The sequence below is a fragment of the Oryctolagus cuniculus genome, chromosome 16 (genome assembly GCF_051225735.1).
Source record: "Oryctolagus cuniculus isolate XC-2025 breed Fujian yellow rabbit chromosome 16, ASM5122573v1, whole genome shotgun sequence".
Classification (NCBI taxonomy): Eukaryota; Metazoa; Chordata; class Mammalia; order Lagomorpha; family Leporidae; genus Oryctolagus; species Oryctolagus cuniculus.
Genome location: NC_142882.1, coordinates 94,595,856 through 94,662,500, shown reverse-complemented (window position 1 = coordinate 94,662,500; position 66,645 = coordinate 94,595,856). Strand labels below are relative to the sequence as shown.

Genomic DNA, 66,645 nt, shown 5'->3' with positions numbered 1-66,645 from the left:
ACCCGAACCCTAACCCTAACCCGAACCCGAACCCGAACCCGAACTCGAACCCGAACCCGAACCCGAACCCGAACTCTAACCCGAACCCTAACCCTAACCCTTAACCCTAACCCTAACCCGAATCCCTAACCCGAACCCGAACACTAACCCGAACATTAACCCTAACCCGAACAGTAACCCGAACACTAACCCGAACACTATCCCTAACCCGAACACTAACCCGAACACTAACCCGAACACTAAACCCGAATCCGAACCCGAACCTGAACCCTAACCCTACCCCTACCCCTACCCCTAACTCCGGACCCGGACCCGGATCCTGACCCCGACCCGGACCCCGACCCTGACCCAGACCAGGACCCTGACCCTGACCCTGACCCTGCCCCCGACCCTGACCCTGACCCGGACCCGAACTCTGACCCTGACCTGAACCCGGACCCTGACCCGGACCCGAACCCGAACCCTGACCCTGACCCGGACCCGAACCGGAACCCGTACCCTGACCCTGACCTTGACCCTGACCCGGACCCTAACCCGAACCCGAACCCGTACCCTGACCCTTTCCCTGACCCTGACCCTGACCCTAACTTGAACAGGCACTCATATGGGATGCCAGCACTGCAGGCAGAGGCTTTACCCGCTAAACCACACTGCCAGCCCCTGTTAAATTAATCTCTAAAAAGAAGCCCACAGGGGGCCGGCGCCGTGGCTCACTTGGTTAATCCTCCACCTGTGGCGCCGGCATCCCATATGGGTGCCAGGTTCCAGTCCCCAGTTGCTCCTTTTCCAGTCCAGCTCTCTGCTGTGGCCCGGGAAGGCAGTGGAGGATGGCCCAAGTGCTTGGGTCCCTGCATCTGCATGGGAGACAGGGAGGAAGCACCTGGATCCTGGCTTCAGATTGGTGCAACCCCGGCCATGGTGGTCATTAGGGGAGTGAACCAATGGAAGGAAGACCTTTCTCTCTGTTTCTCTCTCACTGTCTATAACTCTATCTGTCAAATAAATAAATAAAAAAAGGCAGAGTTACACAGAGGGAGAAGCACAGGCGGAGAGAGAAAGAGACAGAGAAGGGAGATCTTCCATCTGCTGGTTAACTCCCCAAATGGCCACAATGGCTGGGACTGGGCCAGGCTGGAGCCAGGAACTAAGAGCTTCTTCTAGGTCTCCCAAGAGAATGCAAGGGCTCCAGTACTTGCGCCGTCTTCTACTGCTTTCTCAGGCACATCAGCAGGGAGTTGGATCAGAAGTGGAGCAGCTGAGACTTGAATGGCACCCATATGGGATGCCAGTATTGCAGGCAGTGGCTTGACCTTCTGTGCCACAGTGCTGGCCCCCCAATCATACTTTTAAAAGAATTAACATTTGCTTCTTATATGCAATTACTAAGTAAATCTAGAATTATTTTTCTATGATTTAAGGTGGGATTTAATTGAATTATTTTTTTCTATCCTTTAACAAAGTGCCTTCCTTCTCTATTAATGTAAAATATTCTTCATTCGTACACTGTGCTGGAGTCTGTTTCTAAGCTAATAGGTTCTGTGTGGAAAATACCACTATTTTAATAATGGCTATTACCCAGTCAACCATGATGTCTGACATAAAGATTTATTTGTTATTTTTACTGCTATCTTTATAAAGTTAATTTTGAGAGGCAGAGGGAGACACATAGAGTGTAATATAGAAAGAATTATCATCTTGATATGACTTATTCTCTTTTACTAACTTAAATCTCCATTTATTTAGGTCTTCTTTTATATGCTTATCATTTTATAATTTTCTTCATAAATACCTTGCATAGCTTTTTAAGATGAATTCAGCTTTTATGCTATGTTTTACAGGGTGAATACATGCATTGAATCAGGTTTAGAACAATACACATTCATGTGTAGTTATCAATCACATTGAAACTCAAAGAACATCTCATGGAAAATTTAAGAACTCCTGTGTGATTGTTACAGACGCTTGGTCCCTGTTCCCAGTGCTGAATCAAAATAACAAGGATACAGTTTGTGGGTAGAGGAAAGAGAAAGCTTAACCTATCGATAGATGAGGAGGTAGTAGGAGTTTTTGGTCTCAAGAACTACCATTCTGGGGCCATCATTGTGGCATGGAGAGTAGAGCCGCCATTTGAGATGCCAGCATCCAATATGGACACTGGTTCGTGTCCTGGCTGCTCCACTTCCAATCCAGTTCCTTTCTAATGGCCTAGGAAAGCAGCAGAGGATGGCCCAAGTGCTTAGGCCCCGGCTACCCCATGAGAGACCTAGATGAAGCTCCTGGTTCCTGGCTTTGGCCTAGCCCAGCACTGGCTATTGCAGCCATCTAGAGGGTGAACCAGTAGCTGAAAGATCTGTCTCTCACTCACTCTTCCAAACTCTCTGTAACTCTTTCAAAATAAATAAATGTCTTTAAAAAAAAGGAACTAATGTCTTGCTGAATGGGGGTCTTTAGAGTTTGCAAGGAGGAAGGGGTAGTCAGGAATAAGGAGAACAAAAGGTATGAACAGTTCTTGGTGGGGCTCCAGTTAAGCAGTAAGGAGCTGATTGGAGTCACAGCGTCGATTTGGTCTGGTTATATGTCCAGTTTGTGTCCAAGTTCCTGGTTGGTCAGCAACGCCATATTCTTCAGGAATTTTTATGATGGTCAAGTGGGCTTCAGCACTTTCCAGTGGATCTGAAAGTCCCCTAAACAAAACCCTTCAAGATAATACTAGTCATCAAGATGATATGAGATAAGTCAGGGACATGAGCTGGAAGTCACACTTACCCCACCCTATGCAATCTTATCTACCTACTTGTCATTCAAATAACCCCTTTCCCAGGAAGTATCTTCCTCACCTGGGACTGGACCTGGGGTTGTGTCATGTAACCACTCCCCTTTCAACCTCATAAGAGGCCAACAACTGGGAGGGACTCTCCTTTCTCTGCAGACAAAACTGGGAGCTATGGCACCATCTCTACCCCATCATTTTCCCTTCATGGCCTACCCATTCTACTCCTGAACAAAGCCCACATATGTATGTGTGTATCTGTGTGTATTTCCCTCACCTTTTAAATAAGCTTTATCACTTTATGCACCTTATTTAGAACTGTGCCTGTACTTAGAATGCTTCTCTAAATAGAAGGCAAGAACTTGGAATAGGAAGTTATCTGTTGGAGAAGCAGATGATCTCATGAGTCTGATGATTACAATCTTGTAGGACTGGCTGTACCACTTCCTCAATTCAGTGCATGGAGCTAAGAGAGGGAGGCTAGGAGATTGGGGCCTGATGGTAGCATCTGCATTCAAGGCACTGTTTGGGACAGTAGCAGACTTGATTATTGGTGGCCCATTACGCTCCCACAAGGAAAGTCATCCATTTGTAGGGAGGGGGCAAACCATGGGACTGTTAATCACTCTCCTTACAACAGCTTTAAGATGAAAAACTCATTCCGTACAGTCAATGCTTCCTTGGCCACAGGTGACACCTCCTTGGCCACAGGTGAGGTCCGTTGAATACATCATGTTAGCTGGAAACCAGCAGCAGGGCATCTTCAGAATTCAGACAGCATCTCTGCCAGCTTGAGCCTCAGAGGTCACTATTCGTATTCACACTTAATTGCATCATTCAGACAATGGTATCATTAATCATTCTTCCTATAATGGCCTTAAGACCTACAGCTAACTCCACCTATCCTGCTCACTCCTTCATGAACATAAAGCAGATGCTTTATATTCAAAGTTAGAGATTTGAGGAAGGCATTTGGTGCAGCAGTTCAGAAACCACTCGGTAGGCCTGCATCCCATATCAGAGTGACTGGGTTCAATTCCCAGCTCCACTTCTGATTCCAACTTCCTGCTAATGCACACCATGCGAGGCAGCAGGTGATGGTTCAAGTACCAAAATAACAGATGCAAACCCTACCTTATCATTCCTTACAATAAATGTAACTATTAATCTTGCAAAATAAAAGGCAGAGTTTTTTTTTATATTTGACAGATAGAGTTAGACAGTGAGAGAGAGAAGCAGAGAGAAAGGTCTTCCTTCCGTTGGCTCACCCCCCAAATGGCTGCTATGGCCGGAGCTATGCTGATCTGAAGCCAGGAGCCAGGTGCCTCCTCCTGGTCTCCCATGCGGGTGCAGGGACCCAAGCACCTGGGCCATCCTCCACTGCCCTCCAGGGCCACAGTAGAGAGCTGGACTGGAAGAGGAGCAACCGGGACTAGAACCAGCACCCATATGGGATGCTGGCACCACAGGCGGAGGATTAACCAAGTGAGCCACGGCACCGGCCCCAAAGGCAGAGTTTTTTTAAAGATTTATTTTATTTGTTTGTAAGTCAAAATCAGAGAGAACAAAAGGGAGAGAGAGATTTTTCCATCCTCTGGTTCATGTCCCAAATGGCCACAGCCAGGATCCAGGAGCTTCTAGGTCGCCCACATGGGTGCAGGGGTCCATGCACTTGAGCCATCTTCTGCTGCTTTCCCAGGCACATCAACAGGCAGCTGGATCAGAAGTGGAGCAGCCGGGCACCTACATAGCTACTTAACCCACTGTGCCACAGCACTGGCCCCAAGGCAGAGACTCTTAAAGCTAAGCCAGAGCACGTTACCCTTCAGCTCAAAATCCCCAAGTTATAATCCGTTTCTTTCAGAACTGAATCCAAAATCCTTTCCAGTAATGACTTTGTGTTTGAACTCAGGTTCCACCACCTCCATGGGAGCACAGAGCTCCAGCCCCTTGACTGTCCAGGAAATTCCCCAGGCCCCAGCTGCCCTGCCTCAGACCATGAGATGAAAGTTTTGTTAAGCTCCTTTGTGTCTCTGCTCATGGCAATTTGCCACAGGGGCCTGGCCTGGCACTCCTATTTTTAGTAGCAGCACTATTTCTCAAGTGCTTTGCTCTATTCTTCTTGGCACTTACCACCACATGATTTATACATATTTATTTATTCTATTATCTGTCACCCCTCACTAGACTGAAGTCTATCTGATGACAGCTACATTGCCTTTTTTCCCCTCCATTTCTTTGTTTGGTTCACTTTTCTGAACACCCAGAACTGTGTCTGGCCCAAAGTGGATGTAGGTAAATAAATATCTGTCCATCAAATTGCATAGCCTGCACAGAGGTTTTGCAGGGTGACTGCGGGTTAAGCCCTGCCCTTTTCTGCTACCTCAGGTTCTGGGATCCTCCCTCATTAAACAAAGAAGCCTGGCTGGAGTGTGAGTAGTCTTTCTCCCAGAAAACTGATCAGAGAATTTCTTCTAACCCCAGTTCAAGCTTTCTCTGAGGGTTGTTCTAATAAATACAGTTTTTTCCACCTTGTTACTTTTTCAATAATGTTTTGTGGCCTTATAATAACAAGAAAATAATACAGAAACAGCCTGGCTGACCAGACCCTCACCCCACTCTCTTTCGAGAGAGCACATAGAAGAGAGGCTACGTTGGGAGAAAAGCATCAGCAATGTTCTGAATTTATACCTGGAAAACTTTTTCACAAATTACAGGGAGCTGAACTCCACATAACTGTCTTTTCAGATAGAGATTCCAGAGGGAGGAAGGGGTTTATGTCAGGCAGGCAGTATTCAAAATGTAATGGAAACACAGTTAGCAAGTACACAGTGAATGCACCCCAAGGCCCCATTTACCCCACAGGTGAGGGAACCAGGAGGAAGACACAGCTGCCTCAAAGGAGAACAAAGGCAGCTGAAGTACATTCCCCAGCAAGCGCGGAAGAAAAGGGAATCTTTGAAAGGAGGTTGAGAGTTCCAAGATGGCGGAATAGGGAGGGAGCACACGGATGGTCCGGGAAGGGAAGGTTCAAAGAGGGGTGAGAATTTGTAGTTTCAGGGAAAGGGAAGCTTTTCTGAAACAGGGGAGACAGGGTGGACCTGTGAGGAGGACACGGACGCCTGAGGAGCAGGACACCAGCAGGAGTGTGTACGCACCAGCATTGGAAGCTGAGGTGAGACAGGGCGCTCACCCAGCACTGCTGTAGCAGCCGCCGCCACCCCTCCCCCAACCCACCCAGGGACAGACACTGAGACACGACTGAGTTGGGGAGGAAATAGAAAACGGAACAGAGTGAGTAGTGCCTGCGGAAAGAGTGAGCGATTCAGGGGGTCTGATTGAGGGACTGAACAATCCAGGATCCCTTCCCCAAGTCGGAGCTGCAGTGGGTGGGAAGCAGCCATTTTGTTTGTTTACATTCAGGCTTAAAGGAGAACTGCCTCTGCCTCCGCACTAACCTTTGGAGGCAGAGCCCAAAGGTGGAGTGGAGCGACACGACACTCCTTGCGAAAGGGCCGGCAGCGAGGGAGGGCAGCTCAAAGCCCTGACACCAGTCTACTCAAGTTACCAGAAAAAAAAAATTGAATAGCGCCCGCGGGAAGAGGGCAGGATCCAGGGGGACAAACTGAGGGATCAATAATGCCAGGATCATTAGGACCGCCCAACCCACAATCAGAGCTGCAGCGGGCAGAGTGCAGCCATCTTGTTTGTTTACATTCCGGCTTAAAGGAGGCTGGCCTCTGCTCCGAAGGAGGAAGCAGCAGGGGCGGAGTCCAAAGGTGGTCTGGAGCTACTTGACACTCCTCACGCAGGAGCTACAGTGAAAGAGAGTGGCTGACCAATGAACCCCAGGCACAGACACGTAAGGGCGAACATAGGAACAAGGAAACCGGTCCCCCAAGGGGCAGAGATTGGCACCTCAAAGCCCTGACACCAGCCCACTCAAGTTACAAAAAATAAATAAATAAGTAAAAAATAAACAAACAAACTCTAGAAGGCAGAGCAGCCTGCTTACACTGGATATTGGTACAGACTCACAGCAGCCCATAGCAGAGGGAAATCAACCTGAAAAACCACCCAGACGGAATGCCAAAAAAACAAAACAAAAACCCACAATAAGAATATAGAAGAACATATAAACTCGCCAATGGAGCAGGCTAAACCAACCATAACAGAGGCTGAAGGAGAAGAAGAATTTGAAACTATGCCAGAAAAAGAATTCAGCAAATTAATAATCAGAATACTTAGAAATAATGAGAAACAGTGTTGAGAGCTGAACGAAAAACAAGCCCAAGGATTAGAGATCCTAAAGAGAAGCCTGAATGAAATACTGGAAATGAAAAACTCAATTGACCATATAAAAAACACCATGGAATCCCTTGGAAATCGAACAGATGAAACAGAAGACCAAATATCAGACTTCGAAGACAAACTTCCAGAAATAATACAGTCAGTTCAAACACAGGAAGAAGAAATTAAAAAATTAAAAAATATGGTCGGAGACCTACAAGATTCAATCAAACGGTGTCATGTTCGGATAATAGGAGTCCCTGAGGGGGTGGAAAGAGAGAATGGATTGGAAGGTGTTTTCAATGAAATAATATCAGAAAACTTCAAACAAAGGCAGCTGGATAACAACAGGCAAATTCAACAGACAGCCAGGACTCCGAACAGGGTAGACCAGAAGAGAAATTCACCGTGACACATTGTGGCAACACTCAGCTCAGTGACACACAAAGAACAAATCCTAAAATGTGCCAGAGAAAAATGACAAATCACATTCAGGGGTAAGTTAATCAGACTCACCCCAGACTTCTCATTGCAAACACTACAGGCAAGAAGACAATGGCATGATATATTTCAAGTTTTAAAAGACAAACAATGCCAACCTAGAATACTATACCCTGCAAAGCTATCATTTATGAATGAAGGGGAAATAAAGATCTTCCAAGACAAACAGAAACTGAAAGAATTTGTATCCATGCGTCCAACCCTACAACACTTGCTCAAAGACATGCTGCACACAGAAATACAAAAACAAGAACTTCACTACAAAAAAAAAAAAGCGAATGTAGAGTAACCTACAAACAAAGTTCAAAATACATTAACAGCTCGTTTAGGAAACATGAATGGGAAAAGACAGTACTTAACAGTAATCACACTGAATGTGAATGGTCTTAATTCTACTACCAAAAGACATAGACTAGCTGATTGGATCAAGAAAGAGAATCCATCTATATGTTGCCTTCAGGAGACACACCTTATCAGCAAAGATGCACGCAGACTGAAAGTGAAAGGATGGAAAAAGATACTCCAAGCTAACAGAAATCAAAAAAGAGCTGGTGTAGCCATCCTGATATCAGACAAAATAGACTTTAACATAAAAACTATTAAAAGAGACAGAGAAGGACACTATATAATGATTAAAGGATCTATCCAACAGGAAGAGGTTACTATTATAAATGTATACGCACCTAATTACAGGGCACCTGGCTACTTGAAAGAATTACTAAAGGATTTAAAGGGAGATATAGATTCAAATACAATAGTAACAGGGGACTTCAACACCCCACTCTCACCAATGGACAGATCAACCAGTCAGAAATTCAACAAGGAAACAACAGAGTTAATTGACGCTATAGACCAAATAGACCTAATAGATATCTTCAGAACCTTCCACCCCACAGCCAAAGAGTTCACGTATTTCTCCCCAGTACATGGAACGTTCTCTAGGATTGACCATATGCTAGGCCATAAAAGAAGCCTCAACAAATTCTAAAAAATTGAAACTATACCATGCAGCTTCTCAGACCATAGCACAGTGAAACTCGAAATCAACAACCCAAGAATCTCTACACCATACGCAAATATATGGAGAATGGACAACATGATCCTAAACGAACAGTGGGTCATCGAAGAAATTAAAAGAGAAATCAAAAGATTTCTAGAAACAAATGAAAATGATAACACAACCTATCAAAACCTGTGGGACACGGCAAAAGCAGTGCTAAGAGGAAAGTTTATAGCAATTGGTGCCTACATCAAGAAGCTGGAAAGGAACCAAACAAATGAACTCTCCATGCACCTCAAGGATTTAGAAAAACAGCAGCAAATCAAGCCCAAATCCAGAAGGAGGAAAGAAATACTAAAGATCAGAGAAGAAATAAGCAGAATTGAAACCGAAAAAACAATACACAAGATCAACAAAACCAGGAGCTGGTTCTTTGAAAAAATAAATGAAATCGACACACCATTGGCCCAACTAACCAAAAAAAGGAGAGAGAAGACCCAAATCTGTAAAATCAAAGATGGTAATGGAAATGTAACAACAGACACAACAGAAATAAAAAGAATCACCAGAAACCACTACAAAGAGATGTATGCTAACAAGTTGGGGAACCTGGAAGAAATGGATAGATTCCTGGACAAATACAACCTTCCTAAACTGAGCCATGAAGATATAGAAAATCTAAACAGACCCATAACCATGGAAGAAATTCAATCAGTAATAAACGCACTACCGAAAAAGAAGAGCCCAGGACCGGATGGCTTCACCGCCGAGTTTTACCAGACATTTAGAGAACAATTAACCCCCGTTCTTCTCAAGTTATTCAAAACAATTGGAAGGGAGGGAATCCTCCCAAATTCTTTCTACGAAGCCAATATCACCTTAATTCCTAAGCCCGGAAAAGACACACAGAGAAAGAAAACTACAGACCTATCTCCCTGATGAACATAGATGCAAAAATACTCAACAAAATTCTGGCAAACCGAATCCAATTGCACATCAGAAAGATCATTCACCCAGACCAAGTGGGATTTATCCCTGGTATGCAGGGATGGTTCAATATTCAAAAGTCAATCAATGTAATACATCACATTAATAAATTGAGAAACAAAAATCATATGATTATCTCAATAGATGCAGAGAAAGCATTTGACAAAACACAACACCCTTTCATGATGAAAACCCCAAGCAAATTGGGGTTAGAAGGAACATTCCTCAACACAATTAAGGCAGTCTATGATAAACCAATGGCCAGCATCATATTGAATGGGGAAAAGTTGGAGGCATTTCCGTTGAAAACTGGCACCAGACAGAGATGCCCACTCTCACCATTGTTATTCAATATAGTCCTAGAAGTGCTAGCCAGGGCCATCCGGCAAGAAAAAGAAATTAAAGGGATACAAATGGGGAAGGAGGAAGTTAAACTATCCCTATTTGCAGATGACATGATACTATATATAGGGGACCCGTTAAACTCCTATAAGAGACTACTGGAACTCATAGAACAGTTTGTTAAAGTAGCAGGATACAAAGTCAACGCTCAGAAATCAACAGCCTTTGTATACACAGATAATGCCAGGGCTGAGGAAGAACTTCTAAGATCAATTCCATTCACGATAGCCACAAAGACAATAAAGTACCTTGGAATAAATTTAACCAAGAATGTCAAAGACCTCTATGATGAAAATTACAAAACACTAAAGAAAGAAATAGAAGACGACACAAAAAAATGGAAAAACCTGCCATGCTCATGGATTGGAAGAATCAATATCATCAAAATGTCCATTCTCCCAAAAGCAATTTACAAGTTCAATGCAATACCAATCAAAATACCAATGGCATTCTTCAAAGACCTAGAAAAAACGATGCTGAAATTCATACGGAGAAACAGGAGACCCAGAAGAGCTAAAGCAATCCTTTACAATAAAAACAAGGCCGGAGGCATCACAATTCCAGACTTCAAGGCATACTACAGGGCAGTTATAATCAAAACAGCCTGGTACTGGTACAAAAACAGATGGATAGACCAATGGAACAGAATAGAAACACCAGAGATCAATCCAAACATCTATAACCAACTCATATTCGACAAAGGACCTAAAACCAACCCCTGGAAAAAGGACAGCCTCTTCAACAAATGGTGCTGGGAAAACTGGATGTCCACATGTCGCAGTATGAAGCAAGACCCCTACCTTATACCTTATACAAAAATCCACTCAACATGGATCAAAGAACTAGAGATGCGCCACGACACCATGAAACTAATTGAGAGCATAGGGGAAACCCTTTAAGATATTGGAACAGGCGAAGAATTCCTGGAGAAGACCCCAGAGGCACGGGTAATCAAAGATAAAATAAACAAATGGGATTACCTCAAATTGAAGAGTTTCTTTACAGCAAAGGAAACAGGAAAAGTGAAGAGGCAACCAACAGAATGGGAGACGTTATTCGCAAACTACACAACAGATAAAGGATTAACAACTAGAATCTATAAAATGATCAAAAAACACCACAAAATCAAAACAAACAACCCAATAAAAAGGGCCAAGGACCTTAACAGACATTTTTCAAAAGAGGAAATCCAAATGGCCAACAGACACATGAAAAAATGCTCAGGATCCCTAGCCATCAGGGAAATGTAGATCAAAACCACAATGAGGTTTCACCTCACTCCGGTTAGATTGGCTTACATACAGAAATCAACCAACAACAGATGCTGGCGAGGATGTGGGGAAAAAGGGACACTAATCCACTGTTGGTGGGAATGCAAACTGGTAAAGCCACTATGGAAGACAGTTTGGAGAGTCCTCAGAAACCTGAATATAGCACTACAGGACCCAGCCATCCCATTCCTTGGAATTTACCAAAATGGAATTAAAGGGGAGAAAAAAAAAGAGCCATTTGCACCTCAATATTTGTTGCAGTTCAATTCACAATAGCTAAGACATGGAATCAACCTAAATGTCCATCAACGGATGACTGGATAAAGAAACTATGGGATATGTACTCTATGGAACACTATACAGCAGTAAAAAACAATGAAATCCGGGCATTTACAACAAAATGGAGGAAGCTGGAAAACATCATGCTGAGTGAAATAAGCCAGTTCAAAAGGGACAAATATCATATGTTCTCCCTGATCGATGGCAACTAAACGAGCATCTAAAATGATACCAACTGAAGTGAAATGGACACTATGAGAGACAATGACATGATCAGCCCTTGTCTAGACTGTTGAGGAACAACTTACTATTTTATTCCTTTTAGTATTTTTGTTGTTGTTGTTGTTGCTCTGTTTGTTCTACATAAGACCACTGGTTGAACTCTGTAATCAATTCACAATCATTCTTAGGCGTATAAAATTAACAGAAAAGTGATCTCTGTTAAACAAAGGAGTGGGAATAAGAGAGGGAGGAGATATATAGGTTGTCACATGCTCACTCGGACTTACCTTCAATGGTGGAACTAGAAATGTGGCAGGGGATTTCAACTCAATCTTACCAAGGAGGCAGGTACCAATGCCAGCACACTTGGTAAAGTGATAAGTATAAATACACAACTGATCAAAAAGATAGGGTATGTGTCGATGAGATTTCACAAATAAGACCAGTGTAAGCAACTAATGAAGGATAGAATTAAAAGGGAGAGAATGACCCTGCGGGGGAAACAGGACACACAGCAGACTCATAGAATGGCAGCACTCCTGCCTCAGAATCAACCCTTGGGACATTCGGATCTGGCTAAAATGTCCATGAGAGTCTCACAGGCATGGAAAGCCATGACACGGTGGCAAAAAACAATCTAAATGAAAGTTCCTGGTGAACAAGACCCCAGCAGAAGGAACAGGCCATCAAGGAGAGAGGCGCCTTTCTCTGAAGAGAGGAAGGAACCTCCACTGTGATACGGCCTTGACTAAACAAGTTCAGAGTCGGTGAACTCAAGGGGCTTCCATAGCCTAGACAGCTCATAGCAAGAGTCTCGGGTGATTGCTGACGTCATAAATAAGAGTGCCAATTGTTAAATCAACAAAGGGAGTCACTGGGTACATGCTCCCCACGTAGGATCTCTGTCCTTAATGTGTTCTACTATGAAACTTAAAGACAACACTACTAGTCGAACAATACCCTATACCTTGTGCTGTTGTGTGAGTACAGCCTGTTGAAATCCTTGCTTAGTATATACTAAGTTGATCTTCAGTATATGAAGGTAAATGAAAATGAAATGTGATGAAGGGCGGGATGGGAGAGGGAGTGGGAGAGGGGAGGGCCATGGGAGGGAGGGAGGTTGGGGGGGGAAGCCACAACAATACAAAAGTTGCACTTTGTAAATTCACATTTATTAAATAAAAAATAACTATATAACAAAAAAAAAAAAGAAAGGAGGTTGACAAATTAGAAAGCCTGGTACAGTTCTAACCATATCAGAGGGCACATGAATTTATAAAGGTTAGGATCATCTGATTGGTTAGGGCATAGACCGCCCCTTGACTGGATTGGCTGCCTTGGATATATAAGCAGCTATACCAACTGAAATAAACAAGTCTGCAGGCTGCTTGCCTCTGACCTGCTTTCACCCGGCTCCTGGCATCTGTGTGGTGACTCTGCGCCTCTTGCCTCCACTACATTCCTCCTCTCAGAACGAATCCACCTCAACAAGAGGGTACATGAATTTATAAAGGTTAGGATCATTTTACACCACTATTGGAAAAAAAATGTGTCTCTATCCAACAGTAAGCTTTCAGTTTAGTTTCTAGAAGTAGACTTCTGCTCTTAAAAAGAATTCTAAAATGGTATTGAGAGCATTGCAGGGTTGCAGCACAGGTGCCTAGCATGGAAGGCCAGGCACCTTTCTCCTCACCAGCACTTGCCATTTCTGGTGGGTGCAGCCTGATGGTGCATGGTCTGTACTCATTAGCCACGTGTGTGTGTGTGTGTGTGTGTGTGTGTGTCAGGGGCTGGGGGGGGGTTGTGAAAAAGTGTTTGGGATTTGTGAACAGGACTTGTGACTTGTTTCCCATATCCTCTGCTAGGGCCAGTTATCCCAGTACCTCCTACAAGCTCAACAACCTCACGAATGAGCTAGTCTCTGGGCCTTGTTATGGACAGCTAAGCGACTGCCAGGAAATGAGCACTGGGCAAAAGGGTAGGCTTGAAGGTGCCACCACTTGCGAAGGTGTTCATGTAGGTCAGAAAGATGTGTCATTAAAAACCCAACATTTGGAGGCAGGCATTTAGCAGTCACATCGCAGGGCCTGGGTTTCAGTCCTGGCTCCAGCTTCCCACTAATGTGCACCTGCGCAGGTGATGGCCCAGGCATTTGGGTCCTGCTGCCTACACTTGGCCTGGCCCAGCCCTGGCTTTTGGGCATCTGAGGAGTAAACCAGCTGAAAGGAGATCTCTTTCTCTCTCTGTCTTTCTAATAAAATAAACAGGACCAGCGCGGTGGTGCAGTGGGTTAAAAGCTGCTGTCCGAGGTACTGGCATCACACAGAGGCTCCGGTTGGAGTCCCAGCCCCTCCACTTCTGATCCAGCTCTTTGCGAAAGTGCCTGGGAAAGCAGCACAAGTGGCCCTGGAACCCACCTGGGAGGCCTGATGGGTCAGGCCCAGGTCCGGCCATTGGGGCCATCTGGGGAGTGAACCTGCGGAAGGAAGACCTATTTCTGTCTCTTCCTCTCTAACGCTGCCTTTCAAATACATAATACATCTTTAAAAAGAAAACAAGAAACACCGAGCAGCAGCACTTCAGCGAGAAGCGCATGGGATCCGCTAGTCAGGCCCTAAGGCCTGCAGGGCCGCAAAGCTCCGCCCCTTTCGGTCTCCCAGGGGCCGCCGGCACCGCCCCTCTCCCCGCCCCCGCCCCCGGTCCCGCCCCCGCCCCCGGCCAGCCCGCGGGCCTCGCGGACGCGCACGTCGGGAGCGCGCGGGCGGGGGCGGAGCTCGGCGAGGCTGCGGCGCCTCCCGGCTCCCTCCCGCCGGGGCTCCTGGCTCCCTCCCGCCGGAGCTGGCCCGAGAGCCGGGAGGACGCGGAGCCATGGGCCGCCTGCGCCGGAGGACCGCGGCGCTGCTGCTCGCGCTGCTGGCGGAGGTAGGGGCTCGGTTCCCGGGCCCCCGGGACGCCCGGGGCAGGTGTAGGAGCCGTGGGGGCCCTGGAGCCCGAGGCTCCAGCTTTCCCGCTGCTCCCAGGCGGCACCGGCACGGGCCTCGGAGTCCTCCGAGCGGGGCAGGGCCGGGCGCGCGGGTTCCCCGCGGGAGGCGCGGCCCCCAGCCCACGTGCGCCGCGCGGTGGTGGCGGGAGCGGGGCCGCTGACGTCCGAGGCCGTGGGCAGTGATTACCTCAGGTCTGCTGGGCCGTGCCCTGCGGGGAGTTCCTGCTTCCCTGGGCAGAGGCCCGCGAAGGCCGGCGTCGCGGGAGGAGGAGGAGGGCGGCGGCCCGGCCCGCGGGGCCGAGCGTGGCCGCCTGCCTCGGGCGCAGGGTCCCCTGGACCTGTGCTGGAGTGCCCGCCCGGGGCTGCGAGACCCTCGTGCCGCTTCAGGCCGAGTTAGGAAGGGGGTCCCGACCGCTGGTGACGGAACTCAGGTGGGCGTCGCCAGAGCCGGGTGACCTTGGAGCGCTCCCGCCGCCCGGGCCGGGGTCTGCGTGGGACCCCGAGGGCCGCGAGGACCCGGTTCCTAACAAAGCAGCTGTTCCGTTGCATAGGAATTCATCATCATCAGGAGGAGTTCCAGGTTCCAGTCGTGTCTGAAGGGTTGGGAGACACTTAAAGGCAGAATCGCGTCCGAAAACTACAGCCTCGAGGTCTGAGATGATTGGCATTTTGTTTTGGGGGGGGGGTGGTGGTGGTGCGGTGTCACCCACCGAATGCCATACTCACCCAAACACTTGCAGTGGAGAGCTGCCGCCCAGAATTGAGGATATTTCGTCATAAAGCGTTTTACACCTGAGATTTTTCCCCTTGATTTGGTTGCTCAGCATGTATTTTATGAGGCTATTCTGATCTTTGAAGACTGGATTTCCTGTAGTGAGGAGGCCGAGGGGCTCTGGTTTATTGAGTGCACACAAACAATGGAGGGAGGTGTTTGAAAGCCCCTGGCTTCTCACTGCTCCCTGCAGACTGGGACTGTTGTCTTTGTGTCTTTATTCTGCTTGAGCTGGTCTCACTGTGCTCTGTCATTGATTAGGAACACCTGGAAGGACAGGGCCTTCTGGGAGTGGCTGCTCCGCTGGCTGGCCCTGCCCAGGAGCTCCCAGAGAGTGTTCTGAAGCTGTTCTGGGAAGGGCTTTCCTCCCCGGCCTCCCCACCCTTACCTGCTAGACACATTCACGGAGTGCTCACCCTGAGCACTTCACTAATACTAACTCATGAATCCTGGCAGTGGGAGATGGGAACACCTTGTCTAGCCTCAGTGCAGCTGAGCTGGGGGCTTGAGAAGTAAACCCAGGCCAGCTGGCTCCACCCAGACCTCACCATCATGCCCTGCTTCCCTTCCAGCCACTGCCTAGTTCTGAACCTGTGAGGAATTTGCACTTTGTTTATCCCAAAGATGGGGTGGGGGTGGGGACCCTTGTGACCCCGTATATAGGTGTAACAGCAAATTACCCTCTGGGAGCACAGTCACCCCTTAGAAGGAACGTAGAATTTAGCATTAAAACTGTGACACTGTTACCGGTGAATGGCAGGGTTCTTGTCTTTGCTCAAGAAAGAATTCAGGCGTGAGACAGAGAGTAGTGGAAAGCAACATAGCAAGGTTTATTAGGGAAGGGACATCTGTAAGAACGGATGGGCACCTCTCCAGACAGGACCTGAGAGAGAGTGCCCAGTTGCTCGGACTGGGGGAGAGCGAGGTTACAGGGTTCAGTGGAGAGAGTACACCTGGGCAGGCCAGGTGGGCAGCTCAGCAGCAAGGCAGAGTGCTGAGCACACAGTCCGGGTGAGGCGGGGGTTGGGGGGTGTTAGGGGATGGGCCTTGCCTTGGACCTCTGCTCCTCTTGGAACAAATGACTTTTTGGATGTAAATACTAAACACTCCTGAGTTTTCCCCCTGAAGTTATCAGACTAGGGGAAACCTGGAAAGGTGAGCCTAACCCTTGGAGGATCCTCGGGAGCAGGATATTTGAAATGCAGATATCAGGCAGAAGGGGCGGGGACCCTCACCTGGCTGGGTAGAAGGGAAGGGGCAGGGCAGGATGCAAATGCTGGATGACTTTGAGATGCATATACTGGACCCAAACCTTTCCTTAGGCCTTTGTCACACACACATAAGCTCATATCTGACTTCCTAACAAAACTACTCTGTTAATGACTCTGCCTGGATGGCAGGTGTCCACAGGGTGTCCCACAAACCCTGGCTGTGTCCCCACCCTGCGGCCATTGAGGAGGAGGAGGCAGCTAACTGCACGGACCCCCTCCCAGGGAGGGCTTCTTGAGAGCTCCTTACTGGAGTTACTTTTTTTTTTTTTTTCTGTTAAAGTTTCCAGTGAATTACATGAGCAGGTAGTGAGGGCTGTATTTCACCTCTTTCCTCCCAATCACTGTATGTCACCTGGTTAAGACCCAGGGACCCAGGCAGGCCACAAATATGGCATATTCTGTAGGCTGAGCACAAGCGTTAATTCCCACAAATAGGAGAACCCCAAAACCCATTTTGCGTCATAAAGTACAAAGGTTCCTTGCATCTTTCCTGCCACAGACAGTCATCTCAGGAGGAGTAAAGATACTGAGCTGTCTCCTGGATGCAGGAATTCCCACTGGGCTTTGCTGGGCACAGCAGCGCTTCAGAAATCAAAAGAAAAAGAGGTTTAGACCTTAGAGAAGTTTGGTTGAGCCTGGAGACTAATCAGGCCCTAAGCATGTGTATCTCCCTGGGGCTTTCCAGCAGAGTGCATTGTTTTCTAGATACTGTCACCTTTGAAATAGCTTTTTTTTTTGGGGGGGGGGGGGATAGGGCATCCATCAGAACGACAGAGAGTGCCAGGTCACTTGGACTAGGGGATGAAATAGCTTTTATTAGAAGGGACCTGTCCTTGCTGAAGTGAGCCCAGAAATGTACAGTGCACTATTTAGTATAAAATTTACCAGTGCCAAGTGCTGTAGGTTCTTCTGTCCACAGAGGGGATGAAGTAATTATGTTGAAGGATCAGCCTCAGTATCTTTCTGATCCTTTCCTGGATAACTCACTTCTGAGGCTGCTTCAAAGTTGTTCTGCAAAAACGCAGCCCTCTTTATAATAGAAAAAAGAGTGGTCATCTTTTGGGATGAGGTGAGAGCCCGAGGTGGGGGTTGTAAACTGCACATCTTTAGAAACTATTGAAAATAAGATACATGAGTATTCTAAAATCTTGTGTATTTTCAAGCCTGGGGACCTCAAAATTAGAACCGAGTTATGCTTAAGAGTGTTTTTCACCCCTTGCCAAATGATTTTCATGCCCTGGAATTCCAGCAAGTGTGGCAGTCCCTGGCTGCTGGTTTTCAGAGATAAAACTTTTCAGCATTCCCTCTCAGAGTTTTTAGCATCTGAACGACTTGCAACTGGAATGAGGAGAAGCCTGTAGGTTTTCTTTTAATCTCTGGAAGCTTCCTGGGAGGGGGGTGCTGATGGGCGAGTCTTGGCAGTGATAACTGAGCCAACACACTTGCTGGCTGGGACCTGATGGCAGGGATGCTGATCTGAAGTGGAAAAGCTCAAGGGAAGGTGTTTGGGGAGGACTGGGGCTCCACCTGGGGCTGGGTTTGGCCTTTGCCGCCTTTTAGCTTGTGCAGAGCTGTGTAGGCTAATGGGCAAGGGGACTCCAGAAATGCTTGGTGAGGCTCGGATGGGGCTAGTGGCCCTTGGATCCTTTGGCCTCAGGATACAAGTAATTTGCCTGCTACTCACTTTCATCATGGCCATCTTGCCTTGGTCACTCGATTTCCCTCCTTTCCAATACCTTCAAAAGTGATGAAATTTACTTTCCATCATGTAAGCACTTTAGGGTCAAAGATTATGATCCTAGCAGAGGTGAAACTCACTAGATATTTTAATGAATGAATAGATCAGTGGGTAATGAGGGAGGAGAGGAGAGGAGAGGAGAGGAGGTGAATGATTACTTCTGGGCCCTGAAGAGGGGGCACCTGTGCTGCTACTCCTGATCTTAGACCTGATCTATGCCCAGACACTGAGGGATGGACTCTCACTGTTTCTCAAGCAAAGCCACAGCTTTTGGGAAAACTTTGTCAAAGTTTTATATTACATGTCAGGGAAATGGTGGCATCATTCCTACCTTGTCCTAGTTCCATACTATTAGGTGCTTCAGATGTGACAGTCCCTCAGTCCTCAAAAATGGCTGTCACGGCCTTCGCTAAATGTGTTCATCTCCAAGCCTCTTTTCTGATTTTGACTCATCCACCCATCCTTGTAGCTGCAGTTTGAAAACTGCTGATCTGTACAGTGAGGATTTCCCAATCTTTATTGTTTGAAAATAATTGGTTCTCAAAAAAGGCCAAATCCATTTGAGCGGGTTAAATTTCCATAGTTAATATTGGGGAAAAGGTCGATTGGGTGTTTATTTTAAGGACACAAAATTCATATTGTAAAAGTAAATTAAGGGGCCGGCACTGTGGCATAGCAGGTAAAGCCGCTGCTTCCAGTGCCCACATCCTATATGGGCACTGGTTCAAGTCCCGGCTACTCCACTTCCAATCCAGCTCTCTGCTATGGCCTGGGAACCCAGTAGAAGATGGTCCAAGTCCTTGGGCCCCTGCACCTGCGTAGTAGACCCAGAAGCAGCTCCTGGCTCCTTGCTCCAGATCAGCGCAGCTCCGGCTGTTGTGGCCAACTGGGAAGTGAACCAGCAGATGGAAGATTTCTCTCTCTCCCTCTCTCTCTCTGCCCCTCCTTCTCTCTCTAACTCTTTCAAATAAATAAATATTTTTTTAAAAAAGTAAGTTAATTCATGAGTCAATTTTGGGGAAGAGTAATTTTCCTGGCACAATTCTGTGAGTTTCCCCTTGCATTGGACTTCAGTAGCTTGATCACAGGGAGGTTTTTCCCTGATGCTCTGGGCGTCAAGCACTACCCCACCCCACCCCCGCTTCTCTTGGTCCAGTTCATTCATGTTGCTCTCCTTTGGGTACCTGCTGGGTTGTTATAAATGGCTTGACTTCCAGGTTCTTTATTACCCTGACTTCCTGGAGATTCTGCAAGGTGCTTGTCAGTTTGTATAGTATCTGTTCTGAGATCAGAGGTGACAGAGCTGGAATGTTGAATGGGCACTGGGGTGTTGGTGGATTATTCTAGAAGCAAGGAGGTTTCTGGTAAAGACACAGTCATGATGCCCTTGGCTCGAACTTCTCACTGACACTTCCAGGAACAGTGAGGACACTGATCTGTGGCTCAGATCTAACTGGCACTGTCAGAACCTAGTTTGGACCTTGTCATCATGCAGATAAGATTATATTAGCAAGCCACTCCTTGCCAAGAGATTCACATTGAATTTTCGGTGAGACTTAAGTGTTTTAACAAGTGCTGTTTCTACCACAATCCTCACAACAGCTTTGGAGTTGTTTATTACTTTTCCAGAAACCTAAATTGAGGAATGTGAACTGGTTCTAGCTATATTTCTTGTAACTTCATCTTGTCGCCTTAAGCTTATCAATTTCTTGTTTTTTAAAGATTTATTTATTTATTTGAAAGAGTTACACAGAGGCTGGTGCCGCAGCTCAATAGGCTAATCCTCCACCTGCGGCGCCAGCACACCAGGTTCTAGTCCCGGTCGGGGCTCCGGATTCTGTCCCGGTTGCTCCTCTTCTAGTCCAGCTCTCTGCTGTGGCCTGAGAATGCAGTGGAGGATGGCCCACGTCCTTGGGCCTTGCACCTGCATGGGAGACCAGGAGAAGCACCTGGCTCCTAGCTTTGGATCAGCGTGGTGCGCCAGCCACAACGGCCATTGGAGGGTGAACCAACGGCAAAGGAAGACCTTTCTCTCTCTCTCACTGTCCACTCTGCCTGTCAAAAAAAAAAAAAAAAAAAAAGTTACACAGAGAGAGAAGGAGATGCAGAGAGAGAGAGAGAGAGGTCTTCCATCTGCTGGTTCACTCCCCAGTTGGCTGCGATGGCTAGAGCTGCGCCAATCCAAAGCCAGGAGCCAGGAGCCAGGAGCCAGGAGCCAGGAGCCAGGAACTTCCTCTGGGTCTCCCATGCGGGTGCAGGGGCCCAAGGATTTAGGCCATTTTCTACTGCTTTCCCAGGCCATAGCAGAGAGCTGGATGGGAAGTGGAGCAGCCGGCACTCAAACCAGCAACCATATGGCATGCGGGCACTGCAGGCGGCCTCTTTACCTGCTATGCCACAGCGCCAGCTTCTCCACAAAACTTTTAAAGCTGTCTCGTATTATAGAGTCTCATCTCTTAGTGTACTGGCTGATACTCTTTGAGTAAATTAAGTAGTTATCTCTCTCTTACCAGTTGATTTACCTGTAAAAAATAATGCCTCACTGTTGATGGGACGCTCTTCGGTAAGTCCCCCACTTGGAATTTCACTCATGGCACAGGTTGGATTGGCAGATCATGAGTGTTAACAGTCGTTCCTAAGCAAAGCTCCTGTGTCCAAGTTCCCTGCCAGGATGGAGAATGCACCTAGAAAGTGATGGTTCCAATTACCCTTTTGTGTAAACTGTGCTTGCTTGTCCTTTCAGTATGTCAGTGATTAAACTGAAGAAAAGGGAAAGTTGGACTGTGAGTGCTGTCACCCCTGGTTCTTAATTGCTGCCAGTGGTAAAACCACAAAGGGCTGGAGAAAGCCCTCTGTCCCCTAGCGTGCTGTTTGCATGGTTGGGCTGAAGGCAGCAGCTGCTCAGGTAACAGCTTGCCTTTTAATTAACTGGGGGCAAAAATGAATGAAACTTTTTAGCTGGCCTCAATCTCAGTGTTTTGTAATGTGTTTCAGTATCATCAAGAGTTGAAATATGGCATTATGGAGAAAATGGGGACACATCCTAAACCATCATTGAGAGTTTGTGAGTGTGTGGAGGAGGGAGTGTGAATGTGTGGAGAGTGTGTGATGGTATGTGAAAGGGTGTGTGAGGAAGTGTGTGTATATGAAGGAGTGTGTGTGTGACAAAGTATATGTGAGGGTGTGTGTGTGTGAGAGGGAGCATATGTGTGAGGGAGCGTGTATATGGGGGAGTGGGTGTATGTATGAGGGAGCATGTGAGGAAGTGTGCATGAGGAAGTGCATTTGTGAGGGAGTGTGTGTGAGCAAGAGAGAGAGAGAGAGAGGGTGGATAGAATCTCCTTTGTGGAAGGTTGTAATTCCTCCTTTAATTGTGTAGAAAGAAGCTAGGTGAATGTGAGTTAAGTGCAACAAGGTCCCTATGGCCTTAGATTTTTTTTTAAGATTAATTTATTTATTTGAAAGAGTTACACAAAGAGAGAAGGAAACGCAGAGAGAGAGAGAAGTCTTCCATTTGCTGGTTCACTCCCCAATTGATTGCAACGGCGGGAGCTGCGCCGATACGAAGCCAGGAGCCAGGAGCTTCTTCTGGGTCTCCCAACACAGGTGTAGAGGCCCAAGGACTTGAGCCATCTTCCACTGCTTTCCTAGGCCATAGCAGAGGGCTAGATTGTAAGTGGAGCAGCCAGGACTCGAACCAGCACCCATATGGGATGCTGGCACTGCAGGCCAAGGCTTGATCTGCTACACCACAGTGCTGACCCCGCCCTTAGATATTTTTAAAGCTATGGTATCCCTTAGATAAAATCTCTTCAACCTCAGCTCTTTTTCCTTCAAGATAAATTAAGCCATCCAAATTCCTTAGAATCTTTTCAGAAACCCTGTTTTGCCTTGTCCTTTTTTACTTATTTCTAATCTTTCTCCTTTTGAATCCTTTCCTCTAGCTCAGAGATAGTAAACATTTTTGTTTGTGTATTGCCCATGGGCTCTGGAGATGTCAGGATCATGTGCAGGAAGTGGTGGGGCACAGTCAGATAGGAAAGTGTCACCACTCAGGTCTAGCTGACTTACCGTGGGTTTTTGATTTTTCACAAAAAGTTGTACATCTAAGTTTTTGTGTAAAGTTTCCATATTGTAAAATGGTTGTGGGCCAAACAGAACACATCTGTGGGAACCTAGCTGGAGATTACCATTCCCACCTCTGTTTCCAGAAGCCTGTCAACTTTTAATTGTGGAACACTTTTGGGTCCACAGGTACATTGCAGGGCTACCACAGATTTCCTGTACACCTTGTAGTTAACACCCTACATTGCACTGTTGCATTTGCCTAAGAGGGACTGCAACATGAGTATATTTATGACTGTTACTGAAACTCTAGGTTTTACTTGGATTGTGTAGATTTATCTACTGGAGCCCTTTTTTTCTGTTCCAGGACATAGCCGGGGGGCGCCATATTGAATTTAGAAATAATTTGGTTTTGCTAGAATTCCTTGCTTTTTACCCCCTCATGGTCTTTAGAGTGTACCAGTGTGCCTTTCCCTTTAGTTATCTTTGTACAACCATTTGTGAGTAGCTGAGCTCCCTGAGGATTGCATCTTCACTTGTGGTCTGTGTTCCACTCTCCCCTCCTCAGAGTGCCGTGAACTCTACATTGTTCACCATTAATGTCATTGGCCTGTGGCACAAGCCCAGAGGGATACCCAATGAGGACCTGAACTGTTTGACAGTCAGATCAGTAAATTAAATCCACCGAACTTTTGAAAATAGGAGCCTCAACTCCATCTGCCCCACGATGACCAATCTTCCAGTTCAGAAGGGTTCTAATTGCTTTACATTCTTGCCAACACATGTTATTATCTGTGTTCTTTTATTATTATTATGGCCATTGTAGTGCTGTCATTAAATGCTGTCTTCTGTGGCTTTTACCTACAATTCCCTAGTGACTGATGATGCTGTGCATCTTTTATGTTTCACTATCTGAGAGTTTTTTTTTTTTTTTTTTTTTATTTTTTATTTTTTTGACAGGCAGAGTGGACAGTGAGAGAGAGAGACAGAGAGAGAAAGGTCTTCCTTTTGCCGTTGGTTCACCCTCCAATGGCCGCCGCTGCAGCCGGCGCACCGCGCTGATCCGATGGCAGGAGCCAGGATCCAGGTGCTTTTCCTGGTCTCCCATGGGGTGCAGGGCCCAAGCACCTGGGCCATCCTCCACTGCACTCCCTGGCCATAGCAGAGAGCTGGCCTGGAAGAGGGGCAACCGGGACAGAATCCGGCGCCCCGACCGGGACTAGAACCCGGTGTGCCGGCGCCGCAAGGTGGAGGATTAGCCTATTGAGCCACGGCGCCGGCCACTATCTGAGAGTTTTTGTTGGAGAAATGTCCATTCAAATCCTTTGGCCATTAAAAAAAAAAGGAGGTATATTGAGTTACATAATTCACATGCTATAATGTGAATATATAGTGAACTGTGTTGAGATATAGTTTATCCATTTTGGAGCAAAAACTCTGGCTTTTAATATATTCAGATTGTACTAATAACACCACAATCACAAGTGTATTTATTAGCAGCTGTTCCTTTGCTTGCTGGAAAGGAATTTCCTTCCTTCCTTCCTTTTATTTAAGATTTTGTATATTTGAGAGGCAGAGTTACAGAAAGAGGGAGAGAAAGGAGAGGTCTTCCATCCACTGATTCATTCCCCAAGTGGCCGTAATGGCTGGAGCTGAGCCAATCTGAAGTCAGGAGCTTCTTCTGGTTTTCCCACGTGAGTGCAGGGACCCAAGGGCTTGGGCCATCTTCTACTGCTTTCCCAGGCCATAGCAGAGAGCTGGATCAGAAGAGGGGCAGCTGGGACATGAACTGAGTCCGTATGGGATGCCAGCACCAGAGGCAGAGGCTTAGCCTAATACACCATAGTGCCAGCCTGGGAATGTCTTTTTTAATCATTTAGTGGAAAGACTTCCTTAGACAAGTCCCTTATCAGCTGTGTGGCTGGCAAATAGTTTTTCCCTATTCTGTAGGTTGTGTTTTTACTCTCTTGTGATGTTGTTTACAGCCTGAAAGTTTTAAGTTTTGAGGTAGTCCAATCTATCAGTTTTGTTCTTTTGCTACTTTTGCATTTGGTGTCATGTCTTTCTAATTGTATTTTATTTTTAAAAATTTTTATTAGAGATGTATAAAGAGCACTCCTATCTTCTGTTCTTTCCCCAGATGCCTGCAATGGCCCTGGGCCCCGCTGGGCAGCTGAAATCAGGGGCTGGGAACTCTCAATCCAGTTTTCCCATGAGGGTGGCAGGATTCCAGTTACTTGAGCCATCACCTGCTGCCTTATGGGGTTTGCATCTAGCAGGAAGCTGGAGTCAGGAGCTGAGCAGAGTGTTGAATCCAGGCACTCTGATATGGGACATGAATGTCTTAACTGGCGTCTTAATCAGTAGGCCAAATGCCTGCCCCTTCATATATCTCTACTCAGTGTTTCTGGAAGCTGCTTCAGACTCTTGGGAGTATAAGCCAGACATAAAATAAAGCACGCTGTGTAATGGTGGCATCGACTCTGCCCTAGTGTCCTGTTGGTGGTGAACTTCTGAGCCCATATCTTTGTGGGGGTAGAAGCTGGCACTTGTGCACTTGCTCTTCAGCTGAGAGGCTCCATGGGGTCCATCACTGGTGAGGGACAGCACTTGTGCCACTGCTGTGATGGGGGCATTTGGCCGTCTTCCTTCATACAGGTGCATATTTAACCTCTGTTTCTGGTATGTCCTGGATGGGCAGCAGTTAACCTTTAAGTTAACCTTTAAGGCTGCTTCAGTGTCTGGGCATCTCCCAAAAGCGTGGCTGTTCCCATGTGCACAGAGGGGCTGAGGTGACGTCATAGACACTTGATCTCACAAATAGTTCTGGGCCACTCAAGCACAAGAACCATGGGAGATAATTTATTTTATGATTTAAACAGAAATATGTTTGCTTTTTAGCCAGGGGGCTTAGCCAACTTTTATACCATCGTTTTTGGGAGTAAATGAGCCCTAAGTTCTAAATGAAATTGGGGATACATTTTTGTTCCTTTGTTAGTGTTCTTTTCAGTAGCTATTCTATTACATTGTAGCCTGTGTGTGTGACATAGATACGTTATACAACAAATGCTCATATACATATACATGTGTGTATGTACATATATAGTGTGACTTAAATACATTACACAGGTGTACATGCACATATAACCATATGCATATACACATATGTGTACGTTATAAATATATTATGTATACATACACACATTTACTGTGTGTATATGCATGTGTGTGATGTAGATGCAGTATATATACATGTATACATGTGTATATGCATGGGTGACATAAGTACATCAATAACCACACATGTATACATACATGTATGTGACAGTGTATAACAGAATCACATATACACGTGTACATACATACATGTGAAAATTTGTAATACAGTGTACTCAGTAGTTACTGTCTGTGTTGTTGGTTCAGCAACCATGTGTGGCGTCTGCCCATGGCTGGAAGCATAGTACCTGCGACTCTGTCTTCCCTGTAGACCTGACATTTGCAGGGACCAGCGTGAATACCTTCCAGGCCAGAATTTGTGTCAGGCAGTGGGCCTGTGATGATCCAGCTGTGAATTATTCAGATTTTTTGTTTCTTGTCCTTTCAGCCTCACATTTGGCTGTTTCATAGCTCATTGGTTTTGTTTTAAGGGAGACACTGAATTAATTTTTTTTTGTAAAGGGTGAATGCCCATTGAAATGGCATTCTTAAATCATCTGGGGATTTCCCGTGTGTTGGTCTTCTTATTTCCATAGATAATTGATTTGATGGTTTTAAGTTTTTACACAAGATGAATACATGTACATGGTTAAAGCAATGAAAGACAACGTGGGCCTCCCTCCCCCATGCCATTCTCTGCAGAGGTAACTGCTGTTTCCTGTGCAGCCCTCTGAATTTTTCAAATTACTGTATTCAACTATTTTGCTAAGGGTGTGCAGATGTGACCGTATTATATACAATGTTTGTGGGTTTTTTTTTTTTTTTTTTTTTTTTTTTTGACAGGCAGAGTTAGACAGTGAGAGAGAGAGAAAGAAAGGTTTTCCTTCCGTTGGTCCATCCCCCAAATGGCTGCTGTGGCTGGCTGCACTCCCAGGCCACAGCAGAAAGCTGGACTAGAGGAGGAGCAACCAGGACAGAACCCGGTGCCCCAACTGGGCCTAGAACCCAGGGTGCCGGCGCCGCAGGTGGAGGATTAGCCAAGTGAGCCACAGCGCCGGCCTGTTTTTTTGTTTTTTTTTGTTTTTTTGTTTTGATTTGGAGATACTGCTTGGAGATATTTTCCTATCAACTGCGCAAACCCACTGCATTTTCCTTGGAGTTACAGAATGTTTTGTTCCTTATTATATGAATGTCTGACTCATTTTAAGCTTCTGTCTCTTGACAGATAGTTACGAGGTTTCTAGCCTTTTGCAAATATGTTATCTTATGCTCCTGTGTGGGTTTGAGTTGGTGGATTATTAGGCTTGTGATTAAACCATTAAGGTTTAATTAAACCTTGTGATTAAACCATTAAGCCACTTGTGTGGCTTGGGTTGTAAGATGGTTCAGTGTGTGTGATGTGGTTGTAGCCTGGCAGAAAAGGCTGAGTTCCTCAGACCTTGAGAAAGTATTTGGGCATTGATTTAAGAAAGAGCCTACGCATGTTATCTGTGTCAGGGCTACATCCAGATTCAGTGCTGGGCTTTGTGCAGCTTTGCGTTGCTTGGGATTTGCAGGCTGGAAGGACCCTGCTAAATCCTACACTGAGAAGCATGCCTAGAGACACATTGAACTTCTGTTCTGATCTCTCTCAGTACCCTGTGCTCCCAATTTCTCTGTCCTTGCTGCATTAGATATTCCTGGGTTTTAATCATCCCATATAAAGCAGTTGGGGCCAGTTTCTTCCTTTTGGAGTTGGGAGAGGTGCAACTAGGCCTGCAACCCTGCCTGTGAGTTGAGAATTTAATCTGTCAGTGAGGCATTGGGGTCCCTGGGGTGACCTGCACCTGGGCTCTTGGAGCTCACTAAGCTTTGCTCTCTTTTGTTTGTGTAATTGATCCAAGTAAGATGAAGTTGCATTCAGAAGAGAGGGTTTTGTGACTTCCGGCAGGGGGAGACCAGGATGCATGGGGGCACCTGTAGATTTAACAAAGTTGATGTGTTATGCCAGACCCTTCATTCTTGTGTCTAACAAAGCCTATGTAGCCCCCTGAGCGTGGTGGAGTCTCCTGAGAAATTAGGAGGGCAGGTGCAGGGTCAGCAACCACCCTGCCAGGCCTCCTGCAGCTGTACATCTTGGTGGGTGCTGACTGGGATGGTGGGGGGTTCTGGGACCGTCCCAACCTGGAGCTCATCTGTCCCTTTGGCACAGGTTGGCACTTGAATCTTTCTTGTGTTCCTCCTCCCTCACCAGGCACTCACTGACTCTCTGCCCACCTGACCACTGATGCTAGCAAGGTTGACCTCCATGATGGGGAGGCAAGAGAGAGCTTTGCCATGTGGATGGAGTGGACAGAATAGGAGGAACTGGGGACAGCACTGGGCTGTTATGAAGGAATGGGCAGTGTTGCTGGTCTCTGAAATCAAAAGGATTGCAGTATACTTGGTTCCCAGTTCTGGAGGTGTCTGGTGGGGGAGGTTCGTGGCATCTGGTCAGGATTCTAGCTGCAGGAGAGAACCCTGCACAGTGTTGTATTCTGGCATTCTCTCATGCTCAGGTCACCTGCATAAGGTCTCTAGCTGGAGAAGTGATGTGGGGAATTGTTATTTATTTATTTATTTATTTTTTGACAGAGTTAGAGAGAGACAGAAAGTTCTTCCTTCCATTGGTTCACACCCCCCCCCCCCAAATGACCACGGCGCGCTGCGCTGATCCGAAGCCAGGAGCCAGGTGCTTCCTCCTGGTCTCCCATGCGGGTGCAGGGCCCAAGCACTTGGGCCATCCTCCACTGCACTCCTGGCCCACAGCAGAGAGCTGGACTAGAAGAGGAGCAACCGGGACAGAATCCGGAGCCCCGACTGGGACTAGAACCCAGGGTGCTGGCACCGCAGGTGGAGAATTAGCCTAGTGAGCTGTGGCACTGGCCGAGCTGGTGACCTTTCCAACAGGAGGCATTGTGTGCACTGGAGGGCACAGCCTCTGCATGACAGCCCAGAGTGATAGTACAGAGCCAGCATGCGGCATGGAGATGGCAGGTTGCACTAGCCTTAGGAGGAACCCTTGTGAGTTAGGGTTAAACAGAGCTGATTGTGGAGATTGTGTTCAGGTTGGAACAGCAGGAAATGAAGACACCGCCTTGGCACTTACCCTGTGGGTCCTCGCAGTTGCAACTCACACTTTCACAGCACTTTCTCGTGCATAGGCAATATCTGAAACTTTCATCATTAAATCACTTCATCATGGTGTTAGGGTCCGAAAAAGCCCATCGCCCGAGGAACGACTCCAAGAGACTTTTCTCTCATGCAACCAGCAAAGGGTTAAATTTATTGATCCAACATGTTGGGGCCCTCTGAACATACAAGGACAGAGGAGCAGCGAGGAACTACAGCATAGGGTTTATAAAGGCAAAAACCCAAAAACCACAAAATCGGGAGGGGGGAGAGAATACACGGTTGCTAAGCAGTTGCTAAAATCTTACAATCAGCAATTATGATATTAAGACATAGACAAATCACATCTTCATTATTAGCCCAGGTAATCCAGGTGCAACCTTTCTACTTTTAAGCTTGAGCAATCATGCTAGGGGGTTTTTGTGCGTAGCCAAGGGTGATGTAGTGCACTGCTATTGTCCGACTATTTGAGATCATAGTTTCAGACCAGAGTCTCACGGTGGGGGGGTGCTTTCCCAGAATGGAGTCTCAAGTGCTCCAAAATGTAGTCCCTACTGTCAAGGTGCTACTTCACTCTGTTTTACTTTCACAGCTGCACCAGGAAGGTTTAAACCTGTAAGCTTAAGCTTAACTTTTTACACCTGCACATATACAATTTTAACTCTTCAATGGGAAACATGGTAGGTGATGTTATCAGATCTGATGATCATTTGTATTATCAGAATTGAGGGGGTAGTGGGAGAGAAATGAGACAAATCTTCTATGGCAGTGTTTCCTGGTTCCTTCCTGGGAAGAAAGTGGTGGTGGGTTCTGAGGATAGAGAAGAAGAAACCAATTCTGACTCAGTTTCTCCTCCTGTATGCACAATACAGGAGGTGTGTCATTTTCTTTTTTCTTTTTTTTTTTTAAGATTTATTTTATTTACTTGAAAGTCAGAGTTATACAGAGAGAGGAGAGGCAGAGAGAGAGAGGTCTTCCATCCAATGGTTCACTCCCCAGTTGGTCACAACAGCTGGAGCTGCACCGATCCGAAGCCAGGAGCTTCTTCTGGGTCTCCCACAAGGGTGCAGGGGCCCAAGGATTTGGGCCATCTTCTACTGCTTTCCCAGGCAACAGCAGAAAGCTGGATTGGAAGTGGAGCAGCCAGGTCTTGAACAGACGCCTATATGGGATGCCGGCGCTTCAGGCCAGGGCGTTAACCCAGTGTGCCAGAGCGCCGGCCCTGGTGTGTTGTTTTCTTTAAATAGCAAGGAACCAACTCCACAGCAGATCCTCTAAGACAACTGAGTTCTGACACTGTCCACACCACAGCCCAGGGACCAGGTCCCTAGGACTGTCCTACTTCAGACCAAGTCACAAGGCAGGGGCTCTGGAGTTTCTAACCTGGGGTTCCCACCACTGCCTCCTCAAGCTCCAGTTATTTTACATTCATCAGTTTATTATAAATATATCTTAAAGGCTACAAATAAGCATCCAGAGGAAGCGATAGTGTGTGTGGTGGTGGTGGTGGGGTTCTGGGCTTCTGTCCATGGAAGGGAGGGTGCAGCCTCCTGGAACCTGGCTGTGCTCTTTTCGCCTTCCTGGCAGGACTCCCTCTGAATGGACAGGCTGGATGCAGAAAGGGTTCAGACTCTTCAGCAGCTCTTTCTGCAGGACCCCCTGGAGTGAGGAGGCCTCTCAGAATCTGCTGCGTTTCTGTGGCCTACGCTGGGGAAGGAGTTATGGGCCAGGACACATGCGTGAAAACCAGGAAGTATGCACATCATAATACAGCACAGGCGTGCATGCTCCTGGGCCTGCTGTTCTGCAAGGAACAGGCTCTCCTTGGCAAAGCTCTGGGTGCTCTTGGGCTTCCTTTTTGCCCCTGGAAAGGCAGTGAATGACAGCATTGAGGTCTGAGGATGTTGGGAGATTTAATTCCTAATAGCCCATAGAAGTTTATTTTGGGGGAACAGAGGTGAATTCAGTGGTTGTACTTATGCCATTGCATTCTTTTTTCTATGTTTTCTACGAATGAATTCTTTTTTTTTTTTTTGACAGGCAGAGTTAGAGAGAGACAGAGAGAAAGGTCTACCTTTTCTGTTGGTTCACCCCCAAATGGCTGCTATGGCCGGCGTGCTGCGCCGATCAGGAGCCAGGAGCCAGGTGCTTCCTCTTGGTCTCCCATGCGGGTGCTGGGCCCAAGCACTTGGGCCATCCTCCACTGCCTTCCCGGGCCACAGCAGAGCTGGACTGGAAGAGGAGCAACCGGGACAGAACCCAGGGTGCCGGCGCCGCAGGCGGAGGATTAGCCTAGTGAGCCGCAGTACTGGCCTCTACGAATGAATTTTTTTCCTTGTTGAAATGAAGCACATGTAATATGTCTTAAATTGATTGTATGAAATGAAGATTTTTCATGAAGTTAAGCTTCTTATAAGCAGAATTTTAATTGCTGGCTATATTCGTTTTGGTATAATCTTTCTAGCCTGATACATTGTTTTTCAGAGACTTTGCTCATCTGTTACTTTTTAATTAAATCCTTGTTGGTCAATGTTAAAATAAAACTTAATTGAGATTTACAAATAAAAGCTGTGAGTTCCATACAGAAAAATTGGACCCTGACTACCAGAAAGTGCATACCTAACAGCTAATTTATTGCCAGTAGTTTGGTTCATATGTTTCCTATTATTTTCTCTCCTATGACATGATAAAAATACACAGTCCTAAATATTGGCTTTTTTATTAGCAAAGTAGTCCATATTAGCATATTTTTTCTCAGTCTAATAGTAAACACTTACTGTGTTGTTTTGTGGATATATTACATGTTTATTAACCAAAATTATATTGAAACTATAATTTGAGAAGCTATTTTGAAATATGAGCTTCAGAATTTTATTTTGAAAATTTTGGCCATTTCCAGATTTTTTTAAATGCTGTTCACAATTGTTATCATTTCCTTGGGATGAATGTAGTGGCCCTGCTGAAGTTGCATACATTTTAGGGATTTTTGAGATGGATTGAAAAATTGTCCTACTGAGACATGAGGCTTACTTTCTCAATATGTTGTGATATGTTTTTCCTTCATTCTCAACAATGAATACCAGGGCTTTTTTTTTCTTTAATCAACTTGATAAATAGAAACTGCCATTTATAATTTTCATTTATTTGTGTATTAATGAATATTATCTTACAATAGGATTATTGTCCTTTTATGTTTCCTTCAAAAATTCTTTTATGTATTTTTCACATTGTAATTATCTTAATGAATTATATAAGCTCTTTATTGTTTAAAGATATTACTTAGCTGTTTTCTGGTATTGTTTGTTTTGATTTGGTTTGTCATTTAGTTAATTCCCATCTGCTGGAGATGCGGTTTGTACCTGCACTGGGGACCTGGGGGACACTGCTGCCTCTGTTTCTTTCTTTTTTTTCTCTTAAAGATTTATTTTTTTTGAAAGTCTGAGTTGCAGAGAGACAAGAGACAGAGCTCCTCCATCCACTGTTTCATTGCTCAGATCTCCACAAAGGCCAGCGCTGGGCCAGGCTATCCTGGTCTCCCATGTGGGTGGCAGGAGCAGAAGCACTTGGGCCATATTTGGCTGCTTTCCCAGGCCATTAGCAGGGAGCTAGATCCAAAGTGCAGCAGCGGGGATACAAACTGACACCCATATGGGATCCTGGGTCACAGGCAGTGGCTTTACCCAGTACACGTCAGCACCAGCCCAGCCCGGCCCAGTGCCTCTCTCTGTTTTGTTGAAAACTATAGCAGATAAAGGAAGCATTCAGAGTAAGTTGTGAGAGCTCATGGAAGTCTCCCCAGATTTGAGATGGGCACGATTTGTATCTGAACACCTACATTTCCCTAGAGTCTTCCCGGTCTTGGGGAGTGTTGCTGTGTCTCTGGTCCTTGTTCGCTGTGGTCTCTTTTATGGGACACTGGAGGATCTTCTGTGTCTTGTCTTAAGGGCTTCTCCATTTTCTTCCCATGTGTAATTACAGTGCTTGTAGGAAGCCTTCCACTTCTACCCCTGAAAAATCAAGATGCTCCCTGACAAACAACATCTCCATAAACCCAAGGAAAGAGGAATTAGCACTTAGAGAATAAATTTAAATTCTAATACAGGAATTTAAGGCATGACCACTCCTCTCAGTTGAAGTTCAGAGACCTGGAGGTAATTGTTTGTCATTCCCTGCATGAATTCCTATTCGGAGTTGCAGGCTGTCACTGCCCTCCCTCTCTGTGCCTGGACCTGGCTGCATCCTGCCAGCTCCCTTTGTTCACAGTCTGTGTGGAATGTCAAGCGTTCCACCTTCACTGGGCTGGAACTTAGCTCAGTCAGCATCTCATTGCCTGTGTGTCAAGTTCAGCTTTTGACGAGCATGAAGCAGCACTGGGACACAGCAGGGGTCTCTCTCTCTCTGGACAGCAAGGCAAGAGAGCCCTGTTGGGTTGATGCTCCTGGGGCGTCTGCCCAATTTGAAGCAGATCTTGGGATTTGACCAGGACAGACTGCTGGGCTAAGACTGTTGCCATGACAAAGAAAGCAAGGAGCCCTACAGGTTCCAGGTGTGGCTGAGACTGGTTCTGTCAGCCATTCCTTTGTCTGCTGAAGAGCCCACTGTGTACCACATAGTCAACCAAAGGACAAAAGATGGAATTGAGACAGAATCCACATTGTTGTGAATATCTGGAACCTTGAGATTCACTCTGTGTGTCCCAGAGTTTGACCATACCTTGCCCTAACTTGGGATAGGAGAACAGAGCGTGTTATTCTGGGCACTCCACATCTAGCACACATAGACACAGAGACTCTGGGTCAGTATGAGGATTACATGGTGATTAGCAAGGATTTGTGCTGTGGGGCTTATTGAGATCCTGGCTAAATATGGATATACTTAGGCTTGCTCAGCTGCATCTGCAGATATGCTTGTCCTTGAGCAGTCAGCACCGGGGTTCTCCTCAGTGCCGACATCCCACAGACCTCTCCAGGCCCAGCTGTGGAGTCCCTGGTTCCTTGCTCCTGCAGGCAGCCACTTCCTCAGGACCCCACTTGGCTAACACGCTACAACTCTTGGTGATCTCCTCAAGGAGCAGACAGCTGTGTTTATTGTGTTTGTTTATGTTGTGCACTTGGAAGAAATGCTGTGTTTTGAGCTCTCCGAGAGCCTGCTGTTTGCCCAGAACCTTGTGTGGGGTCCTAACTGCCGTGGATGCCTGGTCCGTGACGAAAAACACCCAACCTCTCCCACAAATGTGTTTTCTGGTTACTCAGGCTGTCATTCCTTAAGAAACCATCTCCCTGTCTTTGTAAAATGAGTAAGCTTACTTTCAGGTGTGGAAATAAAACCCTAAACTTTGTTTTTTTTCTTCTTAGTTTGTATACAGTTTAAACAGTTTTTGAAGAGAATGTGGTGGGTTTTTTTGGTAATTCTTTTGACTTATTTTTTTGAAAAATACTCAGTTCAAACATCAAATTATATTAAAAGATGCATTTGGAAAAATCCATTCTCATTCTTGTCTCTTCCACCCTCCCCCTCTTCCCACAGAGTGAAAACATCCGTCATTACTGTACATTCCTGCAATTCTTTTTGTAGACAGCAGCAGCCACGTGTACTAAAGGTTGCATACTAAATGTACCTTTCTTGTGTCTGCTTTTTCAGTGTAGTACCTGCTGTGGGAGCACTGCCGTGCATTAACCAGTTCTTGCTGCTGTGTGAAAACAGTGCCATGCAGTAGCCATTTCTTGCTGCTGTGTGGCATCTGTGTATGGGAGCAGTGCCATGCGTTAATCAGTTTTTATTTTAAAAATTTATTTATTTGAAAGGCAGCCTTAGAGAGATTGATCTTCTATCCTCTGGTTCACCCCTGAGAAGGCTGCCGTGTCCAGGGCTGGGCCAGACTAAAGCCAGGAGCTTTGTTCCAGGTCTCCCATGTGGGTGCAGGGGCTCAAGACCTTGGGCCATCCTGCGTTGCTTTCCCAGGTGCATTAGCAGGGAGCAGCTGGGACTGCTCCACCACAGTGCTGGCCCCAGTTAACCAGTTGCCATGCAACAACCAGTTCTTGCTGCTGCATGGTGTTTGCTGTGTGGGAGCACTGCTGTACTTCAGCTAGATCTTGTTGCCCTGTGGTATCCTCTCTGTGGTAGCATTGCCATGCTTTAACCAGTTCTTTTTTTTTTTTTTTAAGATTTATTTATTTACTTGAATTACACAGAAAGAGGAGCGGGGGGGGGGGGGAGGGAGAGGTCTTCCATCTGCTGGTTCACTCCCCAATTGGCTGCAATGGCCAGAGTTGGGCTAATCCAAACCCAGGAGCCACGAGCTTCTTCCGGGTCTCCCACGCAGCTGCAGGGGCCCAAGGACTTGCACCATCTTCTACTGCTTTCCCAAGCTGTAGCAGAGAGCTGGATCCAAAGTGGAGCAGCTGGATTTGAACGGGCACCCATATGGGATGCCGGCATTGCAGGCTGCGGCTTTACCTGATACGCCACAGCGCTGGCCCCTTAAATAGTTCTTGTTGTGTGGTATCTGCTGTGTGGAGCACTGCCATGCATTAACCAGTTCTTGTTGCTGGGTGGTGTCCTGTGTGGGAGCACTGCTGTGCTTTAATTAGTTCTTGTTGCTATGTGGTATCCTCTGTGGGAGCACCTCCAGGTATTAACAAGCCTTCTCTGCTGGTCATTTGCATTGTCAGGCTTTTCCTGTAAGAAATAATGCCATAGTAAGTAGCTCTGTGGAAATGGAATTGCTTGTATATAAAGAGACCCTCAGGGCTTAGAGGTAAATACAAGAGTAGTTTTCCAAATATTCCTAAATTTCTTTCCCAACAGACATTTCTGAGTGTTTCGGGGAATTGTGCTATATGTAACAATTCAGTGCTTATGTATCACTTTTTTTTTTAAGTTTGTATTACTTGAAAGGAGAGTGACAGGGAAGGAGAGACAGATTTTCCTTCTACCAGTTCAATCCCCAAATGGCTGCAATGGCCAGGACTGGGCCAGGATGAAGCCAGGAGCCTGGAACCCCATCCAAGTCTCTTACATGGGTGACAGGGTTCCAAGCACTTGGACCATCTTCGGCTGCTTTCCCAGGAGCATTAACAGGGAGCTGGATCAGAATCAGAGCAGATGGGACTTTAACTGGTACTCCTGTATGAGATGCCTGCACTGCAGGTGATGGCTTAACTCACTGTGCCACACTGCTGACCGCTCATGTCACCTTTTACAGCCTTAAAGCATGCCCACACACACACCCAACATGAGCAGCTGAGCATTTTGTGTTGAGGCAGCCGGGATACCTTTCCAAGGCTGTCATCCTGTGACTGGCAGGCTCTCCATGTCTACCTGCTATGCTATAGTCTCACCCCAGCACTGGGGGTTGGGGTGGGCACAGGAAATACAGCAGTGTTTGTCAGTCTAAGAGACCCAGTGTTGAGGGTTGATTTTGCCACTTTCAAAACAGGTAACTCTGAGGAGGACACTGCCTAAGTGCTCCAGTGTTTTCACCTGTAAAATGGCATGCCTTATACTCAGTGTTCCAGAGATCATGTGAGCTGAAAACCGTGAAATGACTTTGGAAGGATGGAAGGAAGAGTGCTTTCTAAACTGCTGCAGCTTGGTTGCTGCCCTGAGAGTTAGGGGTATGGTGCTGGAGGACCGGGGCTCCTTGAGTTGGGGAATTCCAGGGAGGAAGCTGTGGAAGAGGGAGCTGCATTCATTTCCAGGCCACCTCTGTGTGCTGGCCCTGTGCGTGAGTCTGTGGTGCCACCTGCAAGAGCAGCCAGGGCTGCAGGAGGCTGCAGGCTGCAGGTCTGGGGCTCCTGGTATCTGGAGAGATTCTAGATTGTGTGGAGCTTGCAATGGTGCCAGGAGGGTTTGCAGCTGTCTGGTAGAGGTGGAGAGTAAAGAAGCATTTAAATGCTACAGGGAAGAAAGACCTGTTTTCTCCTCTGTTCATCGCAGAAAACTACAGAGGCCAACTGTAATTGGGGCAAAGGAGACTTTAGTGAAATGAGTTGAATCATGGGGCAGAGAGGCCTGAAATTGCCCTTTCTTGCCAAAATACATTGATTTCTTCAACAATCTGAGTGTCATTTATTTTTATTTTATTTATTTGAGAGGTAGAATTATAGACAGAGGGAAAGACAGAGATAGAGTTCTTCTGTCCAGTAGTTCACTCCCCAGATAGCCGCAGTGGCAGGAGCTGAACTGGCCTGAAGCCAGGAGCTTTTTCTAGGTCTCCCACCTGGGTGCAGGGGCCCAAGCACTTGGGCCATCTTACGCTTTCCCAGGCCATAAGCAGAGAGCTGGATCGGAAGAGGAGCAGCTGGGACACAAAGCGGCGCCCATATGGGATGCTGGAACCACAGGCGGAGGCTTAGCCTATTACACCACTGAGCTTCATTTCTTGAACTGAGCATGAGCTTACCTGGTCTAAATTAAATCTTTTTCCATTAATAAAAACTGGTCACTTTGCTTCTTGACATTTAGTATGCTTCTGAATGTCTTGAAATGCATTCCAGAAATCCTGTTGTCATGGGCTGTTTTCATAGCCCAGCGTAATAGGTACCACGTGCAGTTGGCTGCTGCTGGAAATTTGTCCATTTCTAAGATGTTGTGGCTGTGGAGCAGACTGTGGTCATCTCCTCTCCTGCCTTGAGGGTGGGGCCTGGGCAGGACAGTGAGCCCTTCCTTTTCCAAAGAAAGCTTTGTATTACTTTTTTTCCCCCATGTGTTCTTTAGTAATCTGAAGTATGGGAGGTCTTCAAAAAGTTCATGGAAATGCATATTTTGAGAATCAGCATAGATTTCAAAATTTTTTGTACCAAAACAAATGCATTTTCATGATATTTTCCCACAGACTTTTTTTTTTTAAGACTTATTTATTTATTTGAAAGTCAGAGTTACAGAGACATACAGAGAGAGACAGAGAGAGACAAGAGAGGTCTTCCATCCGCTGGCACACTCCCTAGATGGCCACAACAGCCGAGGCTGGGCCAGGTTGATGCCAGGAGCCAGGAGCTTCATCCAGATCCACCACATGGGTGCAGGGGCCCAAGCACTTGGGCCGTCTTCCGCTACTTTCTCAGTCCATTATCAGGGAGCTGGATTGGAAGTGGAACAGCCAGGACGTGAACTGACACCCATATATGATGCTGGTGTCACAGGTGGTGGCTTTACCTGATGCGCCACAACACTGGCCCCTCTCACAAACTTTCTAAAGTACTCTCATATCCTACCATGTAAACTTTAATAAGTGAATTATCTTTTTTACCTTTTTAATGAAATGGTTATCGTCTATTTTAAATTTTATATATTTTTCTTTTTAACATTTATACAATTTTGGGAGGCAGAGAGACAGGAAAGAATCAGAACTCCCACCTGCTGGTTCACTCCTCAGATGCCTGTCGCTGGGGTGGCAGGGACTCGACTACTTGAAGCATCTTTGTTGCCTCCCAGGGTCTGCATTAACAGGAAGCTAGAGTCAATTGCTGGGTCTAGGAATGGAACCCAGGTATGTGGATATAGGATTCAGGCATCCTAACTGCTCTGCTAAATGCCCTGCCTCTCAATGTATTTAAAGATGTGAAACTCTAGTAAAGTAATAGGAAAATAGGTACTTTGCTTCCTTTATAAAACTTTAAAAAAATAAGAAGTCGTAGCAGGGTTAAGCTGCCACTAGCTGTGCCAACATTGCATACAGTTGCTGATTTGAGCATCCCATATGGGTGCCCCACTTCTGATCCAGCTCCTTGCTAATGGCCTAGGAAAGCAGCCGGAAAATGGCCCAAGTGCTTGAGCTCCTGCACCCACATGGGAGATTCCCATGAAGCTCCTGGCTCCCAGATTTAATCTGGTCCAGCCCTGGCTGTTGTGTCCATTTGGGAGAGTGAACCAGTGGATGGAAGACTTCTCTCTCTGCCTTTGCCTCTCTGTAACTCTGCCTTTCAAATCAATAAATAAATCTTAAAAAAAAAAAAAAAAAGCCATGAGAGAGGGAGGTGGATGACAGCTTCCTGGTTCTAAAGTATCCTTGGTCCTCCTGCTGTATGTGAGATCTTATCAACAGAGTACATGTTCTTTGCCCTGACAGTGTTTCTCTTGCTTCTGTTTGCAGTGCTCAGAGGCCAAAAAACATTGCTGGTACTTTGAAGGACTCTATCCAACGTATTATATGTAAGTATTTGCACTGTTGGTTTCATCCTGTGTTTCATCACATCTTTCTCTGGGGATTATTTCTTTATAGGTAGAAGATTGCATTATGGGAAAGAAAGCCCCCGTGTGATACAGCCTCCAACCCAGGTTTCAGGCCTGCTGGTACTCAGGGACAAGCAGGTGGCCTTGCTGGCAGCAAGTAGCTGCTCAGACCAGGCACTTTGCTGGCAGCATGAAATACCTGCTCTGTTCTGTGACGCAGGTCAGCTTTTGTGTGGTTCATATCAAGGGGCAAGGTATCTAGGGAAGGCACAAGTTATTTTGGTTTGTACAGATTTTCTTGTGAAAGAGAGCAGGGGTAATAGGAATAGATTTTACAGTCTTGGGCAGGACGAGAAACATTCCTTGGCTGGTCTGCTGTGACTGCATGCGTGTGTGCATGTGTGTACTCTGTATGTGAAATCCCAGTGATTGCCCATCCTGAGCTCCTCTCAAAACAGGCACTGTCACAGCCTTGCTGGCTCTGGCCGCAGGATTTTTTCTCTTCCTGTGCCCACGTCAGTGTCTGCCAGTTTGGCTCTAATTAAGGCACAGTTTTCTGTCTGTTGTTTTCATGTGCTTTAATATCTGGCTAGCCACCAGCTGTGGGGAGCAGCCTGCCTAGGTGGCCAGATTGTCGGTTACTGGTTTTCATTGTGTTTGAAATTCCACAGATTTTGAGTGGAATATCCTAAACCAGTTTTCCCCAGAAGCTGTTATTTTTAATATTGTAAAATATGAGCCTATTTTTTTAAAGATTTATTTATTTGAAAGGCAGAGTTAGAGAGAGGGAGGGAGAGAGGGATAAATCTTCCACCTGCTGGTTTACTCCCCAAATGGCTACAATGGCCAGGGTTGGGCCAGACTGAAGTGAAGAGCCTGGAAGTCCATCTGGGTCTCTCATGGAAGTGCAGGGGCCCAAGCACCTGGGTCATCCTCTGCTGCTTTCTCAGGTGTGTTAACAAGGAGTTGGATCAGAGCTGGAGTGCTGGAACTCAAACTGAGGCCCATGTAGAATTGCTGGTATGGCAGGCAGCAACTTAACCTGCTGCCTCACAACACCAGCTCCAAATAAGAGATTTTTTTTTAGGAATGAACATGAATGCTATGAACTCTCACACCAAGAGTAACTGGACAGGAGATATATAACACAGCTGGCTCTTCCTAGTTGCAGTTTTCACATTCCATGAAGGATATCAAGGAAAAAATTATGTCTGTATTTAGCAAGTACAAACTTCTTGCTGTTATTCACCAAACAATGTAGTAATACAATATGCCAATTATTTACCTAGAGTGTACACTGTGTTAGGGTCAGGGATAATCTGGAGAAGAATTGATATATATGGGAGCATGTGTGTAGTTCTGTGGGAACGCTATCCCATTTCGCATAAGGGACTTGGGCACCCGTGAGGGCCTGGAACTGGTCTCTGCCAATTTTCAGTGGCCACTGTGATAGCAGAAGGTCCCAGTGTTTGTTCCCTGGCGCTTTTCTTTTTTCTTTTCTTTTCTTTTCTTTTTAAATATTTATTTACTTATTTGAAAGGCAGAGTTACAGAGAGGCAGAGGCAGAGAGAGACAGAGAGATCTTCCATCTGCTGGGTTGATCCCCAGATGGCTGCAGTGGTCAGAGCTGTGCTGATCTGAAGCCAGGAGCTTCTTCCGGGTTTCCCACACGGGTGCAGGAGGCCAAGGACTTGGGCCATCTTCCACTGCTTTCCCAAGCCATAGCAGAGAGCTGGGTAGGAAGTGGAGCAGCTGGGACTTGAACCAGCACCCATATGGGATGCCAGCACTGCAGGCGGTGGCTTTACCCGCTGTGCCACAGCACTGGCCCCCCTTGGCGTTCTTGAGAAGACCCACACAGGAGGGAGAAGGCTGCCTGCCTCAGCATGGGAGATTGCTGGTATCTCTTGTCTTGTTTCATGTTGACGAGCAGGAGACCTTAATGCCCCTGTTTTGTGGGAGCCTCAGCAGAAAGCCTTTACAGCTGTGAGAAGAAAAAGCTCTCTTGGAAAATGCAGCAGTGGCCTGAGGACCATGACTCTCATTACAGTTATCAGGTTGAAGAAAAATGGCTGTGGGACAACAGGGAGATAAAACACTTTGGTTCTTCTCAGTAGAGTGAATCCCGTTGGTAAGGCTCATGTCCTTGATTCAGCTTCTGACACAAATGTGGATCAAGCTCCCTCTGATGTGTTCATCCTGGAGCACAGGCACTTTTCCAGCTGTGCCTCAGGTTGGGAGTCAGAGATCACTTTGTGTTCTTGTTCACTCACTTTTTAACGTATCATGAAAGTGTTCTCACACTGGGCTGGAGCTGGGGAACACCTGCCAACATGCTGCTTTGGTTTCCTTCTGCCTCTTCTCTTCCATTGTGAGGAGGAGGAACCGGCGTCCCAGAAGCGCTGTCCTGGAGAACGAAAAAGTCGCTGTGGAGAGTGAGCCGTGCACTTGGTGATGCTTCGTGCCGCCTGCATGAATGGCGTCTTCAATCTCATAGCTGCTGGAAGCCCCAGCCACACCGCTGCTCTCCTGGATTCTGACCTTTCTGAGTCTCTCCTCCCTGTTCCCCAGGCCCCAGTTCACACTCACCTGAACCATTGTAGAAACTTTCTGTGGGTCTTCTCTCAGTCTCTTTTTACATCCAGTTCTCTTTCCTTCTAAATTTTCATGTTACTTCTCTGCTTAAAAGCATTAGGTTCAGGGCTGGTGTTGTGGTACAGGGGGCTGAGCTGCCACCTACAATGCTGGCATCAGTAGGTTTTCAACAGTAGGTTTTCAAGATCCTTGGCAGCTGTGTCTTCACTATTGTGAGTCCCTGAGTACAGTGACTCATAAATATTTGAGGTCCCTGTGCCTAGGACAGTGCCTGACATATGGCAGACGTGCTGAATGTTGAGTTCTCCGCTGGGCACACTGCCCCTGTCCTGGCAAGCCTTCCATGATTCAGCCGCTTCTCTTGCCTCCAGCATGTGGGTACATGACACAAGGAGGCCTGCAAAGCAGGGAGCTGCTGCCTTCCCCCAGTGCCCGGACCCTGGACCTCCCACTCCAGAACTATGACAAATGAATGTCTTTGGTTTTGTCACAGTAGCCCAAGCAAAGACAGTGTTCAGTGGGGCCTGGACATGTCTTATCTGATTTGTAGAGCCACTGAAAAGGAATCGGAGTGGAGGTGTAGTGACAGCCCATGGAGTCTGTAATGTTGTAAGTGAATTCCTGTCCACTCTGTTCCATGTACTAGCCATTTCTGCCTGCATAGCTCCCTCTGTTCCCTTTGTATCTGTGGGGAGTGGAGTGGAAGTGGGACAAATTTTTGTCTTCTTCCTCAGATGTGAGGACAAGTAAGCTGCGGGCTCGGGTTTCAGAGCAGCAAATGCTTCCTCCTGACCCTGGCTGTCAAAGGGAGGCACTTCAGGAAATCCACATCCCTGCTTCCCTCTTCTGTCCACATTTGTGGTTACCAGCATTGGATGGTGTCCGAAGGCCCCTTCCCGCCTGTGCAGAGCTGACACAGCTCTCGTTATCCTTGGGGGAAAATAACACAGGGGGCATTATGGTGGCACTGAGCTCAGGTCACTGCTGAACTCCTCGTAGCTACGGGTGTCTGCCCATATTTCCTGCCCCTCGGGGAGCAGGGTGCTCCCATTTGAGAGGATCTGCGAGAGTGTTGCACCCTCCAGGGTTTGCTCACCCCAGGACATTAAAGAGTAGAATTGGGGGTGGTGATGTTTGGCTTAGTGGTTAAGACACTGATTGGGATGCCTGCATCCACGTCAGAGAACCGTGGTTTGGTAGCCAGCTCCTGCTCCTGCCTCCAGCTTCCTGCCAGTGCACACCCTGGGAGGCGGCAGTGATGGCTCAGGTAGTTGAGTCCCTTCCATCCACATGGGAGACCTGGATTGTGTTCCTGGCTCCCAGCTTTGGCATCTGGGGAGTGAAACAATGTATGGGAACTCTTTCTTTGTCTCTCTATCCCTCCTTCTCACTCTCAAATAAGTAAGTAAATAGATAAAGATTTTAAATAAATAAATATATCTTGATTCCATTAAAATTACTTTTATAAAAGTAGTAGAATTGGAGCAAGAATAGCCATGGTCATTTTTGTTTTACAAAAAGATTTATTGGAAGGCAGAATTAGAGAGATTGTTTTTCCATGTGTTGGCTCACTCTCCAAATGGCCTAAAGGGCTGGGCCTGGGTCATGCTGAAGCCAGGAGGCTGGAACTCCATCTGGGTCTCCCATGTGAGTGCAGGGACCCAAGGACTTCAGTCATCTTTGCTGTTTTCCCAGGCACATTAGCAGGAAGCTGGATTGAAAGTGGGGCAGCCAGGGTTTGAACTGGAGCCCATGTGGCTGCTGTACCATAACTGTTGGCCACAGTAGCCGTTTGACCTTTGTTACACACAGAATACTAGCACTGTGAACAGTGGGAGGTGACCTCCTGGTCAGGGGACTTGGGCCATTGGGACTTTCCCGGAGGATGATAGGAGCCAACTGTAGACATGACAGAATTTGAACCTATCTACTTTGACCCAGGGCTTCCCCAGCATTAGCTCTGAAGAAATGAGGCTTACATTGTTTGTGATACACACCCACCCTTGTGCATGTGTGAGCATATGTGACAGTTCTTACTTTGCTGCTCTCTCATTTTTTGAAGTCAGTTTTCACCATTGTGAAATAGAACCGCATAAATTTCTCAATCCACTTTTGGGCTTAGGCACCTGGGAACATTGTCCTGGTGCCTGGTATTACAGAGGCATTGGTGGCTCACCCCGTCTGATGCACCTGTTATTTCTGTCTTGACAACTGAGTTAGCTGCAAACTGGGCATTACTGACATGGAAAGTATACTTCTGGGACTGTGTCTGGTCAGCATGGGCATTGTTAAAGAGTGGGCTGTGTCCCAGAGCCCTCCTGACCTGTGCCCAGGAATCACTACATTTTCTCCACGCTGGCTCTGTGGTCTTCCTACAGTGGGGCCAAGGAATAAGGGGAGAACTGAGGCAGTGGAGGAGGCGGCCCTTAGTTACTCAGACGAAGTGTGGCAAGAGAGGCTGTGTCTGTGCAGAGTGCTGTCCTGCGATGCTGGCGGGTCCACTCGTGGCTTCACGAGGAGTGGCCTAGATGGAGAGGAGGCACAGCGTGACTCATCTCCTAAGCTCATTTCAAACATGGCTCTGATAACATGAGCGTTCTTCAACAACCTTATGGGAAAATGGAATTAAAACATGTTTGTTTATTTTTTTAAAGATTTATTTTAAAGGCAGATTTACAGAAAGAGGGAGAGAAGAGAGATCTTCCATTTGCTAGTTCACTCCTTAAATGGCTACAACAGCTGGGGCTGGGCCAGGCAAAAGCCAGGAGCCAGGAGCTTCTTCCTGGTCTCGCATGTGGATGGGAGGGGCCGAAGCACTTGGGCCATCTTCCACTGCTTTCCCAGGCCATTAGCAGGGAGTTGGGTCAGAAGTGGAGCAGCCAGGACTTGAACCAGTGCTCATATGGGATGCTGGCACAACAGTGGCCCCAAGATAAGTTTATTTTGTTGAAAAACAGTATTAATGTTAGACGTGTTTATATTCTTGTTTATTCTATTCTGCAGTAGCATATCACTATGCATTTAGCAGCTTGGAGCAATATACATTTACCACCTATAGATGTGTGGGCATGGCACAGAAGGTCCTCTTCAGAGCTGCACAAGACAAACAAGGGCCTGACTGGCTGCGGCCCTCATCTGGTTCTTTCAGGTCATAGGCAATGTTCATTTGTTGTGATTGGGACAGTGGTCCAGCTGAGACTGCTTTTAGCTCCTAGAGACCCTGTGCGGACCTGGCCATGTGGCCCTCACAGCTCGTGGCAGGGGCATCTGCAGTTGGCCACAGTGGAGTTTTATGTTCGTGGCAGTGACCATCCCATCATACTCACAGGACCCTACACTGAAGGGAGAGCAGATGTGTACACTAGGGGTGGACATTTGGGGACATCTTGGATTCTGCCTGCCACACTGTCAGGCTCTGTGAATCTAACACAATCACTAAGGATTTTCATGGCCACATCTCTTAGTTTACAGTTAATTGCCTGAGCTCTACTCCCCTAAAAGCAGAAGTCCTGCATGTCTCTGAGTGCCCCCCTCCATAACCCCCACGTGCATGCACACCCACACGTGTTGTATCACACCAACACTTTTCTCCTTATCCTGTCTTCCAGAAGGGAGGCTCCTCCACAGCAAGAGTTCCATCTTGGTTAGGATTGCTCCATCCCTCCTCCCCCACCACACACCAGGATCAAGCTCCCTGTAGCTCCTCGGTGGCTGTTTGTGGACTGCGTCGGTTTTAAGAATCAGCAGGATTTCTAAGCACCCATTTAGGCCACTCTGCTGGATGCTTGTTGGCTAAAGCAGGTTAAACAGACTCGTTTAGGTCACTGTTGTGGGAGGATCTCATTGCAATTGCAGCGACACTCATATTGTCTGTGGGATGTTGTGTTGCTCTGTGTGTCTGTGCACATCAGGAGACAGGGACAGTGGCAGTGTGGGGTATTTGTCAGCCCAGTTTGTCCTTGAAATGATAGTTCGCTTCAGTCAGTGCTGGGTGTGTACAGAAAGAGGGAACCAGCCTGGGAGCCCCAGGGACCTGCCATGCTGAGGAACTGGGAAGCAGCTGCTTTGTAGCAAACCTGCTGAGCTACAGGCCACTGCTGATGCCTCTCTCCAGCCAGTTCTCAAGGGAGCTGTTTCCTACACATTTTCCTACAAAACAGAGGCTTTGTTTGCATTACCCAAGATCTTGAGTAGAATTATGCATTTCTCCCAGATACCCCTTTTATTTTTTTATTTTTTAAGATTTATTTATTTGAAAAGCAGAGTAAAACAGAGAGAAGGAGAGGCAGAGAGAGGTCTTCCATCTGCTGGTTCACTCCCCAATTGGCTGCAATGGTGGGAGCTGCGCTGCTCTGAAGCCAGGAGCTTCTTCTGGGTCTTCCCTGCAGGTGCAGGGGCCCAAAAACTTGGACCATCTTTCCCTGCTTTTCCAGGCCACAGCAGAGAGCTGGATCGAAAGTGGAGCAGCTGGGACTCGAACCAGCTCCCATATGGGATGCAGGTGGTGGCTTTACCCGATACGCTACAGCGCGGGCCCCACCAGATACCCCTTTTAAAAGTAAAGAGTTGGCAGACATCTGAGTCACCAGCATGTGATCATTCAGTGCTGTTGAGAAACAGCCTCTGTGTGCTGCCGCTTGGACTCAGTTGCTCTGGTACAAGTTTCCTGTGAATACTAAAGTGTGGTAGGAAAGGATTTGAGCTTTTATAGTATCTTCCCTTTGCAAAGGCAAACCATGTGGGGTCAGGGAAGGACAGAAACATTGAAGGATCTGAGTGACCTGTGGCCTGCACTGGGTCCTCCCGTGTGTGCCCCCTTGGTGGGCTGTGCTGGGGGAGGGCACCTCCAGAGCCTATACCTGCCTGGGTCCCTGAAGCCTCAGGCACACTAGGGAGTGTGAGCACACTGTGTATGGGAAGGACAGACCTGCACTGTGTGTCAGAGGTGGGGCACACGCTTCACAGTTATGAGTGGTGAGATGAGGGTAGTACCTCTGTATGACTCCACGACCTCTGCTCTTAGCCTCATTGGACTTAGGGAGGTATGTCCACCCTTTCCACACCATCAAGCAGTGAGGCCTCAGGGGGTTGGCACCTTATTGATGCCAGGTTGCTGCCTTTCTGCTGACTGCAGTGCTGGCAAGAGTTGATGCCCCAGCAGGAATCCGTGTGGCATGTGGAGTGTGTAGTAAGGCACTGACCACATCCATCTCAGCACCTTCTACTGGTTTCCTGACATGCAGGCATGGCAGTACATACCTCATCACTGTTACTTTCTCTTCTAAGCATGATTACGTCATGACCTTGTGACACAGAGCAGTAGCCATCCTGTGCTCTCCTGCTGGTGAAAGCGGTAATCAGCCTGTGTTCTCTTTCTGCAGATGCCGTTCCTACGAGGATTGCTGTGGCTCCCGGTGCTGCGTGCGGGCCCTCTCCATACAGAGACTGTGGTATTTCTGGTAGGTCACAGCTCTGCTCCTCTGTTTCCCCAGTCCCCAAGGGCTCTGCATATCACCTGTGTTGTCTCAGTCTTGGTGACATCTCTTTCACCCTGGGGCAAGCTGGGTCAAGAAAACAAATGCTTCGTGGCTGCACTTGTGCTCACCGTGCACGTCGAAGGCTCATTCCCCTCCAGGCTTCTGGCCAGGGCATGGGTGGCAAGGGGAGGAAGGAGCCACTTTCAGAAAATGGCTGCACAGTAGCTCTTTGGCCGGCCAAGGCTGCTTGTCCTGAGTAAGGAGAGAATCAGCAAATCGAGATACTTCTGCTGCCTGGAAATCTTCCCCATTCATTGGGGTTGGCTGAATCTGAGCTTGGAAGACTGGCAGCTGCCTCCTGTCTCACCATCTGGCTCCTCTGAGGGATCAGCTTCTCTAGTCTTCGTCATGGCCCTTGTGTAACTCTGCACCCAAACTGTACACTCACCCTGGAGGTGGGTGCTTGGTGCAGTTAAGGTGCTGCTTGGGAAGCCTACCTCCTCCCATATTGGAGGGTCCGGGTTCTACATCTGGCTCCACCCCAGACCAGCTTCCTGCTAAGGCACACCTTGGGAGGCAGTGGTGATGGCTCAAGCAGTTGGGCTCACACAGTTGGAAGATCTAGATGGAGAGTTCTTGGCTCCAGTGGCTGTTAGAGGCCTTGGGAGAGTAAACCAAAGATCTTCCTGTCTTTCAAACAAATAAAATACATGATTCTTTTTTAAAATAAAATACTGCCACAGTGGTAAGCTCTGTTAAGTCTGTTTTACCACATGCAGGCATCAGAACCCACTTTCGCATCTTTCATATTTTTGGGCACTCACCAAAGTTGTACCTTTGTGTTCCCTGTCTGCTTCCCTGGTCAGAACTCTAGTTGGGTGGGCAGGGGCCTTTCTGTCTCCTTGCTGTGTGCTCAGCATGGTGTGAGGAGTGTGGATGGGGCTAAAGAATGTTGAATGAATTGTACCACAGCTCACAGAGCTGCATTTCAGTCTTTTCCCAAGTCCCGTGCTGTCCTGGGCCTGTGACTGCAGTTCCTACTCAGTGTTGCAGGGTTATGCAGTAAACACGTGTCGACGGGCTGGCAGACTTGCACTTGGCATCGTGGTAATGTTCCCAAAGGCTTTGCTGACTGTTCTTTTCCTCAATAGCTGCTAAGTGTGGACATTATGCCATGGCATGGCCAGCTCTGCCGTGTTCATCCTGCGTGAAGCAAGGGCTCTCCTTTCAGAGTATGGGTTTGTCGTGTGAAGTTCTGAAAGGTTCCGTGGGTCCCATCATAATTTCAGTTGCCTGTTTGTCAGTTTTATCTATTACTTATTGGCTCTTCTCAGAGTGAGTCCTTTTTCTAGAAACAAAAGTAGAGCACAGATGGGAAATGGAAGGAAGTCATTTCTTACACCGTGGTGACCTGGTGACCAGTGAGGGTTCTCAGGCCTGTTTTTGAAGTCTTCAGCCCCCCGGCTGAGAATTTTCTAGATCTCCAGAGAGATCTAGACAGGGCTCCCTTCCAGAGCTGCCCAGTGTCTGGGGCCTCCATCTAGGGGATGTCCAGGAGCCTGCAGGCTGGGTGTTGCCGGCTTTCCTCCTCCAGAGGAAGAGCCTTGGGGGAAACAGTGCAGAGAGGACCAAGTCCAGGGCACGAGTGCTTCTGACCAGGAACCTAGTGGCTCTGCCCTGCCCTCTCGTCTGACTGCCTGAGATCTGAGTTCATGCATCCACAAGGCCTCTCGAGTCCCTGGCTGAGTCCTCGAGGTCGTGCCTGAATGGCTGCTTGCTCTGAGCTCTACTTCCTGTCTGTTCTCCCCAGGTTCCTGCTCATGATGGGTGTGCTCTTCTGCTGCGGGGCTGGCTTCTTCATCCGGAGGCGAATGTACCCCCCACCATTGATCGAGGAGCCCGCATTCAATGTGTCCTACACAAGGCAGCCCCCAAACCCCGCTTCAGGTCAGCCAGCCCCTGTCTTTGTCTCTTCCCTGTACATTTCATGGGTCCTCTTCAGACATCTCTGAAGGTCACTCCCACAGACCGTGCTAGAAGAGAGGACACTCAGGCCATCCCTGTAAGTTGGTGATGGCTTGATCGTGCATTCGGAGTGCGTGTGCATCACCTCGTACTCTAACCTGATCATTCGGGTACTTGACACACAGGTGGTACCATCACATGTGCGTAGTGTGCACTCCCTGCCAGTCTCAAAGCTGTTGACCTAAATGTTAATTCTGCCACTGAACGGTAATTGTTCTTTCATTGCTGACAATTTATTTTGTTTTTCTCTTTTGCCTTTTATCACTCAGCAAGTGTTTATTGTGTGCTTAATAGTATCTGAGTAATTATATCCATAGTGCAGCTCAAGACATTTTTGCACAGATGACTTTTGTCCTGTTAGAGGTTAACATGCAATGCAATTTTCCAGGGTCAGAGTTCCTTGTTTCTTAATTCCCATAAAACATCACCGTCACTCTCAAGCTCCCTGTCAGGACACAGGCTGGTGCTGTGATTTTTATGTCCTGTGAAGTATTTCCCTTCCTTAGAGGGAACCCTCTGATGACTGAGGGAGCACAGGCAGGCAGCGCTCTTGAGAGTCAGGTGTGTGGGGAGTGAGGTGTCGGTGTGTTACCCAGGCCGCTGTGCTCCCAGTCACCGTTTCCACCCAGGGATGGGTAGGGACAGGGAGCAGTCTCCACTGATGACCTCAGGTGGATGGTCAGAATTCTTGGAGCAAAATACTTTTACAAAGTTTCAGTTATGCAAAGTAAGTAACTCCTACAGGTCTACTGACAGCACAGAGCCTATGATTAATAAAGATGCAGTATATTACTAAAAATTTGCCAAGAGGGCAGGCATGAGTTACATGTTGTTAGCCCGCATTTTGTCTCCACCATTGTAAACACAAGAGTGGAGAGGATGCTGGGAGGAGGCAGTGACGGTGTCGATGTCTGCATGGGGTGTCTCTGACACCACGCTCATCAGGTTGTGTGCGTTTAATATGTACAGCTTCCTACAAGTTAGTCTTGCCTTGATAAAGTGGGTTAAAACAGAAATGAGAAGTAGGGGGTGAGTGGAGAGGCAGAAGCAGCCTTCTCTCTGGTTCTCTCAGTACAAAGGGAATGGAGCTGATCTCTGCAGTTTTGTTCCCTTTTGCTTTTCCTTTAAATTTTTTTCAATATTGTCTTTAAAAATGTTACTCAGAAAGGTAGATCTGCATTTCCTATAGCAGCTGAGCTGGGCTGTGCCTTAAACTTTAACTCAGGCTCTTTCGTCATCTTGAACAGTTTCAAATCTGTGTTCTGACAAATGCTCAGTGAAAGCGGGTGACCAGAGCCCTCACTCATTGGGCTGTATCTGGCTTAGCCAGAGTTTTCAGTGTAGGAACAGTGCCTGCTGAGCCACTGCCTGGATGGAGCTGGGGTGGAGGCAGTGGTGGTTCGGGCCTGAGCTCCTGCTGTAGGATAGCTTGGGTGTTCCATGGCCCCTCCATGTTTCTAGGAGAGGGTGTGGCATGTGTGCCTTCCTTCCTCATCTCACTCCCCCGTGTGGCTGTGTGCCCTGTCTGCCGGGTAGACTCCAGATTCCTCTCCCAGCAGCACCCATCAAATGGGTCATCAGGTCTACAGATTGAGCTGACCTTGCCTGAGACCCTCATCTCACCCTCAGGCAGTGCCTGCCCCGTCCGCTCAGCCCTGCTATCTTCCCTGTGGCCCCCAGCTTGGGGCTGTGTTTCTGCCACCTGGCTTCCCTCACAGTTGCAGGTCCAGATTCTGCAGTAGAGACCCAGGGCAGGGAATCGGATTTGCTTTCTCTTTGTCTCTGTTTTCTTTCTGGTGGTCTCTCTTGCCCTTGTCCTCTATGTCCAGATTTGTTCCAGGCTGCAAGTCCCTGGGCTTGAGTTTCTCTGCTCCTGCATTTGTTCCTGGTAGTAACCCCAGGTTAGGATTGGTTACACAGCTCCATTTAGGACTTTCAGGGGTTTGCTCTCACCGTGCTCATTCGCAATTGAGACATTGAGGTTTGATTTTAGGGTACTTTTGATTCCAGAATCATGTGCTATAGAACTGTATGTTCTGGGAACATCCTGGAAATGATGCTGGGCCCTCGCTGGCCTTCTCTCCATGAGTGAGGCTCCACCTTGGTCTGAGTTGGGCCGCTTCTCTGTGGAGCCCGAGTGGCCACTGTGGGCTGTGTCCTGTTGAGGGTTCAGTTTGGGTCACGTGAACAGATCCTGCAGGGCCCTGTGCTCCTCTGAGAGCTGTCTCTGGTGGAGCTGATCCTGTTCTCGCCTAAGTGCCCCATCACTGGGGGCTCCCAGTGAAGCTGCAGCCATCTCTGCTGCCCTGAGCCTTGCCTCCAGTTGTGCCAGCATGTTCCATCCCCATGGATACCAGGAGTTTTCACCTAAGGGTTTGTGTTCTTGAAGAATATTCTCAGTTTCTTGAAGAGTTATCCATCTCTTGTCTGTTCAATATCTACTATATTCTAAATGCCTCTCCATGTTCAAATAGTTCCATCCCACTAATTCCTGGCAATACCTCTAAGTTGTGACTGTTAGTGTGAAAATGTCCACTAAATAGACACAGGTGCCAGGGTTTTTCACTGCACTCCAGGGTGAGCAGCCATGCCTAAGTAACTCAGGTACAGGTTCCATGTACCCCACCCTCATCTGCGGTGGGGAGTTGGGCTGGGGGTCAGCAGGCTTGTAGGGCGATCAGCTAGCCCTTACTCTCTGTCTCAGGAAACTGCCCAGCATGACCTGGCATAAGGACCAAACCCTGATCGCTTTTTGCCTCCCCGATCTTGGTTGCTCATCTGTCTCCTTGTCTGTGGGCATTTGCTACCAGCCCAGCACCATCTGAGGCATTCCTGTCCTTTCCTCATATGCACAGCGCTCTGAAGAGCGTACTGCACTGTGCAGGTTCCACAAGACCCACCCACTGTGTTGTCCTGGATGCTGAGAGCACAGGGGTGCCTGCTCCAGCTAGGACGGCATGGACAGGCACTGCCGTGTGGCTCCCCAGAGCTTGGGGTTCTGAGCTGAGACTTGAAAGATAAACAGGAATTAGCCAGGTGAGAGGTAGTGAGGAGCAGGGCCTTGAGCTGGGGTCTGTGTGTGGAAAACCCAGGAGATGATTTCTGGTGAGGGCTCAGGGAGGGTGAGCAAGACACTGACAATGTAGGGGTTGTTGGGAGATAAAAGAGTAAGGCAGGACAGTGAGAAGTAAGACTGGACTGGCAGGAAGCTGACTCTGAGGTCTCGGTTCCTCAGGAGGACCCATAACTTACTTATAGTCTCACCAGTGACTGGTGCAGCCACATGGGAATGGGGGTAGATGCAGGAAGAGGAGTGCTGTGTTCAGACGCCCCCCTGTGTCTCTATGAGGTTTTCAAATCCCGCCTGTGTCTCTGTGACATTGTTCAAACCCCATCTGTGTCTCTCTGAGGTGTTCAGACCCCGCTTGTGCCTCTGTGACATTGTTCAAACCCCATCTGTGTCTCTCTGAGGTGTTCAGACCCCGCTTGTGCCTCTGTGACATTGTTCAGACCCTGCCTGTGCTCTGTGGTGTGTTCAGACCCTGCCTGTGTCTCTGTGACATTGTTCAGACACTGCCTGTGCCTCTGTGAGGTATTCAGACCCCATCTGTGTCTCTGTGACATTGTTCAGACCCCGCCTGTGCCTCTGTGAGGTGTTCAGACCCCATCTGTGTCTATGTGACATTGTTCAGACCCTACCTGTGTGTGACAGTGTTTAGACCCTTCCTGTGTCTCTGTGACATTGTTCAGACCCTGCCTGTGCCTCTGTGAGGTGTTCAGACCCCATCTGTGTCTCTGTGACATTGTTCAGACCCTAACTGTGCGTCTGTGACAGTGTTTAGACCCCATCTGTGTCTCTGTGGCATTGTTCAGACCCCACCTGTGTCTCTGTGGTGTGTTCAGACCCTGCTTTTGTCTCTGTGACATTGTTCAGACCCTGCCTGTGCTCTGTGGTGTGTTCCGAACCTGCCTGTGCTCTGTGGTGTGCTCATACCCTGCCTGTGTCTCATAACATTGTTAAGACTCTGCCTGTGCCTCTGTGACATTGTTTAGACCCTGCCTGTGCCTCTCTGACATTGTTCAGACCCCGCCTGTATCTCTATGACATTGTTCAGACCCCGCCTGTGCCTCTGTGACATTGTTCAGATCCCACCTGTGTCTTTGTGACATTGTTCATATCCCGCCTGTGTCTCTGTGACATTGTTCAGATCCCGCCTGTGGCTCTGTGACATTGTTCAGATCCTGCCTGTGTCTTTGTGACATTGTTCAGACCCTGCCTGTGTCTCTGTGACAGTGTTTAGACCCTGCCTGTGCCTCTGTGACATTGTTCAGACCCCGCCTGTGCCTCTGTGACATTGTTCAGATCCCGCCTGTGTCTTTGTGGTGTGTTCAGACCCTTCCTGTGTCTCTTGACATTGTTCAGACTCCACCTGTGTCTCTGTGAGGTGTTCAGACCCCATCTGTGCCTCTGTGACATTGTTCAGACCCTGCCTGTGTCTTTGTGACATTGTTAAGATCCCACCTGTGTCTCTGTGACATTGTTCAGATCCCGCCTGTGTCTTTGTGACATTATTTAGACCCTGCCTGTGTCTCTGTGACATTGTTCAGACTCCACCTGTGTCTCTGTGAGATGTTCAGATCCCATCTGTGTCTCTGTGACATTGTTCAGACACTGCCTGTGCCTCTGTGACATTGTTCAGATCCTGTCTGTACCTCTCTGACATTGTTCAGACCCTTCCTGTGTCTCTGTGACATTGTTCAGACTCCACCTGTGTCTCTGAGGTGTTCAGACCTCATCTGTGCCTCTGTGACAGTGTTTAGACCCTGCTTGTGTCTCTGTGACATTGTTCAGACCCTGCCTGTGCCTCTGTGACATTGTTCAGATCCCGCCTGTGTCTTTGTGACATTATTCAGACCCTGTCTGTGTCTTTGTGACATTATTCAGACCCTGTCTGTGTCTCTGTGACATTGTTCAGACTCCACCTGTGTCTCTGTGAGGTGTTCAGACCCCGTCTGGGCCTCTGTGACATTGTTCAGACCCTGCCTGTGCCTCTGTGACATTGTTCAGACCCTGCCTGTGTCTTTGTGACATTGTTCAGATCCCGCCTGTGTCTTTGTGACATATTCAGGCCTCTGTGTCCGGCTCCCTGGCCTGCGTCTAAGACCCTTGGCCTGGAGAAGAGAATGTCTGGCAGCATCCAGTGAAGTAGAGCTCCCATAGACCAACCAGCACAGCTCTGCCTCCAGTGTGTGCCCTGGCAGGTTGTCTCCTGGTCTGTTTCCTTGGGCCTGCCTGGAGGATAGGCAGTCCCTGCCTTGAGAAGATGCTAACCTACATGTGGGAATGGAGGCCACACTTCAGAAATGGTCACCAGAAAATTGGCGCTTGTAGGCTTATGGAGTTGCCAGCAGTAAATCTGGGCTGAAAGTCAGGAAGGCAGGTTGCTTTTCTGGTTCTTTCCACACAGCTGCACATCGAATGACCTTACGAGGGCCTGGCCCCCACCAGCAGTGTGCATGCCCTCTGTTGGCCACCTCTGCATACATGCACACCTTTAGCTGGTCACTCCTTGGGTGCTTCCTTACCTCTATCGCAGAGCAGCCTTCTCTTCAGGTTCTGGGTCAGTGCCATCCACACCACCATCCCTCTGATAACTCACGATGCCCTGGGAGCCTACCTGTGGCTCTCTGATGACCTGTCTTTTCTGGTTGAACAGAGGCCCTGGAGGGCAGGCCCCTGCTGATGCCTCTGCGTGTCCTCATGGCCATGTTGGGTGCTTGACACACAACTCATTAGGAACTGAGTGGGGCCCATTTCCCCACAGCTCTCCGGCAACAAGTGCTTTGGTTGTCACAGGTGCTGGTTTTCTCTCCCTTGCTCACACGAGGCTGTCTGTCTTTCAGGAGCCCAGCAGCCGGGGCCGCCGTATTACACTGACCCTGGAGGACCGGGCGTGAATCCTGCTGGGAACACCATGGCTGTGGCCTTCCAGGTCCAGCCCAGCTCATCCCAGGGAAGCTCAGCCTATCCACCCCCTCCTTCCTACTGCAACACGCCCCCACCCCCCTACGAACAGGTGGTGAAGGCCAAGTAGGACCGCTGCCCACTGGACAGGGAGGTATCCACTCAGCACCCTCCCCACCAATGCTCACTTCCAGGAATGGTCCAAGGGCAGATCTTCTTGATACCTTCAGAGCAAGCAGAGGCCTTTTCAAGTTTTCCGTGAGGATGTTTGAATTCACACCGTGTCTGCTCTGCTGCTTCTGTCCCAGTGTAACGTGGCTCTCTGCATTGTGGCAAAGTTCCCAGGGGTTGGTGCTCTTAGGGAGGCATCGCCAGACCCCCAGGAGAAGGGGAGGAAGGCAGAGCTGCATGGGAGGGGCACAGATGGAGGGCCGGGCCCAGCCGAACCCTGTACACAGCAGTGTGACAGATGAGGCCCGCAGGGTCACTGTTCTGGCACATTCTCCCATCAGTCTTCCTCTTCTAGAAGCTGTTAGAGATGCATTCAGGGGAGACAAGTCCCTCAATCCTTTTCTGTCTTCATTCACATTCTAAACACAGGCTCCCTCCAAACAGCCAGGAACGGGCTGGCGGCCTGCAAGCATCTTTCTCCTCCACAGTACGTGCAGGTCACTGAGGAAGGCTGTGTAGCCGTGGGAAATCACTCCAAGCATTTTATCAACTCTTGGGATAAAAATGCTCCACCCTTTTCAGTGTATTTGTAAAAGTATGTGAATAGCATCCTCTCCTCAGAAATCAGACCAGGCATGTGTCTCTTGTGTCCCTGCCTCTCCAATGTGGTCTTGGACCCAGAGGCTCCTGTAACCTACCCAGGGCAGTGCCAGGGGTGGGTTTGATGGCCACTGGAAAGGAGAAACACTGGCTGAGGCCACCCAGCCACACACAGCAAGCATTATTGAGCCTGGGGTGGTCAGCGGTTGTTTGGTCTTGGCAGGTTGTGGGGGTGGGGGCTCTGTGAAAGAGGAGCTTGCTGAGAGATGGGAAGGTACTGACTGGATTGCATTGAGCACATAATCAGAACGAGGAGGGAGAGGGTATGCGTGGGAATGCAGCTCCCTGGGTAGGACTCATCTCTCATCCCAGGATCATACATGCAGTCTGATTGGCAGAGAGAGGGAGGTCCCATCCCAGGATCATACATGCAGTCTGATTGGCAGTCAGCAGGGAGCTTGCTCTGTCCCCTGCATAGTTTGTAGTGTTGATGTATATTTAATCCCAGGCTAAGTGTCGTGTGTTCTAAGAGCAAAGCAGTGTAGCCAAGACGCCTAGATCCCCATGTGTGTGTAGTATTGTGGGGAGCGATTCTTGTGTGTGTAGTGTCATGGGGAGCAGGGTGGGCCACGTGTGTTTTTGAAATGAACTAATCAGAGCTTCTTGAGAAATTGTTGAACTTGAGCATCAAGGCATCCACTGCAGTGGATTCTGGTTTTCATTTCCTAGGCCAAAGGGCTCCGTGTCCATGCTCTGCCCGTGTTTACACGGGGTGGGCTGAAGAATAAGACATGGCTGAATAGCCAGCCCCTTGGACTCGTTTACTCCAAGGACGTGGACTCCTGGGCCTCTGCAGGACATGCTGGGGGACACTGCTGCTCTGACTGGGACTCCCCACCCCGGGGTCCTGGTTTCGATGATGCAACAAAGCACAACTTGCACTGTTTACAACTTGGACATCCACGTGGGTCCAAATCATTCCTCTACCCCCAGGTCATTTGTGTGTGTTTTGACTTCAATTCCTCTCCTTTTTTAAACAAAGAAGCACACTGGAACACTGCTGCCCTGGGACTGGTCAGGGTAACCCAAATGCCCACAACTCCATTTTGTTTGTCTTTTTGAAAGCAAAGTTCTTAAGCCTGATGACTGAGAGGGCTCAACGATTTTATATTTCCATGTTTGTGTAAGATAAACTTTGTTTTCCGTTGAACCTGGGTCAGGGTCCTGCGATGGTGGATGCTGGTGGTGTCCATGGGAACCCACTTCTGTGCGTCTCCTCTGTGCTGCTTCTGGATGTGACCCCACCCCTGGGTGAGAGGTCCTTTGGCAGGGGTGAACTTGAAGCTGACCTGTGCATGTTTCTCTGAGAAATTTGGCTCATTTCTACTTTGTTCTCTTTTGATAGGGTCTTAATTCCTGTGTATGCAAAATAAAGTAAATTGGGCATTAATTTCTTCACTTTGCTGGGGAGTGGGAAGAAGGCAGAGATGACATTTCTGGTGAGAAGAATAGGCAGGGGTCCTTAGTTCAGTGGGTGGGGTGGGGACACACACAATCTCAGGAGAAGGAAGGGACTTCTCCTTCCCCAGCACATTGGAAAACCAAGCCGAGGAAGGAGTTGTCGCTGGGGAGCAGGTGTGGAGAAGCCTTGCTGGGGTCACCCAGCCCGCTGAGGCAGCCTCATCGGCCTGGCACCTCCAACTGCTTGTACAGCCAGGTGAGCCGTCATTTGGAGATCCAGCTCTGTAAATAGATAAGTAAGTAAGTAATAAAGAAGGAGTGAATACCTGGGTTCAAGTCCTGCTTCCAGTTCCAGCTTCCTGCTGATATACTCCCTGAGAGGCAACAGTGATGGCTCAGGGGGGTGGGGTCCTGACACCTGTGTGGAAGACCTGCCAGTTGCAACCATTTGAGGAGTGAGCTGGAAGATGGGATCTCTCTCTCTGTGTGTCTCTCTCTCTCTCACTCACTCACTCAAATATTTTTTTAAGATTTATTTATTTATTAGAGAGGCAGAGGTAGAGAGAGAGAGGTCTTCTGTCTGCTGGTTCACTCCCCAGATGGCCGCAACAGCCGGAGCTGTGCCGATCTGGAGCCAGGAGCTTCTTCCGGGTCTCCCACGTGGGTGCTGGGGCCCAAGGACTTGAGCCAAGGACTTCTGCTTTCCCAGGCCATTAGCAGAGAGCTGGATTGGAAGCGAAACAGCCAGGACTTGACCCCGGTGCCCATATGGGATGCCTGCACTGCAGGCGGTGGCTTTACCCACTACGCCACAGCGGTGGCCCCACTCACTCAAATTTTTTTTTTTAAATTAACACCCAGCTTCCCATGATCAGAAGCTGTACTCTTGACATGCCCTTCTGTGCTGAAGAAACATTTGCAAACCCCTAGTACAGCACCGTCCTGAGAACCCATCTGAGATGCTCTGATGGTATCTGTCTCTCAGAGGTTGGCCGTGCACCTCCAGCACTTATCCACTTAGACCACAGTCCTTTAGCAGGGGTGAGAGGGGCTCCACCCATGCTGTGGGGGCTGCCCTGGCTCTCCATGACTCTGGCTTCTTGCTCAGGTGCCTGAGAACATTGGACCCTGAAGGCACAGCTCACCCCTAGGGAGTGGGGCCGCCTTCCTCTTATTCCTCCTAGACACTGTGTCTGGGTCTTCCTTGTCCTCAGCCCCAGAATCTGGGAGTGGTGGTGGTGGTGGTGGTGGTGGGAGCAGGGAGCGTTCACTGTTGTGCTCTTGGGCTGTGGGCGGACACCAAGATGACAACTGAGCTTCATGGGAACCTCCTGCTGCCTCTTCCCCTCTCTGTAAAGCGGGGTCGAGGGGGCCCTTGGGGTATGCTGGGGGTTGAGAGGGTGAGAGAGACCCCTGTGGGGGGATCCCAGTGCTGTTCCAGGTGCTGCTACAGATCCAGGCACAAAGTGGGGGCCACAAGCCTGGGTCTGCGCCCACCCCACCCCCCTTCCTGCTGGCACTTACACTCCTCCAGCCCCTTGGTATGCCTTGCTCACACCTGGTTCATGGAGGGCAAGGTCATGACCTGTAGGAGCATTGGTGCTGAGAGGTGTCTCTGGGAGAACCTGCTAAGCACTAACAGGTTTTCATTCAAAAACAAACCAAGCCTGTGTGGTCTTTTTAAAAAAATAATTATGAAAATAGCAGATGCTCATTGCAGAAGAACGTAGACACTACCAGAAACATCAAGGAGCAGGGAAAGCACCATGTGGGACCCCCAGCAGGTTTGTAATCCACCCCTTTCTTGCTCTTGGGCCCTGGCCACACAACTTGGGACCGGACCTATCTTCCTGGCCAGTTTCCTCAGCCCTAAAGATGCTCCTCCTCCCCCCACCAGCTGGAGTCGCTGCTGGGTATCAAAGGCTCACCCTGGAGCAGGTGCACTCACAGCCCTGCTTCCCTGACTGGAGTCGGAGGGTCCGTTGAGGGCCCAGGTCCCTGGGGCCCGCAGACTTACTCTAGGAGTGCACCATTCCTGAGATGCCCCAGGCCGCTGTTCCCGTGAGTGGCAGCTGGGTTCCTGCAAACCCTTGGGCACTGCCCCCACCATCAGCCCCCATTTTGCTTATGTTCTCTTTGCTTTTCTTTGTGAGTTTACCCCTTAAGTGTTCTCTTTCATTTTGAACTTTATGATAATATATTCTCTCCAATTTACTTTTCTGTTCGAGCTGTTGCTCACTTTCCTCTGTGGTAAATAAGGAGGTGCTGAGCACGTTTCTTGAACTTGTTTCCTGATATTTTGTTTATGTAAGTGACACAAATTACCTTCAGGATGATCATGCTGACGGGCTCCACCAGCCTTTGCCAATGCTATCTTATTGGCAGTTACATATGAAAATCATTACAGTGCTAATAATGCTTTCAAGTGAATCACAAGAGTAATTGCTCCAAATGATTTAGTCCATGTTTGATTTTGCCAGTTTGAGAAATGAGTGCCATTTCCTTATTGCCGGAGTCCCTCACTGCCTGTGAGAGCCATGTCCTTGAAAGGATCTTTGGTTGGTGAAATCAAGGCTGGCAGGATTGCACTTTCCCAGGAAACAGGGAAGTGGGGAAGATGACGACACTGCATTTAACGTGTGAGCTGTAGCACTAAGCATGTTAAGTTTACAGCACATATAGTGTCAGATGTGTGTAAGGAATGTGGCATTAAACTGTGCACCTGTGAAGTCTCAAGATGCAGAGGTTTAAAGCTGTTTACCAAACTCCTGAGTAGCAGTCATCTTTGCTGCACTGTCTACCAGTCCTTTGATGATGTGGCTGGTCCTCTTGTTGTCCCCAGCAGTGGACGACTGTCATTTCTGTCATTTCCAGAGGCTCCAAAACTACCTGGAGGAGAGCCAAGGTCTCTTCCATGTTAGGATGGTAGGCTTACTGACTGCAAAGAGCTCACTCTCCAAATTGCTGCATGTGCATGTAGCACAAGACAAGCATACTTGGAGTCTGTACATATTGACTAGCTCTTTTCCCAGCTCTGAGCTGGTCAAGGCAGTAAGTTCAGCCTTTGGCCTGAAGTTTTGGGTGGCAATGCCTGAGTCTGCACTTGAGTGAGACCCACTGTGGCATAGCCTGCCTTTCTAATGCCTTCCTCCATGAAACTGCTGCCGTCAGTGAGCCATTCAACATCTAGGTTTTGCAGTGGTTCATCTTATGGACGAGGTTTGCTGGAGAGCTGCTCTGTGGTCTCTACACAAGAACCAGCTTTTCGGAAGGCAGGAGAGTAGCTAGATTGAGGACTTGGTATACCTGAGAGTAACCTGGGGTAAGTCTAAAAGGAGAGCCTGGTACTTAGTAAGGTCTCTTCCTATTAACCACTGGTGTCCTTTAATCTCTAGAGCTTCTGGTGTGGAGGTTGAACTAAAAGGGCTGACATAAAGCCAGCTTGGTGGTTTTCTCTACCAAAGTGTGGTAGTCACAGCATCTCTCAAGGATGCAGGCCATCCTGTGGTCACTGATTTCTCTTGTTTGGGAAAACAGCCACTGGTCATAAATGGCTCAATTTTTGAGTGAAAACACCTGGGGCTATTCCTCGCCATTCTGCTGCAGAGTGAAAGGCTTGTCTAGATTAGGGATTCCTAGTGCAGGAGTCTTCGTCAGTTGGTCCTATTTTGAAAGTCCTTTCAGGTGGGTCAGTGTCAGTACTCTTTAAGGCCTCAAACAAGGGTTTGGCTATCAACCCAAATCCTGGAATCCAGATCCTGCAGAAAACTGCCATTCCCAGGAGTGTTCCAGCTGTTCCTTGTGGTGGCCTTCTATGTAATACAGTTTGCTGTCACTTCAGAAGGCATGCTTCCTTGGGGTCAGGACATATCCCAGGTAGGTGACTTCCTCTTTAGAAATCAGAGCTTTGGGTTGGGAGACTTTATATCTTCATTCCCCTAAAAGCCTAAGACTTAGATGGTGTTTCATCTACATCCTCCTTAGAAGGACTGCAAATGAGAATATTATCTACACATTGTAGATTGGCTCCAGTCTTTATTGAAGCACCCTAAGGTGAAGGCTATCCCTAAAGCTCTGAGAAAGGACCTTCCATATGTACTGTTGAGTTGTATTTGAGGATGGATCAGTATATTCAAAAGCAGACAGACATTCTGGTTGTCTTTTTTTTTTTTTTAATTAATTTAATTGAAAGTCAAAGATCTTCCATCCACTGGTTCACTCCCGAGATGGTCACAACAGCCAGGCTTGGGCCATTCTGAAGCTGGGAACCAGGAGCTTCTTCCAGGTCTCCCATGTGTATATCCAGGTGTTAAGCACATGGGCCATCTTCTGCTTTCCCCAGGCCATTAGCAGGGAGCTGGATTGGGAATGGAGCAGCTGGGACTTGAACCAGCACCCATATAGGATGCTGGCAGTCCAGGCAGCAGCTTTACCCACTATACCGCAACGCCGGCCCCCAGGATTCTGGGTTCAATGATATACAGAAGAATGTATACTCAGGTCTAAGGCTGAACCAAGAGGTACCTTCAGTTATCTGGGCTGATAGTAGAGGGATTTGGTACAACTGGATGATGTGAAATCACTGCCTCACTAAATGTATTCCACAATTGGCTTTGAAACAGGCAGAATAGGGGTAGTATAAGGATACTGATCTGGACTGAAGGGTTAGAGTCTCCACTTAGCGTTTTGTCTTAAGAGGTACTGGTGTCCATGAGGAAATGTCTTAAGAGAATTGTAATGGGGTGCTGTGTAGGACGTGTCCAGGTGTGCCTTGATCCCAGACTTGAGGATCTGCTCTATCTTTTGATTTCTGGAGGAAGATCAAAAGGCCTACGCCTTATCTCAGTACTCATTAGAGTCTTGACAAAAGATTCAGACTTGGAAGCAGTTAACCTGAGAGAAATGCCCAGTGCTGATAGCAGATTGCTGCCTATGTAAAGGACACTTGGGCACCACCTAAAACTGGGGAGAGATGAGAACATCTTCTGTCTGGCAAACTAAGGGCAAAGTAAATTTTGGGGAGTGAGACCTGCCATCAACTCCTGTGCTGACACAGCTGTATGAGGACAGGGGTCCTGTGTCACAGTTCAGTAAAATGGCTCCTGGGTCAACTAGGAAGTCAGTATTCTTTCCTGCAACATCAAAGGTTGACCCCGAGGCTCCAGGTGTGAGATGTTTTTTGGGCTGTGGGAGCTGCTTTGAGTCATGTAATGGGGAAACAGTTGGGAGACCCTGGTGGGTGTTTTGCAAGCACTGTTTTTAATGTGTGAATTTTTCCATTTGACAAAAATAGACTTTCCATACAGGACTAAATCACAAAATTAAGATGCTGGCAAAATATTCCAATGTGAGAGTATCAGAAAATCATAGTCTGGGGGCCAACAGTGCCTGCCTCACACCAACTCTGAGCAAGCTTCCAACAAAGGACAGCAGTGCTGATGACCGCAGTGACCACAGGGAGCTCCATGTATGCTAATTATGATGGCTGCCCAGTGCCACTCCAGGAAGTTACCCAGGTGAGAGCCTCTAGCCGTCATCTTTCAAGACCAGCCAGGAGCCCAGGCAGTGAGTCTGGGGAGAGCCTGTGCTGGTCCTGCTCTCCAAGCCCAGCTTCCTTCCACAGACAGCAGAGGATGGCGACGGAGCAGAGCAAGGTGGGTGAAAGGACAGAGCAGTGTGTGCCGTGAGCTCACAGCACCGAAAGCCACTGTGAGGGATCGGCAGCCAGGACAATGGAGAAGGTGAAACACAGGGTCTTTGACTCAGTGACCTCCTGAAATGAAAGGGGCTGCTCTTCCTGTGATGGCTCAGCAGGGACTGATGAGACCCAGCAACCGACCCCAGTGTCCCCCAACTGCGAGGCCAGCATCAGCTTGAGGTCCCCCAGTCCTCTGCACTGCATGATCATGCTCCTGCAAAGTGAAAGATAAACACAAGCCAACAGGAGGTGGCAATTCAGATGAACCACAAGGCAAGCTGCAGGTGGCCAGAATGAAGCACATGGCGTTGCTGACTCATCACTGCTGTTCAAGGCCATGTGGGCCCTGAACACCTCAAGGCCTTGCCTCTAACCAGCCCTCTGGAGCCAGAGGGGGCAGGAGCACTTGTTTTCCAAGGGGGTCCCTGGCTCTGCAGCAGCACTGCAGGTTCTCAGGCCCCACCCCAGACCTCCTGAGCCAGACACTTTCCCTGCAGCCTGTTTTCATGACTCCTGGTCTCTCCTGGGCAAGGCTTTTCACTCTCTTCTCTTCAATGCCAGCACTTGCCCCCTCTTCCCCCTACTCAGCAGATGCTGGCTGGCTCCTCCTGCCTCACTGAGGAAACCTAAGCCATCAGAAGAGATTCCCACTCAGTCCTCCAACCCAGCATCTGTCACTGGTGGTGACGCAGGCCTGCCTCCTTCCTGAAGCCATCCCTCTCGCCCACTCTTGTCCTCTCCTGCACTCATTTATTTCCAGTCATTCCCATTAATTCACAGACATGCTGTTCATTTTCTGAACTTAAATTTTCTTGATCTTGTTTCTTTTTCATCAGCTAAGTTGTTTCTTTTGTAATGAAACCCCTTTACAGTGCTGTCCATGCTGCCCACAGGTTCACCAGGGCTGCCTGTGGTAAATTCAGCAGTGGGAGCTTCATCCCCCTCCTACTAAGCACTTAGTGGAAGCACCATCACCATCGCTGTCACTTGGGCACACTGCTCTGCAACATCTCGGTGCTGCCGTGGCCTGAGGCTCCGCCTTGGTCTCGTCTCTGAAGGCTGCAGCCATCTCATGGCTGAAAATGACATCAACAACATGACACTTCCATCCCAGACTTCTCCCCAACTCCACACCTGTGCCTGGCTCACCCTCACCTTCCTTGCCTGACCTCTCCACCTCAGCCCTGCAGCCCAGCTCTGGCAAGCCCCTTCCAGCCTCTCCACTCAAGCAAATGCTGTGCAGTCTTTGCCAGCTCTTTCACACTTTGTACCTGATCATCAGGGAGCCATCTCTCTGGCTCTTGCTTCAAGAAAATACTGAGTCTGGTGCCTCTCACCATCCAGGGCTCCCAACTCTTCTGAGCCATCACTGTCTCATCTCAGAGCTGTCCCTGGATGTGCACTGGACATCCCTTCCTGTGCTCAGAACTCAGGAGCCCTGCTCCATCTGGAGCAAAGCCACACCTAAGCACTGCCTTGTGCGATCCCCAAACCCTTCGTCTTCCCCAGAAGTGAGACCCTGTGGGATGCACCTTCCACCAACACCGTCTCCAGGTTCACTCCTGGGCCACCCAGACCCAGTGTGCTGTGTCTTTCCCATCACTGCTGCCTCCCTGCTTCGCTTTGCTTTAGCTTATTTGCCACCTTACGACGCATCAGAAAACCTGCTTATATAGGTTTACTGGTTTAGTTTTACTTTCCTGTTGTGATCATGGTAGGGGGTGGGTCCAAATGCCTAGAATGGTGTCTGGTGTTGAGTAAATACTTAATGAAGAGTTGAGTACTCATATTGCAACCAAGAAATAAAAACAAGATCTTGTACAAAGGTACACTGAGAACAAGACAAATTCCTGAAACTCAGAAGCAGGACTGGAAAGTAAAGCAAAAACATACAGGCATATAAAATAGAAGACAAGACTGAGACTATATTTGGAGATTTATTATCCAAGTAACAGGTGTTCAAGAAAAAAAGGACATTGGAGGGGAAAACTGCACTAAGAAAATAATTGAACGTTTTCTAGAATTCAAAGACTTCACAGCACCAGGCCCATTATCATGAAAGATGATAAAATGCCCCACAGCTTCCAAAGTGAGCAGATAAAACACAAAACTGCTGAGAAACTGGAACTGCAATGGCTGTGAAATCCCCACCAGCAATGCTGGAAGCCAGAAGGCAGTAGAGCAGCGCCTTGAGATTTCAGTAGGAAAGGGATTCCAGTCACAAATTCTGTCGGCAGAGCAGAGCCAAGCCATCTTCCAGGCATGGGAAATTCTCCCTTTTTGTGTTGAGGGCACAGAGCATGTGGCCCCCATGCTTGCTCTGGCAGCTTCAGGAAGGGCTGTGTGAGATGCTCAGGGGAAGACAGCACCCTCTGGTTTGTCAAGAGAGTGGAGGTCATCGGTCCTGTTGGGGCCACCCCTAATGGGCAGCCCCTGAGTGAAAGGCTGGCCCTCTCTGTTCTTGGGACTGTTGAGGGTATTTCTAGCATCAGGGTGGTTTGGAGGAATGGGTTGCTCCGTGTGTTTTCTTCTGTGGGCAGAACTTGAGTGGGGTCAAGTCTTATCACCATGGGATCAGCCTAAGGATGATAATCCAATCAGCTCTCTCTTGTACAGCAGTGGGCAGGAGGATTGCCTGGCCCAACAAGCCCTATGGGGCACAAAACAAAGCAGCCAGAGATGCCTAGAACCTAGCCCTTTGTGCCCCAGGCTTTGAGCAAGCCTGAAACCATGGCTGAGGGCATCCTTACTGCTGCATCCAGTTTCCCTGGAAACACCTTGTGCTGGTGAGGGATATAGGAGCACATTACACACATGGCATGCAGTTGACTAAAGCTCCAGATGGCTGAGCAGGCCTGTGGTGAGCATGGGACTCTGATATGGACTAGGTTTTCATGGCAGCACCAGGCACATCAAAGCCATGCACCTGTCTGTACCAGGTTTGCCTTCTACCTGAGATTCCTAGTGCTCCCACCAGCCTAATGAGGCGGACCTGTCATTCCTGACTGCAGACAAGATGTGGAGAGTCAGAAATTGCTCAAGTTCACAGAGTGAACACAGCCCAGAGGCACTGCTCTTCAACCACACAACACTTGTGTGGGATTGGCCTGCCAGTGGGAATGTTTTTTGATGCTGTCTGCCCCATCTTGTGCCTAGGACCGGGACCACCCCCTCCTTCAAGCCCAGTGAGTGTTACACTGGAGGCTGGGCTGACTACTGCCTGGAAGATGCACACACTGCCCACCTGGAGGCCTGCTGCCTGACTGCAGAGGGCTGCTGGGGTCCTGCTCAAGGGTGCTTTCCTCCAGCAGGTACTCTTTAGTGACTGAGCTGCGTGAAGACAGCATCATGGTGACAGTTCTCCATTTCACTGCCAGCACCTAGCACAATGCCCGACATGCTGCAGGCACTCAGTACACCTGTGCTGGATGAAGGACTCAAGCTTCCTATCTCCAGATGGGGCAGGAAATGGGGCAGCAGTATTTGTGAGGCACACTGGACCATCTGAGGTCACTGGTGCTTCAGTGATCTAGCTGTGGTCCATGGAGCCAGAGTATTGGCAAAGCTTGCCCCAAAAGGAGCCCACAGCTTGTTCTGATAGAGACAAGGAGTACCGTTGC

The 66,645-nt window shown here is 48.2% G+C and overlaps 1 protein-coding gene and 1 long non-coding RNA gene across 3 annotated transcripts; both read left to right on the top strand.

The window, feature by feature from the left end:
- The first annotated feature begins 14,449 nt into the window (after window positions 1-14,449).
- Window positions 14,450-57,316, top strand: VOPP1 (VOPP1 WW domain binding protein). Of its 2 annotated transcripts, XM_089316004.1 has the most exons (6): window positions 14,450-14,644; window positions 15,257-15,355; window positions 38,954-39,012; window positions 47,010-47,087; window positions 48,916-49,052; window positions 55,035-57,316. In XM_089316004.1, the coding sequence occupies exons 1-6, from the start codon at window positions 14,591-14,593 to the stop codon at window positions 55,223-55,225; spliced, it is 618 nt and encodes a 205-aa protein (XP_089172130.1). In that variant the 5' UTR covers window positions 14,450-14,590; the 3' UTR covers window positions 55,226-57,316. The 2 variants fall into 2 exon arrangements, with proteins under 2 accessions (XP_089172130.1, XP_069914527.1); XM_070058426.2 differs by lacking the exon at window positions 15,257-15,355.
- A 5,387-nt stretch (window positions 57,317-62,703) lies between these two features.
- LOC138845521 (uncharacterized) lies at window positions 62,704-64,919 on the top strand. The gene is made up of 2 exons (XR_011382806.2): window positions 62,704-62,843; window positions 63,919-64,919. It is a non-coding gene; the product is annotated as an uncharacterized LOC138845521 (long non-coding RNA).
- The last annotated feature ends 1,726 nt before the right edge of the window (window positions 64,920-66,645 follow it).

Coding starts and splice junctions, on each gene's coding strand:
- VOPP1 (XM_089316004.1), top strand. CDS start 14,591: ATGGGCCGCCTGCGCCGGAGGACCGCGGCGCTGCTGCTCGCGCTGCTG. Junction 14,645..15,256: donor TGCTCGCGCTGCTGGCGGAG/GTAGGGGCTCGG, acceptor TCCGTTGCATAG/GAATTCATCATCATCAGGAG. Junction 39,013..47,009: donor CTCTATCCAACGTATTATAT/GTAAGTATTTGC, acceptor CTCTTTCTGCAG/ATGCCGTTCCTACGAGGATT.